The 72,089-nt window shown below is 32.1% G+C and overlaps 2 protein-coding genes and 1 long non-coding RNA gene across 3 annotated transcripts in view; 1 reads left to right on the top strand and 2 right to left on the bottom strand.

Annotated features, from left to right (window-relative positions):
• Nucleotides 1-27,321: 27,321 nt before the first annotated feature.
• LOC143042838 (uncharacterized) lies at nucleotides 27,322-41,336 on the bottom strand. Its single transcript, XR_012968141.1, has 2 exons — nucleotides 41,097-41,336; nucleotides 27,322-32,852 (listed from the first exon to the last, which is right to left on the bottom strand). It is a non-coding gene; the product is annotated as an uncharacterized LOC143042838 (long non-coding RNA).
• Nucleotides 41,337-47,730: 6,394 nt separating this feature from the next.
• LOC143042839 (uncharacterized) lies at nucleotides 47,731-58,677 on the bottom strand. Its single transcript, XM_076215308.1, has 5 exons — nucleotides 58,373-58,677; nucleotides 57,580-57,765; nucleotides 57,055-57,181; nucleotides 56,475-56,585; nucleotides 47,731-49,257 (listed from the first exon to the last, which is right to left on the bottom strand). Exons 1-5 carry the CDS (start codon nucleotides 58,402-58,404, stop codon nucleotides 48,163-48,165), a joined length of 1,551 nt encoding a protein of 516 aa, XP_076071423.1. The 5' UTR covers nucleotides 58,405-58,677; the 3' UTR covers nucleotides 47,731-48,162.
• Nucleotides 58,678-72,058: 13,381 nt separating this feature from the next.
• The window catches only part of LOC143043681 (uncharacterized), a 5,860-nt gene continuing 5,829 nt past the window's right edge, over nucleotides 72,059-72,089 (top strand). The window contains exon 1 of the mRNA XM_076215871.1: nucleotides 72,059-72,089. This exon is cut by the window's right edge and continues 93 nt beyond it. The gene's annotated coding sequence lies outside the window, so the exon portion shown is untranslated.

Raw genomic sequence — 72,089 nt, forward strand, 5'->3', positions numbered from 1 at the left:
GCTGGAAGAGTAAAAGTTAAGGATCAAAATAAGCTAAAATTATTGATACATGTAGGTCCTTTTTGTGATATTTGATTTATAAAATATGACGGGGAAAAAGCTGACTCGGACTTTTACCTTATATCTGCATTAGTATAATTTGGGTCTCAAATCAAAAGAAAGAAAATCATGAATCTGCTAAAATTTGGTTAAATGACCTGTTAAGAGCTATTAAATCTTATATGAAAAGATAAATGAGTGTTATGTGGCAAAATATTTTACCTTGTATCGTATACAAAACAACACCAAGGAGTCCGAACATCTGACACAAATTCTAAAACCTCACCTAGGTAAATCCTTAAAGACAGAAAAATAAATACATGTATTGAGCGAAAGTGTAGGCATTGACACGTAATGCTTCATCTGTTAAAAACGTTTCTATATGACATATCCAATTATAAGTCGACACGCTTTAGTCAGTTGGTACATGAATGTTGTCTAATTATAACACATTACCAAGTTCATAACCAACCATACGCTTTTGTTACTCTTGCAAATAAAATGATACGGGGACACCATAAGAAACACACGGTATATTTTAAAGCTATAAAAGTCTCTGACATGAAGAAAATAAACAATTATTTGTTATGTGGCGGATTGAAACTTATGTGTTAGCGTTCATCCAATCCCTACATAAGAATTAACGTTAAAAATCAGACGAGTTGAAAAAGACTTGAATTATCAGATCGGCACAAGGCACAAGAAACAGCTAACAAAAAGAAAAAGAGGCAAAAGAGGCGTACTTCATGCACAAAAAAAATCTGTCATTTTTGCAAGTTTACAAAATGTTACATTATGTGCTGTTCGCTGTTCTGAACAAATGTTTACACAAATAAAACATAATCGCAATTTCTTTCGGGACTTGAGCCAAACTATTAACAGCAAATAGTTCGGCTTAGAAAGTTGACACCTGCATGTTAACAAGAAATTGGTGAATATATAAAGACAAATATAATCAGTAAAGATAAAACAATAACATCTAAATTGTTGACTTTGAAGATCGTGAAACAAACACGATTAATGATACAAATTCAGCAATCCGCAGAGGAGTCGGACCTTTGTTTCTTACAATCTACTTTTTAAGAATGTCTTATTTTACATCAGCTATTTGTTTCAATGTCTAAAACTCTTGTGGCTTATTGGATCGTCATCATTCGTTTCATGATATTATTATGATCGTGGTTACTTTATAAATCCATGTTAGCTTTTGCTAAAGGTTAATGAAATCGAACTCAAACAATTATGTCGTAATTGACATTCTTTTAAATATTTTGGTCTGAAAATTTCAATATAGCTTAATTGCTGATTTTCATTTGTTGTCCTAAAAATGCATATATTTTTTGTCAAAAGCAAACAAAAATTAATCAATCATTTCAACAATGCAAAATAGAAAACAAAAAAAAGATAAAATCCTGTCATTCATGCAGCACGAAAAATTTAGCCTAATCATCTCTTTAAAAGAGGGACGAAAGATACCAAAGGGACAGTCAAACTCATAAATCTAAAACAAACTGACAACGCCATGGCTAAAAATGAAAAAGACAAACAGAAAAACAATAGTACACATGACACAACATAGAAAACTAAAGAATAAACAACACGAACCCCACCAAAAACTAGGGGTGATCTCAGGTGCTCCGGAAGGGTAAGCAGATCCTGCTCCACATGCGGCACCCGTCGTGTTGCTTATGTGATTACAAATCCGGTAAATAGTCTAATTCGGTAGGTCAAATTCATGAAAGGGAAGGGGATTGTAGTTACGACGTGAGGAACATATCCGATATCATTTGTGAAATGGTTATTCCATAACGGTCAACCAACTCGTGATGGCGTCCGTAAAATTTACGAAGGGATGATTTCAACTTCACCATTTGGAACTCTTGATTTAATAGCTTCCTTGTGAGCAGTAACCCTCTATCAAGAAAATCATGATAGGAAATGCAAGCACGGGAATATCGTATCAATTGAGAGATATATACCCCGTATGCAGGTGCTGCTGGAATGTTGCTACTTAGAAATGGAAAGTTCACAATTGGAAAGTTGAAATCATCTCTTTTGTCGTAAAGTTTTGTCTTCAACCGACCCTCATTGTCAATTTCTAGATGTAAGTCAAGATATGAAGCTGACTTAACTGTATCTGTAGTATCCTTTATCTCCAATTCGATGGGATAGATGCGTTCCACATAGTCACCAAATTTTGAATTGTTTAGTGAAAGAACGTCATCTATATAGCGGAAAGTAGAGTTAAAGGATATTGCTAACTTCTTATCTTTCTTCCTAAGAAGTTCCTGCATGAAGTCAGCCTCATAATAATAAAGAAACAAGTCAGCAAGTAGAGGGGCACAGTTTGTTCCCATTGGTATGCCGACAGTCTGTTGAAAAACACGTCCTCCGAACGTAACAAATATGTTGTCAATCAAGAAATCAAGCATCTTGATAATATCGGTTTCAGAGAATTTTTTGTTTGAATCAGAGTGATTCTTTACAAAGTAGGATTTATCCCTCCCTAAGACAAGATATTTGTATCTACGTTGGCCATTCTTTTTTATGAAGCAAAGTAATACCAACTCTTTTAATTTGTCTTTAAGTTTGGAATGTGGAATACTTGTGTAAAGCGTAGAGAAGTCAAATGTTTTAATACTGTTACAAGATGAAAGAGAGTTAGATTGTATGTACTCTAAAAGATCTTTGGAATTTTTAAGTATCCACATCTGATTCACGCCACCTCTAGAATAGGCAGTTTCACAATAACTTTGAAGCCCGTCTTTGATTGCTGATAAAATGGATGTTAATAATTTAGAAAGAGGTTTTGTGGAGCACTTGGAAGACCCAGCAATATACCGCTGTTTGTAAGGACACTTATGTAGTTTAGGTATCCAATACAGTGATGGAAGATCCAGTTCTTCATCTTTGGTTGAAATACCAAAGGAACAAAGAACAGACCTATGATTATCCAGGATTTCCTCTTTGGTAAGTGTCGTGAGGGTATATGTTGAGTTTCCAAGTGAATTGTCTATACCTAATTCGTTTATCAAACAATTAATGTAATGACTTTTACAGACAAAAACGATGTTATTTGGGGCTTTGTCTGCGGGGACAACAACATATTTATCATGGAGGTCGGATAGGTGTTTAGCAACATTTGGGTCTTTAAAAATTGACGTAGCATGGGCATTGATGGACCCATTCAGTTTCTTAATTCTGATTTGTATTAAGGACCTCACTGCCTTTATCCATTCGGATAGAGTGTCTACGTCTTCCTTCTCGCGCTTAGCCCATTGCCTGGCATAATCCTCGACTGAATCCATCAAAATTTTAAAGTTGTATTTCCAATTGATGGATTTAGGCTCACGATATTTCGGACCTTTCGATAACACGTTTCGTAGAGAAGTGTTATTAACAATGTTAAGGTCACCGGTAATAACGTGGCCAGCGGGATTATATGTGAATTGGGAACTAGCACAAGTGCAATCAGGAGGTTTAGACTTGAAGTCGTCAATATCGAGATCCTGCAAAACGCGTTTGTAATTGAAAATTTTAGTTGCAATAGGTTTGGTATAGGTATAAGAAATTATTGGTACAGACTGGTCTTTAAAATAAGGAGGTATTTTCGATTGAACTAATTTATGATGAAGGATATTGCCAAGGTTGACGCCATCGAGACCTTTGTTGGCAAAGGAAAGATTTAGAAAATATCTTTTCTCTTTTTCATCTTTTCCAATGCGAACTGGCTTGAAAAGTCTGTGACTTGCAATATCCGAAATTATAGCTTGAAGTTTGTATTGGTTTGAATGAGGGTTTGTAACAGTGGATTCCAAACATAAATTGAACAGAGAATGAAGTTTTGAAAGGGGTAATGAATACACGAAGGACTAGATAGAATACCTATACCATCAATTAACCAGAGACATGCGATGAAAATTAGCCAAAAAGGGTTTGCCTCATCAGATTGATAAAACAAACCGCAAAACTAATACAAAAAACCTCCTTAGACAAAAATGAAGCACAGAGTACTCGTCGTTAAAAAAATCTAGATTTACTTAGAAACACGTATCAAAGACAAAGTACACAGGATTAACTTTTATTACATCGCAAACAATCCCGGAAAACTTGACCATGAGTAATGCCAAACAAATTAGTATCGACAGAATGTGGTATCATAGGCGTTAATACTAATTTAGCAATGACGGTTTTGTTTTAACTTTGAATAAGTACCGAAACTGACAATATTTAAAGACCGAATTTCAATGTTTAATTGAATTCGAACACCTTTGAGAATATGTTGTAATCCAAGCACCCATAAGCGTACAGGAATTGTTTCAATACTATTTTTGAATGATAGTTGATTGTTAGGAAACTGAGTTGCTCAAAACGTTGAACGGTGGATAAACAGGTTAACCAGTGGTTAAGTTTAAGCCACTTGTTAATTATTATAGCTCAAAACTTATCCATTGGTTAAATATCAATTTCCACTGGATGAATTTAGCCAAACAAAATCAAGTAGTTTACTTTTTATCCATGGGATAAATACAATAATGGTTGCAAGGTTCATTCATAATGTTGGCAGACAACACGACAAGCAAAGAGTTCATGGCCGTTTTGTAGGTACTGCTTCAAAAACCATATCATTTACTTATAGTTGTATATTTCTTAAAGTACTATTCTATAGCAACATAGAGGGGATACGAAGGAAAAGTAAGAAAAGCTCCTAATAACACCCAGTATTGCTTATTCTGAAATGGAATAACATTCACTTACATGTAGTATGAATAATCGGCAGAATTAAGTTGAAAACTGGGTAACTGACGTGAATTGGAATAATTCGTCTGTTATACTTCAAGCTATCAATTAAACCAGTCTGAACAAATACTTTTCACTTCTGTAACTTTAAGCATCAGGTAGAATAGGAAGTCAGAACAATAATGTTGGTACATGTATCATGTGATTTGATAACAAGTATATCCTTAATCTCGTTTCAATCATACAAAGCATCATCAAGGAAGCAAGGTATTATTGTTTTTTCTTGCCTCTTCAGGGTTACAACAGAAGTAGGACAGCATTACCGTCTGCCGACCTTTATACAATTTACGATTTTGCTTTTATTCAGTCGCGTCGCTAAAAGAATGAAATGACGCTGACATATTAGATATTCAATTTAGCATGTCTTTATTTAGCAAAGATCACTATGGCATCCAAATAGTGCTTCATAAGTCTAGCAATTAATTTATAGTAGATGTAGGTCTTCTTATGTTTCTTTGATACATATTTGACGTGGCTCTGTACTTATAAACCCCGTCAGATATTGTACTTTTATGGAAAATTTATTTATTCTTGTCTTTAAATTTTGTCTATCCCAAATTCATGTGTGTAGTTTGATGTTGTATTTGTGGTTCTCGTCGGAATTGGTCAAATTTGTTGACGCATTTTCTACTATATTCATGTGTTATGGTAAAGAAAATTAATCACCGCCTTCATTTATTAGATTTTATTTTGTTCAACGTAATCTACGATAATTTACGTTTGAAGTTGGATTCAAAACCAACTTGACATATATATATTATAGTTAATTGCTATTAATAAGTATTGCATTGTGCATTGTGTTTAAATGTAAAATCAGTATTGAGTTCTATTATAATCTTCAATCAATCATAATTCGATCTTACTTTTGAGATATAGTTTTTCAAATGTGACGTCATTTTTGTGATGTTTCAGAAATTCATGTGACGTAATTTTTCTGCCTTTTCACCATTCGTATGTGACGTCATTTTTATGATCTTTTACGTTGAGGCCTGGACTCAGTCGAGTGTGTCTATTTTTCTGTGTTGGTCTTTGCATTATGTATTCGGGTTTTGTTTTCTGTAATTAGTTAATAGTTCAGTTCCATTATGTATATCTTTTGTATTCATTTAATAAAATTTACTGTTTGCATAGCATAAATTGTTCTAAATAATAAGGATGTTCTTATCCCAAGCATAAAAACATAGCCGTATTTGACACAACCTTTTTCAACTTTTGATCTTCAGTGCTGTACAACTTTGTACTTCTTGCACTTTCGATCTTTTATATCTGGGCGTCACTGGTGAGTCTTGTGTGGACGAGGCGCGTTTTTTGGCGTATTGAATTTTAAACCTGATGCCTGTTGTTATCTATTAATCATGTGTTTCTTTGTCTAATACGTTCTCCTTTTTATTGGTATTGTCGTCCTGTAATATTGTGTTGTCATTTCAATGTTATATTTAACATTGCCATTAAAGTACGAGGTTTGGCATGCCACAAAACCAGGTTCAACCCACCATTTTTATCTTTAAAAATGTCCTGTACCAAGTCAGGAAAATGGCCATTGTTATATTATAGTTCGTTTCTGTGTGTGTAACATTTTAACGTTGTGTGTTCCGTTGTGTCGTTTGTTTTCTCTTATATTTGAGTGTGAATTCACATTACTATAAGACGTGTCACGGTACTTTTCTATCCCAAATTAATGTATTTGGTTTTGATGTTATATTTGTTAATCGCATCGGACTTTGTATAGTGCTTAGTCCGTTTCTGTGTATGTTACATTTTAATGTTGTGTCGTTGTTCTCCTCTTATATTTAATGCGTTTCCCTTACTTTTAGTTTGTTACTCCAATTTAGTTTTTTGTCCATAGATTTACGAGTTTTGAACAGCGGTATACTACTGTTGCCTTTATTTGATAATATGCTTGGTGTATATGCCATTTTGTGCTTCTTTGTGAAATTTATTTTAGTGATTAGATTATTAAACATGTTGACTGCTGTTCCCCTTTTATGACATTTTTACTTAATACCTCTGTATGTTTTGTTCATGCATCGTTGTCAATATAATGGAATATGATGCGACTGTCATACAAGTGAGAGGTTTAGCTAGCTATACAACCTAGTTCAATCAACCATTTTCTACATAAGAAAATGCCTGTAACAAGGCAGGACAATGACAGTTATTTTGCATTCGTTTAATGTTTTTTGTGATTTTGATTTTGCCTTCTGATTAAGGACTTTCTGTTTTGGATTTTCCTTGGAGTTCAGTATTTTTGCCAATGTTATTTTGTAAGAAAATCTGGTACATTATCAACTTTGATGAACTAGTTATTTTGTCACGAATAAGGTTTTTGCCTATAAATTAACCAATCTCTATGTAATTAAATCTTTATACAAAAAGTGGTTTAAAATACACCATCATTTATAGTTGCATATTTCCAGAATAGTATTTAATGTATTCACCGTATATGAGACATTTTCTTGGAAATTATACACTTTAATGTATCAAGATGCCAGGGTCAACATTTTTTTTCAACCAACAAAGATTTGGATAAATGTAGCTTTATATATGGTGCTTCCTTTTCAACTGTGATACTGAATACAAAATCTGTAATGGTCATTTAACTTGAATAACCAAACGCACCCAACAATTATTGTCCTTTCTACAGTTTAATTCAACAAAAACGACTATCATAAAACAACAATTCCTAACAACATAAATATATCTCAAAGCTTCAGAAATTCTAAACTAAACAAGAGATAAACGTGATAGTAACAACAAATGACCATCATTTGAAAATGCCTGTACCAAGTCAGGAGTATGACAGTTGTTGTCCATTGGTGCGGTGTTGTATCATTTGATTTTGCCATTTAATAAGGGACTTTCCGTTGGACTTTCTGTAATGGTCATTTAACTTGAATAACCAAACGCACCCATCAATTATTGTCCTTTCTACAGTTTAATTCAACAAACACGACTATCATATAACAACCATTCCTAATAACACAAATATATCTCAAAGCTTCAGAAATTCTAAACTAAACAAGAGATAAACGTGATAGTAACAACAAATGACCATTATTTGAAAATGCCTGTACCATGTCAGGAGTATGACAGTTGTTGTCCATTGGTTTGGTGTGTTTTATCATTTGATTTTGCCGTTTGATAAGGGACTTTTCGTTTTGAATTTTCCTCTGAGTTCAGTGCTTCTGTGATTTTACTTTTTACTACAACCAAGTCGATGAGAAGTTTCTTCCTAGAGGAAACTTTACTGCTGTTGAATTTTTCCCTGAGGGCATCAATAATTTGGTAGTGTCATGCATGATGAATACAAATGACTCAAAGAACAAACCAACTGGGACGTCGCCAGGGTTATCAAGGTCCTCTTTTGCTGCACAAAACACTGTAGCATTTGATTTGGGTGTTCCACGAAAATATTTCTCAGGATATCCCTGATTTGACGTATTTTCAGACGGAGGGTTATTACATTTTATAAATTCAGATACTTTTAATAAATTGAAGCCTTGTTGCATCAATATTTACGACTGTTTAAAGACATCTGCTACAAGTGAATCAACACCTATTTGTCATATTTTGTTAATAGTGAACAAAAGTGTAAAACATGCTACACAGAGAAACAAGTGGTCAGTATGCTAAAGTTTCTTATAGACAACATATTTGTTAAAGGAGGTAGACCTTTCAAAAACTTGTCGGCATTCCAATGGGAAAGAACTGTGCGCCTCTCCTTGCCGAACTCTTCTTCTTTACATATGACAGTTGTTGTCCATTCGTTTGATGTGATTTATTTTTTTATTTTACCATTTGATTAGAGACTTTCCGTTTTGAATATTCCTCGGAGTTCAGTTTTTTTTTTTTTTTACTTTTTAATATTTAAGGCATTTGTTTATATGGAATGAACAATCGACATTTGAAGACATTAATATTCTATGCCGTATTAAGAAAATTTAAACTCGATACTAAGCGTTTTTTGTTTTTTTTTTAACTTTCAACGCTCCAATATTGTCATTGTCAATCTTTTTTTTTTGATAAGTCAAATCGATAAGTTTAAATCTCTACAATTAGTCCATTTTTACAGAATTTTTCATGGTTAACTAGGTATATCATTAGATTATTAAAACCATTTAATATCACCTTAAATCTTGACATGATTAGTCAGTGACCTTCGCAATGCAATGCAACTTCATTTATAACAATCTTATACCATCACATAACGATATCATATACAACATTCGTATGATCATTATCTGTGCTATCAAATAAACGTTAGAGGGCGTCCATATTCAGTATAATGTATTCTTAATAATAAATCAATTTAAGGCAATTTCTAAAGCCAATATTATTAGTAAATAAAGTACGTGTTACGTTTTTAAATAAAATGTTGGCATTTCCAGAAAATCATATATAAATTAACAAAATTAATTCAAGGAAAAATGTCATGGTGATAATACATGTATAAGTATATTCTTGACATTATAAACTATTTTAGTCTAAGTATTTTTTCCGTTTGTTTGAAATCCATTTAAAATCACTTGAAATCATGACATATACCTAATTAGAAAATTTTCGTACGAGTTATATCTGTACTTTATTTTGTGTCTGATCTCAAAATTGTTCAATGGTGCAAATAATTATAAATCCAGATCAGAGGGTACAAAAGGAAAACAAATTCAATATCTTCATATATATTGATTATTCCATCTCTGCCAAGAACATAGTTCAATTGTCTCATGCCTTGAGCAAACGTCATCTATCTTTGGTTACTTAATATTTTTATTTTTATCTTAAGTATATAATACTGGCTTCACACATCAGTGTAAAGCTCAGATGTACGCCAGGCATATTTAAAAATCATATACGCTTCCAATACGCTAGAATTTTTAGATGCATTCAACCTGTCAATTATATCTGTAACGTGTTAACAACGTGCTTTAGGCGTGTACTGGGTGTACGAGAAGCGTACATAAGCGTTCAAGAAACATATGGTTGCGTAAGTCTGGTGTATGTCTAATATGGATGGAATGCACGCTACGAAAAAAAAAGTTTCTTGAACGTATTTCAGACGCGTCCCGGTCGTATCTTGGATGTTCTATGATGAAGTAGTTGTTACTAACACACCCTCCCACGTTTAGTTAAAGTCGAACAATCTCAAAGGAATACAACGTGCCCTAAACGTGTCTCAAACGTATCTGTAGTGCGTTTAAAAGCGCTTATAGCGTAAAACGTGCGTGTAGCGTACAAATATACGCTAGACACACGCTTTAGCTGGATGAAAATGTTTTAGCTGCATAAAAGTTTCCTCGAGTTGTAGATTTCACCAAGCGTATACCTTTGTATTTCGAAGTACTTTAATTGATGCTCCGCTCGTTTAACGATTGCTTAGAGTTTTTTGGCGTGCAACTAACGTATACCGACTTTGTCGTTTCACCCTGCATGGCAGACCTATTGGTGGCCTTTAGGTATTGTCTGCGCTTTGTTCGGGTTATTGTCTCTTTTGTCCTTATTTCCATTTTCAATTTCTATTTCATACTTCAAGCAGTTGCGGATAGTTATGTTCCAAATGCATGAATATGATGAAATCATAATCTTTCAGTCAGTTTAAATGAAGTCTGGAGCTGGCATGTCAGTAAACTGCTAGTAGTCTGTTGTTATTTATGTATTATTGTCATTTTGTTTATTTTCTTTGATTACATCTTCTGACATCAGACTCGGACTTCTCTTGAACTTAATTTTAATGTGCGTATTGCTATGCGTTTACTTTTCTACATTGGTTAGATGTATAGGGGGAGGGTTGATATCTCACAAACATGTTTAACCCCTCCGCATTTTTGCGCCTGTCCCAAGTCAGGAGCCTCTGGCGCTTGTTAGTCTTGTATTATTTTAATTTTAGTTTCTTGTGTACAATTTGGAAATTAGTATGGCGTTCATTATCACTGAACTAGTATACATTTGTTTAGGGGCCAGCTGAAAGACGCCTCCGGGTGCGGGAATTTCTCGCTACATTGAAGACCTGTTGGTGACCTTCTGCTGTTGTTTTTTTTATTTGGTCGGGTTGTTGTCTCTTTGACACATTCCCCATTCCATTCTCATTTTATGTTTATGTATCCGTATTTAAATTTGGGGTAATCGGTGTTCTTTTATTTTCATTTGTCACTTTATTTTACAGATGACAGACCTATGACCTGCATTTACATGAATACGTGAACATTGAGCTAGGAAGAACTCACTGATAACTTATCAGCTAAATAAAGTTATTTGAATGCAAGCTATTAATTTTCCTTGGTATAACATATCATAAAAATTCTAAAATAACATCCGACTGATGGAATATACATAAATTCATTAAAGTTCCGATCGTTTTAATCTATTTCACAATAATAAGTAATACAATATCTAGTTCGGAATACTTTTAAAGCAACTTGTATGCTTCAACTTATTATTGAAATTAAGTGGGGTTGTTCTTTTTTTGACATACAAGTATTAATCATTTCAATTCTCCATTTTATTTAATTGTTGCACGTTGTTTTTTTAAGGACAAAAATTGTTGACCTGCAAATTTTGTTAAGACCTGATAACACTAAGTAAACTATCAATCATACATCTTATATCATCTTCTTTTCTATATCTAGTATTAAAATAACTTACAAGCAAAAGCAGCGATTCACTAAAACAGAGCATATAAGCTATTATATACAGATTCTACCACTGCATCGAGTGTAATACGATATTTATCCACTCGAGACAGTTAAATTTTCAAATTTAAAGTCCGAGCCGCCTCGGCGAGGACTTTAAAATTCATAATTTAACTGTCGAGAGTGGATAAATATCGTATTACACGAGATCTGCAATCTGTTTCTCTAATGATTTTCTAACATTATGCTGGCAAACTTATTCCTTCTTTTCGAATGATCTGCAAAATGATGTGTTCTTTCTATGTGACGTCGTCAGGCATGGTCGCTTTTTTTTATGCCGTCACAATAGGAGATTCAGTGGAAAGCAAGAACACTCGACGTCACAATCGGATTTTAACCAATGAGGTACTGAAATCAAACAAACCACACGTTGATTAAAATTTTTTATACAATGGGTGCAGAAAGGGATAAGTTGACGAAGAATTAGAGAAATAAATATATATTATTTCACAAATTAAAAAAAAAAAGATAATACAAAAACAAATCATTGACCGTTTCGAAATAGATATCATTCGATTAAGCCGGAATTTAATTCCATAAAATCTGAACTAATTATTTTTTGCATTACGCATGCATGGAAAATATACATTAGTTTTAAAACCTATATACACGATTTCCAACGTATGTGTATATCACAACTGTTACAATCTTTAACAGTATACTTAATAACCCTCGCTAGTTTTTAAAACTTATGATGTGTAAAGATGTAACATTTGGCTGTTGAATTAATAAAAACCCATTTAAAACAGATAGTGAAATAGTGTTTAATCAATATACAAAGAAGATTTGTGTAATTTGCGTATTGCTATTAAATTTATCAACGATCATATTGAGCGTATTGCTATTATCAACGATCATATTGAGCAGATGGTGCATCATACACGCATGGAAAAGTATGCTATATTTTAAGACTAAGAAATCATAAAATTTCCTAACTCACTATTAATGACATATTAGGATTATAATTGTGTATGTACAAGATACTAGAAACAAACACTGCAAAAAACAGCACACGAAAGACACTTTTATCTGTTTTTTTGTATTCTAAAAAGACACGAGCAAGGGACTTGAACTTACTCTATCTTCTAAACCTGAAATTTTCAATCAATCTTTGAAATTGATGTTTCAAGTAATTTTGTTTTCATTTATCATCATATATTAAAATATGTGCACGTTGTATGAATTTAAAAGAGATAACTCTCCACAAGAGACAACACTTGTCTTCTTTATTAACATGTTATATGAACTGTGGTGAACAATTGATCCCTAAATATATACTTTGCAGGATTTACATTATATTTTCTTGTTTGTCGGTAGTCTTTTCGTTGCTTCTATTTTACAACCTTCGTGTTCTAGATCTGGTTTTAGTAATTTATTCTGTTTTGTTTTTTATAGCTAGCTAAAACTCTCAATTGTATGACATTTTTTTTCAATTTCATTATAATAAAAACAAAATAAACAGACAAAAAAGATAAAAATGACAAAAAGGGGTACAGCAATCAACAATATGTTATCATCTTAATCACTATAAAACAAACAAATATGAACATTCATATTGGCACACTTACACAATGACGGGATGTATAAATACAGACCTACGCCATATCACTACAAACCATTAAAGTCGGAAATGGCCTATATCTGTACTCGACTGTACTGATTTTTACTCGACAAGTCTGAATTGGTCTGACTTTTACTTGACATTACTCGACCCCAGTCTGAACCATACTCGACCGTACTGAATCGTACTTGACCCTTATCTTTGCCGTTGAAAATAGTCTGAACTATTACTCGACCAGTATGAATCAGTCTTAACCCATTCTCGACATGAACTTGACCTAATTGTCCAGTCTCAACCATACTTAACCAAAGGTATGAACCGTACTCGACCAGTCTGAACGATACTAGACCAAAAGACTTCTACTTATTCAACTGTTAAAATAAATTTCTTTTTATCTGACATAATATATAACAACAGTCAACAAAATGTTTATTCTTATATTAGAAATATATCTATGATTATATTTAGGATGAAAAAAAAATATTATGTATATCTTATATCAAAAAGGGATAAAATTAAATAAATAAATAAAATTGTTTGTTCTGATTAGTGGTGAAATATAAAGAATAACCTCTGCTTGGGGAAAAACTCATGTATAAGATCACACCTGGTCAGAGGTATTAAATTATAAATAACATTGATTCAAAATTGCAACATCCTGTTTTAGTTAAATAACAAGGCCTTTCGAATATACATGTATGTGCTACACGTACTAGATAAGTAATACACGAATTTAAGAAAACAGGGCTTTCTTTTTACCTGTAAAACACACATGTACTGAGGTAATTAGAACATATTAAAGTGCTTTATGTATGCCATGTTTATTTGACAAAAAAATTACTTAAATTAATTGAAATAAATTTGTACTGTTACTTTAGAATACATTTCCTTTTTTAAAAATGTTATCAAGGATTGCTATGGAAATTCTTTTATCATGATAACATTAAATCTTGGTTTGATAAAACAAAACAAATTTAGCTCTCATTTTTTGAAATTTAATAAGTTGTTTTATATACTATTTTATATATATACATATTAATTAAAAAAAAAACATTCACTGCATTATTAATTGAACTCAACTAAATCTATACTAGGGTTAGGTTAATAGTAAAAATAGTCCAGTTACCATAAAATATTATATACACTTCCGAAATATTCATAATTATTTTTTTGATAAATATTGAAAATATTAGTCATTTGTTAGTCACAATTCGTGTTTTTAGATTATTTGATCAGCTTGTTTTTTTTTTATATTTTTTAAAGTTGATATCTTTTATTACGTAAGTGTTGATTAATATTGTGTTGAAGTAATATTATGATTGATTATTGTGAAATTTTAATTCCAATACTGTATTGAATACATTTTTAATTTCAAGTTGTTGTTCAAATTTCATTGTTATTTAAAAAAAATCCTAAATTGATAAGATTCATTTGATAGATACAAAGAATAGATCTAGGTTGGTTTAGACTGGGTCGAGTATGGTTCAGAGTAAGTCGAGTAAGGTTCAGACTAGGTAAAGTACGGTTCAGACTAGTATAAAATGTCTAAGTACTGATCAAGTACACATTCAGACTGTTAAGTATGGTTCAGACTACAGTCTAGTATTATCAAGTAAATCTCAGACGAATTTAGACTGGTCGAGTAAAAATCAGTACAGTCGAGTACAGATATAGGCCATTTCAGACTTTTAATGGTTTGTAGTGTATGTAACAAAGAAACACAAAAGGCATATAGACAAAGCATATCAGCAAAAATGAAATTTAACAATACAAAAAATATCATAGGATTATAAAACAATGACGGGATGTTTACGTACAGAACCATGTCATATATGTATTTAAAATAGATACACAAAAGGCGTCTTTGAGACAATATCTGAAAATAATATACTTTCCATGTTCCACCTTTCACCAGCAATTATATTTTTATTAAGCATTTTGTTCTTAGAAAATTCTTAAACTTAGTATTAACTAGAATATATAATGCACCAACTATTGCCAATTAAACACTCTTTCTTATAACTCTTCAAATAAAATATTATATTCATAAATGATGTCTACTCCCCCCTCTCCCCCCTAAAAAAACAAACCAAAAAACAAACAATAATAATGTTGCCCGGATTTGTCTTCTGACACCTAAATCACTCAAACAATATCTAAATTAAGTAAAAAGGCCTTACATTTTCACAAATATAATAGATTATATAAAAAAAACTTGTCCCCTACTGGTCTGTCTTTGTTAACTATAGCATGTAATGTAACTTTGCATTTTAAGGGACTTTTAAATGTTGTCCCATAGGGGAAATTTCATTCCTGTTTTTTTTTCACCTGTGTAAACGTTTCAAAGACCAATATTTTATTTCTTGTAATGCAATGTGCATCATTTCGTGAATGTATGACTCTATTATATATATAAGTGAATGACAGCCAGTTTGAAAAATCCGCACTTACTAAAGATCAGAATTTAGAGATTGTTTTTCTTCTCTCTTGTTACAGCTATTTTGTTTACCTTCTGAAATTATCTCATTGTCAGTAAACGTGTTTTTATATTAATTATCCTATTAGATTAATATGTAGATGGAAGTAAACTTCTACACAATTCAAATACAACGACAAAAAGTACTGTGTTATTCCTTTCTGTTAGGTTCTGTCATGATACCTAACAAAAAGTAAAAGCATAACAATAATCAGTAATAGGAATGATATTAAAAACAATTTCATTGATGAATCACAAAGGTAAGCTACTGTATGCCATCCGTTTACATAATACATAATATACAGTATTTACGTTTGATAACAGCAGAGAACATTGTGCAAATCTAGTATGATAGATAGTAACAGATAGCAATTTATTTCAATTTTTTTCATTAAACAGGCAGATTTTTCATCTTGCAAATACAGTTTCAAAAGATAACTGACATTGTTTGCTGTTATATTCCAATTATGACAAATCTGAAATGATGTATTTTTCTTCAACTAAAAAATAAAGCAATTGTTTTAAAAAGATCCTTCCTGTTACCAACTCTGTTCTGTTACTTATCCTGTTACTCAATACTCTTTCATGTTGCCGACATATCGGACTTTGTGTAAGTATATTACTTGACCTTCTGTATTGCAAAGGCTAAAATAAATAATTGGCATTTGATAAGCTAATGCAGGATATGAAAATTGATTTTCTATGGTGACACGAAAATACTGGATTTTTTTGCCATTGTTACAGACAAAAGTTCCTAGATCCTAGGTGTGTGTTCTTCGATTTATGCTATGAAAATACCAGTTCTAACGGCACTTTTTTTAAGTTATTTCTATTGCCAAAATCTAGACTTTTTTCATATACTGTCTCAAATATTAAGTATTTATAAGCAAAAATTAAAGACATGAATACAAAAATTATCATAGAACAATAACTCAAGGACGAGATATCTAAATCCTGAGCAACGTCAAATGGATGACAAAAAAAGACTAAACAGTTAAGGTAATATTTATAAAGACAATTAAAAGAATAGTATAACACGTTATTAACATAATAAACAATGTTTGAACTATTTTACCAATGACGAATTTCAATTGATAATGTGGGCCGTTGACGTTGAAATAATAGAAAGTGCACAATCTAGAACGTCAGATGTATATGTGACCTTAAACTATAGTTCAATGTCATAGAGCATGGACCTCAATTAAAAGTCTCCACTATATATGAGAAACAAGCGTTGTCCCAAAAAGCTAATTTAAAGTATTGGAAAGGAAGAAACTCCCATCAAATGTCCACATCCCCTTTTAGGCAAAATATCAATAGTGTCCATGTAGGAAAAAATATTTGGTGGATGTTTTATAATCCATCCGTTTAAACTTCAAATATATGCAGCTATTTGGTGTAGACAATCAAATAATTTTGAAAAAGCTTTCCGGGGTGTATTTTGCAACATATGTTGAAGACGTCAAACAAATCAAAATTTGTTCAAACAATCCTTTTAAATTAATAAAGCATTCCCTTCGTACAGTCAATGAACCTTGTCAAAACAGTCCTTAACTTCCAACAACAGGAGATGTGCAAGTTAAACTAAAAGGTGTACTGTAGAAATTATAATATACCAGTGCATAGGTTATAGTGAAAAAGTCAATGTTTTCAGTTCCTTTCAAACTAAAAGAAGGGGGTATTTAACTACGCTGGCTACCTATGATGACACACGAAAGAACGGAACAGGTAAACAAACAAAAAAATTAATGTACAAAGTATGTTTTTGGCAATTGTTAACGAAGGTACAATCATACATTATAGTGATTTGTAATGAAGGTAGAATGAGTTCCGAATATTTTCGTTCAAGATCGTTTCTGTTTAGAATACAAACAAAAATGTATGTCAAAAGTTTTTTGTTTGTTTGTTTCTAGTATCTTGTACATACACTACTGAATCTAGTATACACAGTAAATGAGGAGCTTTTCTGAGTTGTTATTGCATAGTTCTATATTTTACACCTTCTTTTGATGATCATTTATCACCATGATGAATTGAATAGAAATACAAAATTACACAAATCTTATCTGTCTATTGATTTAACATGTCTTACTCTCGGTTTAAAATTTATTGATAATTTGTCAGCCAAACGTTACATCTTTACACATCGTAAATTTTAAAAACTTGCAGATATGTGAGGGTTATTAAGTATACTGTTGAATATCATTATGGTATGGTATACGAATACGTCGGAACGAACTAGTGTATATTGTTTTTAAACTACTATTTGTTATAATTGTAGGCTAGAGAATCAAAAGTAACAAGTTATCTTTTTACAGGTGTTTGGGATTGCTGTTCGTTTTTATTTAATTCAATCGTTATCCGTGTAGAATCGGCCAATGCATATCTTTACTTGTACCCTTTTTTCCTAATTTGTGGAATAAAATATAAAATCACTTGCATTTTCATTTTTGTTAATCGTTATTTATGCTTTGTAAAAGGTTTTAAAACTAAATATATATATTTGATTAGTTATAAAATAAAATATTTTGTCCTTCAAAAATGAACATTTTAAGGTTTTGGAAAAATATGGATTCAGAATAATTGTTTTGTCATCTTCTCGATCCCAAAACACTACCCTCAGTACCCCATTTACCCCTTTAAATTAAGTGATCGTTCCTTAAACAAAAATGGGTACTAGTTAATATAAAATGAACATCACACTTAACTCTGAAACATATGAATGAAAAAAAAAAAAGAAAAAAAAAGACTGGCAATGGCCCAATGTTCCTGACTTTTGACAGGCGCAAACAATGTGGACAGATTAAAATGGTTTTTGAGATCTCAACCCTACCCTATACCTTAAGCTAATGTAGTTTATTGCAATCCCCTATTCATAATTTATCCCTACTTAAACAGGAACAACCAGGGGAGATATTTTGACCCAGGTTAGTCCCCTGCTCAATCAAAGATGATAGAGTGGTTGTAACATTGATTCAAAGCATCTAAATGGAGTAGTGAAAAAAGAATGGAAAAGGTTACCGTTCCTACTAACCGTCTCGTACCGTTTAAATTTGGAATTAACAAAATAACTGAAGAGTGTGGTCTGATAGAGCAGACAGAAAAATGAAGACTCTATCTTCATATTGATGTCAAACTTTCTAAACTTTAGAAATGGATAGATTGACCAAAAACTTTTCTAAATTAGGTCAGAAATATTAGAAATTGGAGGTGGGGAGTTGTTAGCTGCTTAAATTGCGACACTTTATGATTAATAAATGGGTTTAAATGGTTAACAAGTAAGAGAAGGTACAATCAGTTATTGGGTGCTGTCCAGAACAAAGCGAAGAGATTGAATCATTAACGTGCATTCAAAACAACAATCGACTAATTACAACAATCGATACAATACGTTGGAGCCACAACGAAATATTCTATTATGTTTTGGATGCATTACGCAAGGTCACAAAATCGCAGATCTAGTTGATAATTCTAAAAAGTTAGAAAATCATTAGCTTTTACCATGGCCTACATATGGACTCAATTCAAGCTAGTCGTTTGATGGGTAAGTGCCCGATACATCTGAAAAGTGCAAAAACTTTACAACTTATCACTGTGTAGCTACTTAACTATTTTTTGAAGTACATTTTTAAAAGTAAGACAGAAATATTTGATGAACATTTTCATTTGGTCTTTTAATGTAAATTGCCATTTCACGCCTCCTCTTCTTCATATTTAAATAGATGAAAATACAGATTTATTCAGACGATTGCTAATGCCTACAGGTCGCTCGAATAAATTGAAGTGGCCAATATCACGACCAACTCATATGATAAAATGCAATTCATATACTGACAATGATAATTTCGTGATATCTACGTATTGACAATGTCCATTGCCATGTGATTATGGACTTTCCAATTAGATTTTTCTCTAAGTTCAGTTTTTTTTTTGTGAATTTACTTTTTAAAGGATAAGGCAAATGTAAATATTTAATTTTGGCCACAATAATTCCAACGTTTTAGAAATTGTCTCTCTTGGTTGCAAATTATATTGCTTTCTTTGAACTGTCGCAGTTTATTACAGTGAAATATAAATACACATGATTATCTTTAATAAAGCTCGTAAAATGATTTATTATGCCAGTTAAGACAATAGATTAGGACTTCACGACGTGCATATTATTTGTTAAAATATTTTCGAATAACATGAATAAAGGTAAGTTGTTTTTAACTTGGGTTTTACAAAGGTACTTCGAATATCCTAGTAACCAGTACTTTTATACTCACAATAGTTACCATAGATATTGTCATATGTATAAATAAATTATTTGTAAGGACCACCCAAACCCTTCCCCCGGAATATAACACGTTGAATAATTGTATGCGTCCGCAGCTCTTTTGCGGATTTGCCTTCATTAGGAACGTTCAAAGTCAAATATTTGAAAGCCTAGCATGTATAAGTACCAAAACAGTTCAAGAGCTACAGATGGATGCAGTCCTAACCTGTACAGCAAGTTAACTTGATAACCAGTCATTTGGACTGGTCAAAGTTAACCTATGACCAAATTTAGGACTGCTCTGACCAGTCCTAGGACCAAAATCTAGTTAACTTGAAAAGCGGACTTGGTCCTAGGACTGTTTTTATGTCTGCAAAAAAGTTAACTTCGAAACAGGTCCGCTATTGATATAAGTTAACTTCGAACAAGTCCTGCCGTAAAGTTAACATAAGTTAACTTCGAAACCAGTCCTGCCATAAAGTTAACATAAGTTAACTTCGAGACCAGTCCTGCCACAAAGTTAACTTTTGCTTTGACAAATCCGATCGAAACCAGACCTGTTCCCAAGTTAACTTTTGACTGGTCTGCTCAACACTAAGTTAACTTGTAACCAGGACCTCTCTACATCGAGTTTTTAAAAATATTTTTTAATATCTTTGTTTCGTAGTATAAACATCGAAAATAAAGTAAAACTAATACTTCCGTTATATATAAACAGGATTTAATACAAATATTTGAAAATAAAGTTCGCATAAAACGTTGCTTGAAACACAAATTTATCTGTGATCTGCCAATCTATAAATTAAAAAACGATCTTGGTTACAATGATAACGGGCACTGAATAATATATATTCCAAATTCAACCATATTTGCACTTTATTTATATGTATATCTATGAAAGGACGTATTTTAGAGGAATACATCATTTTAACACATGACTACAAATTTTTGTTCGCATAAATTTAGGGTGCCAGCATGTCCTCCTTTTATTCAAAATATTGATGCATAAAAAATTTAGTTACGTTTTGATACCTCATGCTGACTTGTACAACAAAATTATTTGACCGCGTTGACCAAAGGCTGCCTTGACCAAAACTGACCATGTGTGCACTTTTATTTATAAATCTATATACCTCATAGTAAATCAGCCATATTTTTTCAAATTTTTGTTCGCATAAATTTAGGGTACCAGCATGTCCTCCTTTTATTCAAAGTTTGATACGTAACAAAATTTCAGTAGTTTTGATACCTCATACTGACTTGTACAACAAAATTATTTGACCGTGTTGACCAAAACTGACCGTGTGTGCACTTTTTTTATAAATCTATATACCCGCATAGTAAATCAGCCATATTTTTTCAAATTTTTGTTCGCATAAATTTAGGGTACCAGCATGTCCTCCTTATATTTAAAATTTTGATACGTAACAAAATTTCAGTAGTTTTGATACCTCATACTGACTTGTACAACAAAATTATTTGACTGCATCAACTGAAACTGACCATATGTGCACTTTAATTTGTAAATCTATATACCAGCATAGTAAATCAGCCATATTTGTTATGTCAGGATTCAATGTATATTACAATGGACAGCAATATTGCTATACAATAACAACATTTTTTTGTTTGCATAAATTTAGGGTGCCAGCATATGTCCTCCTTTTATTCAAAATATTGATACGTAACAAAATTTCAGTAGTTTTGATACCTCTTGCTGACTTGTGCAACAAAATTATTTGACCGTGTTGACCAAAACTGACCGTGTGTGCACTTTTTTTTATAAATCTATACACCCGCATAGTAAATCAGCCATATTTTTTTCAAATTTTTGTTCGCATAAATTTAGGGTACCAGCATGTCCTCCTTTTATTCAAAATTTTGATACGTAACAAAATTTCAGTAGTTTTGATACCTCATACTGACTTGTACAACAAAATTATTTGACTGCATCAACTAAAACTGACCATATGTGCACTTTAATTTGTAAATCTATATACCAGCATAGTAAATCAGTCATATTTGATATGTCAGGATTCAATGTATATTACAATGGACAGCAATATTGTTATACAATAACAACAATTTTTTGTTTGCATAAATTTAGGGTGCCAGCATATGTCCTCCTTTTATTCAAAATATTGATACGTAACAAAATTTCAGTAGTTTTGATACCTCTTGCTGACTTGTGCAACAAAAATATTTGATTGGTTGACCAAAACTGACCGTGTGTGCACTTTTTTTTATAAATCTATATACCTGCATAGTAAATCAGCCATATTTTTTCAAATTTTTGTTCGCATAAATTTAGGGTGCCAGCATGTCCTCCTTTTATTCAAAATTTTGATACGTAACAAAATTTCAGTAGTTTTGATACCTTATATTGACTTGTACAACAAAATTATTTGACTGCATCAACTAAAACTGACCATATGTGCACTTTAATTTGTAAATTTAAATACCAGCATAGTAAATCAGCCATATTTGTTATGTCAAGATTCAATGTACATTGTATTTTACAATGGACAACAATATTGCTATACAATAAAAACAATTTTTTGTTTGCATAAATTTAGGGTGCCAGCATATGTCCTCCTTTTATTGAAAATATTGATACATAACAAAATTATAGTAGTTTTGATACCTCTTGCTGACTTGTGCAACAAAATTATTTGATTGCATTGACCAAAACTGACCATGTGAACACTTTTATTCATAAATCTATGTACCAGCATACTAAATCAGCAATTTTTTTCAAATTTTTGTTTGCATGAATTTAGGGTGCCTTCATGTCCTCCTTTTATTCAAAATTTTGATACGTAACAAAATTACAGTAGTTTTGATACCTCATGCTGACTTGTCCGGCAAAATTATTTGACCGCATCATTTTAAACTGACCATATGTGCACTTTAATTTGTAAATCTATATACCCGCATAGTAAATCAGCCATATTTTTTATGTCAGGATTCAATGTATAATACAATGGACAGCAATATTGCAATACAATAACAACAAATTTGAATTCGCATAAATTTAGGGTGCCAGCATGTCCTCCTTTAATTCAAAATATTGATACGTAACAAAATTTCAGTAGTTTTGATACCTCATGCTGACCATGCTGATTGTACAACAAAATTATTTGACCGCATCAACTAAAACTGACCATATGTACACTTTGATTTGTAAAGTTATATACCTGTATAGTAAATCAGCCATATTTTTTGTGTTAGGATTCAATGTACAATACAATGGACAGCAATATTGTAATACAATAACAACAAATTTTTGTTCGCATACATTAAGGGTGACAGCATGTCATCCTTTTATTCAAAATATTAATACGTAACAAAATTACAGTAGTTTTGATACCTCATGCTGACTTGTCCGGCAAAATTATTTGACTGCATCTTTTTAAACTGACCATATGTGCACTTTAATTTGTAAATCTATATGTATCCGCATAGTAAATCAGCCATATTTTTTATGTCAGGATTCAATGTATAATACAATGGACAGCAATATTGCAATACAATAACAACAAATTTGTGTTCGCATAAATTTAGGGTGCCAGCATGTCCTCCTTTTATTCAAAATATTGATACGTAACAAAATTTCAGTAGATATGATACCTCATGCTGACTTTAACAACAAAATGATTTGACTGCATTGACCAAAAACTGACCTGCATATGTGCACTTTAATTTAAAAATCTATATACCATATATACCCGCATAGTAAATAAGCCATATTTTGTATGCCAGGATTCAATGTATAATACAATGGACAGCAATATTGTAATACAATAACAACAAATTTTTGTTCGCATACCTTAAGGGTGACAGCATGTCATCCTTTTATTCAAAATATTAATACGTAACAAAATTACAGTAGTTTTGATACCTCATGCTGACTTGTCCGGCAAAATTATTTGACTGCATCTTTTTAAACTGACCATATGTGCACTTTAATTTGTAAATCTATATATATCCGCATAGTAAATCAGCCATATTTTTTATGTCAGGATTCAATGTATAATACAATGGACAGCAATATTGCAATACAATAACAACAAATTTGTGTTCGCATAAATTTAGGGTGCCAGCATGTCCTCCTTTTATTCAAAATATTGATACGTAACAAAATTTCAGTAGATATGATACCTCATGCTGACTTTAACAACAAAATGATTTGACTGCATTGACCAAAAACTGACCTGCATATGTGCACTTTAATTTAAAAATCTATATACCATATATACCCGCATAGTAAATAAGCCATATTTTTTATGCCAGGATTCAATGTATAATACAATGGACAGTAATATTGCAATATAATAACAACAAATTTTTGTTCGCATTAATTTTGGATGTCAGCATGTCCTCCTTTTATTCAAAATATTGATACGTAACAAAATTTCAGTAGATATGATACCTCAAGCTGACTTATACAACAAAATTATTTGACTGCATCGACCAAAAACTGACCTGCATATGTGCACTTTAATTTAAAAATCTATATATATTCGCATAGTAAATCAGCCATATTTTTGATATCTGGATTCAATGTATAAAATAAATGACCGCTGTTGGGATGGCGCCTAATTATGTCTGCTCCTGGCACTCCTGTGAACATGTTAGTAGGGAGGCAAATGTAAGCAATAAGGAAAACAATTAATGCATTTTTTTTCCCGCATACATTGAGAATGTCAGCGTTTCATCTCTGTATAGCGATGTTCGCCGTGACGTCACTAAAAAGTCACGTGACTAATTGGATGGCAACAGATTGTTTACATGTTGAGGCTCATTACGAGAGTTAATTAATGACCAACTGCTCTTTACGATGGTTCTGTCATGTTGTGTTATTAATTGTACTAGTAGATTTGGACAATATAGTTTCTATCGTGTGCCTAAAAAACCTTTGGAAAAAAGAAAATTGTGGGTAGAAGCAATTAAACGAGAGGGGGAGAATGGATCTGTATGGGAACCCTCAGATTACGACCGTGTATGTTCTCGTCATTTTATCACTGGTAAGTTTAATTTTAACTCTTAATATTTTGTTATGATCTTATAACGATCTTTAAAATTTAAATATTCATTATGTTGAAATAATTTCCATCGAATTACCTGTTTAAACATTCAGGCTGCACCACAAGACAAGATAAGTGACAGTCCACATGTCATAGAACTCTGGCATTACACCTTTTTTTTTGCAAAATGTCAATGATTTGTAGTGCAATATTTTTTGCAACAAAAATGTCAGTACAGAAAAACGGAACAATTTTATTCAAAACTGTTTTTTTTTGTACACTTCTAAAACACTCATTATACTGAGTTAAAAAATAAAATGTGATATGATTGCCAATGAGACATCTCTTCACCCAAGCCAAAATTTTGTTGAATGTTGTTATAAGCTGAATTTTATAAATGTTATATTTTTTCAGGTCAAAAAAGCAATGACCAAGAGAACCCAGATTATGTCCCATCTCTTCATATGGGTACCATAGACATGCATACAGATGGCCCACAGAGATTTGCAAGATATGAGAGGTACCCAAAAAGAGATGATGACAGGAAGACAGCAGCAGTAGCACTTCAAGAGCTGTCACTGAATGTTCCGCCAACACCAGGTACACTTAGGGAACATATATTTATTCTAGTGAGCTTCCCCCAAGCATGCTCGGGGGATGCCTGGAGCCTTTTAGAGAAGCTTCTTCCATTAAGAAGCAATCAAAATCCAATAAATGTCAATCAAAAAGCAAATCAACTGTGAGTTTACTATTAAGAGCTTTTATAAGAGCTTTTATAAGCTCATAAAAAAGCTTGTTATTTATAGTATTAAGTAAACATAAGCTGCATATGAATTGTTTTGAAATTGCAATTGTTCATTTTTACAAAGAATATTTTATGATTCGTACACTCCAAAATGTAATGCTAGTGCACAATCAAGTTATATTTATTACAAAAACAAAGATTTGATAACTAATTCAATAAGTTTAAAATGCGCTTTTATTGTTACATGCAAGTAGAATTTTTTTATAATACTTTTTATATTCTTTAATCATTTCATGTATATATATACCATTTAATAATGTTTTGATTAGTTATGAAGTAGCAGCTGATTTTACATTTAACACATCTAAACCACATAAGCAATAAAAGTAATTCATCAACTAGCTGCGATGCATACAGGATTGAACTTTGCTTGACCGCAGTAAAATGATAGAGATACAATTTAAGTAAACTGTTTACCTAGACATGTATTAATTCATGTCAAAAATTAGCAGACGATGATTTGATCAAAGATCACAACAGGATAAATTTGTAAAAGTTACTTGCAATTAAAAATAGTGTGCAAACGATCTCTACTCTATTTAATACTAATTAAAAGATTGTTATAGTTCTAACAATTTAACTTAACATATGGCCTTCTCGACAATCATACATATAAATAAATAATCATATTAGAATGGAATTAAATTAGGGAAAATGCTAGAAAAAAAATTGTTTGATAACGAAATATTTTAAACATTTCTTATAAGTAGATAATGAAGAAGAAGCAAATACAAATGTAAACTGCAGTATGTGAATTTGATAGAGAGTAGACGTCACCCATAAAAAACAAAATAAACAGCTGCGCCAAGAGCGCATGATACGCCCGTAGTCTTGTGAAAAACGTAATAAATGTTTTTGGCATAACACGGGGTTGTACAAGATGTCATGCTTAATATATCCAGACTCATTCCTTATTCCAGCTCAATAGGAAGTTTTAAAATATAAGATGTATATGGAAACCAGTCGCAACATAAACGTGTTAAGTTTTAAGCAATAGAGATACGGCACGAAATTTGAAAAAAAACACCCCCTTTTTTACCAAAAAAAATTATGACATACATTAATCCTTTAAATTTGTAGCCAGGACTCATTAAACAGGTATACCCTGGGGTCAATGTGATTATGATATTGTGTATATAACAAGAGTCTTATGATAACATGCCACTTTGTTAATTAGCTTAATTTATACAAAGTTTGAAGGAAATCGATATTGAACAAAGATTGTACAGTAAGTTCACAAATTTTTGGTCAAAACATTTTTACGATTTCCAAGCGGGGGGGTTTTCCCGAACCCCCCCTAAACCCCCCTAAATCCGCTAGTGATACATGTGCCTGTCCCAAGTCAGGAGCCTGTAATTCAGTGGTTGTCGTTTGATGCTGTGTTACATATTATTTGTTTTTCGTTCATATTTTTGTACATTAATTAAGCCGTTAGTTTTCTCATTTGAATTGTTTTACATTTGTCATTTCAGGCCTTTTATAGCTGACTATATATGCGGTATGGGCTTGGCTCATTGTTGAAGGCCGTTCGGTGACCTATAGTTGTTAATTTCTGTGTCATTTGGTCTCTAGTGAAGAGTTGTCTCATTGGCAATTACACCAAATCTTCTTTTTTATACAAACTGCTTTTTATTTTTTTTTTTTTTCAATGGTTAATAAAAAACTGATATTCATGTTCATATTCATTGTTTATTTCCAAGATACAATCATAGCATATACATGTTCATTTTTTAACTTCAGCTTTTTCATATCACATGCAGTTCTATAATAATACATGTTGTACAGCTTACCTATATTCTTCACAATTAACTTTTAAACTCCATGTACAAACCATTAGATTAATCAATATATTTCTTGTAAATTTGTATTTGGGTAGCAGGTTGCAAAAACCATTTTTACAACATTTCACCATCAAAATTACTTTTTAATATTCTGTACTCTATAGAGAAGATACAATCTAACCAGTTGTCATTTTAATACATACTGATTATAATTAGTAACACCAAGATATTATGGTTGATGCAAAGTTATATATTTCTAATAATTAAGGGGGTCTTTCAGGAATCTGACCTTATCATATGGTGAAGCATGATAAATGAAGGATATCTGATTACATTTAATGGCTTCTTGGTGTTAAAGATAAAAACATGTGGACAGTGCTTTACATTTTATTAATGGGATAATTTGCCAGTTTTATGACTACTGACCTCAACTGACCTCCACTGATGTTAATGATATTAGTGATAAGAAATGGTTTTTAAATAGGGGCATTGAAAAGTTTTACATTATAAACATTTGACAATTTATAAAAAACAATACTGCAAAATCAGAAATTAATGCAATGTTTTTATCATTGTGAAAATTGCAACATCACAAAAAAATAGCAGCATTATTGAAAATTAACATTTTCTGAAATCACTATTTGCTTCAATGTTTGTTGTCAGTAAGAAATTTTCACAAAATTTTATAAATTTATGTTAGTATTTATTTGATTTTTATACCCTTGAATCATTTCAAGAGCAGTTCCATCAAATACAATGTATAATGGCATAATAATGCAGACATATAGCAGAGATTTTCACATTCAAACATCAAAAACTACTCTTTTGTGAATTCAAAAAAAAATGACAATTTCACTTTCCTATTTAAAAATGCATTTCATAAAAATGAACATATTTAGTTTATAACATATATTATTGAATAATTACATTACATGTATATTTCAATATAATCCGCTAATTTGATTGGCTAACAGCAATCTAGCGTCATTCTTCATAGCACAATGATGTAACATTCATGATAGCACGTGCGTACACAAAAAAGTGCACAGGCAAATATTAGAAATATTAAATAAAATCGTTTTTTCTCATGATTCTAGCAAAAAATGTAATTATAAGAATTGAATGCTTCTTTTAGTAATTTTATAGGGGTGTAAAAGCCTTGATCGAAGTACATTTTTAGAATGAAGCGCTTCCGCGCTTCATACAAAAGGTACTTCGGTCAACGCTTTTACACCCCAATAAATTTACAAAAAGAAGCATTCAATTCTTAAATAAACAACAAAATCAATTACATATATCTAATAACCTTGACTAATTCTTCTAATAATACCCAACACCTGTAACAATGTACATCTACCACTAAAATCTATCTCCTTCAAATGTACTTGCAAAACTATGAATATTTTAATTTTAAAAAATCTCAAGAATGAATTCAGAATATATATATATATATTCAAAGTACTCCAAATGAGTAAAGTGAAACATGCAAATGAAAATAGCACACTACATATATCTTTCTATCTATTAAATGTGGATTTTACTTTTTCAACCAGTTGATGGCTGGTACTGTCACACTGGAAAAGTTCCCCTTTTGAGTATAATTTGTTACTTCATAAAACAATGAAGTAATTCACTTCATAAAACAATGAAGTAATTCAATAACTATTTGATTTGAATTAATTTAGGAAATATGAAAAAAAGAACTCTTTTGAAATGTCTGCAAAAATATTCCTAAACACAAGTTGTTGCACAATGATAAACACCTGAGCAAAAATGTAAACAAAAAATAAAGAATTTTGTTGATATAAACTTCAAAACTACTGAACAATTATGCTACTTTATATTTCTCTAAAAATATCCACATATTCTGAACATGCCTTTATTTTGAACAATATCAAAGGATATTCCATAAATCTTCAGAAAAGACATGCATAAAATAATGAAAGCTAAACAAACAAAAAGTCTACTCAACATTTTATGTACAAAAGAAAAAGCAAAGAAATAATTCACCATCTTCAAAGATGTATGATGAGCTATATTTGATAACTGGCATTTCTTTTACTGTTAACACAGAAATATGTCTCGCCTTTCTGTAATTCTAATAATGCAAATTTTGAAATCAAAATAGCAATACTTTAACATGTAAGTTATTCAAATATTCAAAGTCAATGTACCATTACTGAAGGTACATGGCTTAACAATCCCCATGGAAATGAGATGTATAAAAGATGTGCCAATTCTAATTCAATTGCATACCAAATACCATTGACTTATCATAAGTCCATGCCTTTAAACAAACCTAAACACTTAATAAACTTGTAAACTATGTAAAAGTGTCTAAGTCGATAAACCATGATTATAATCACCATGGAAAAGAGACTTGCAAATGCCAATAAATTTGCATACCTAATATCATTGACTAAACATTAGCGATTCATCTTAAACTGATCTAATCACAAACAAATACATGTGAACTAAGCAAAAGTTTCAAAGTTAATAGACCATGACTGAGCGGGTGAAGCCAAATATTCTCCATGGAAGTGATATGTTCTAATGCTTATACAACTGAATACCAATAAACATTGGCCTACCACTAATGGTTCATCATAAACTGACATAATCACAAACTAATACATGTATCTTAAGCAAACGTTTCAGAGTCAATAGACCATAACTGAGAGGGCAGGGCCAAATAATCTCCATGTAAATGAGATGTGCCAAAGCTAAGACAACTGCGTACCAAATATCATTGACCTATCACTAGTGAATCACCATAAACTAGACCTAATCCCAAACTAATACATTGTTGACACCGCTGCCATAAACAGCATGTGACCTATAGTTGTTAATTTCTATGTCATTTGGTCTCTTGTGAAGAGTTGTCTCATTGGCAATTACACCAAATCTTCTTTTTTATATACCTATGTCTTGCTTTTTGACTCCTTCAAGGTGATACAAAAATAAAATATTTTACCTTATGTTCCAACATTTTTACCTTTAAAATCACTATTACATGTACAAGTATCATTAAAAATATCAAAATATTAATGAATCATCCCATCATTACATGCTTCTTAAATTAAAGAAAGAAGTATATTGGTATATTGGGTTCTTATGCATCAGGTCAAATAAAATACAATGTACCTTTTAACTCATAGGATCAAGAATCTGCCATTACAGATTATTGTGTCTACTAATATTTTGAATAAAATAAAAATCTATAGCTCACTGTTTAAAGTCCTATGGTTACCCAAGTTGATCAAATCCATGCAATGTGTCTCTACTCTAGTTGATAGTTAAGTTGTCTCATTGGAAATCATACCATATATATATATATATATCTCATCTCCTTATTTGTTATATATATATATGTGAAAAAAGGAATTTAGAACTGTGAGTCAACTAACTAAAGGATACCCCCCCCCATAGTTAATAAAATAAGTAAGTTCAATTGTCTCTGTTGAAATATTTCAGACCAGAATTATTTTCCTTCATGCACATTCTCAGGTTGTGTCCTTCAACTGTGTAAAGTTTCATTAATATCTATCAAGCTGTTAAGGACGAGTTGTGCTTAAATACAAGGGAACCAATCAGGGAATTTAATAATAATTTTAGTTCAAATTGCTCCAAGTGTTTCAGATCAGATATCAAAAGAGGGACAGCCAATAAGAGGTTTCAGGAACCTATAAAAATAAGCCAGAATTTTTTCAATATTAATTCTTAAGATTCTTTAAAATACAGACATTGACAATTTTGTTTAAACTTGACCTTGCAAATTCAGAGTTGACAATTATGTTTAAACTTGACCATAAGAATTCAGAGATAAAGCTCATGTTGGAAATTGAAACAAAATGATTACAATAGATCATATGAAACTCTGCCAAGAGGTTAAACAAGCATGAACTAATTAAGAAAAATATTGAACTTCAGATTGGATCTGAAAACACAGTCTTGTTAAGTTTAGCAGTTGTTTTTCTGCATTTCCCATTTATTGCAATCCATATTTTGTCATTGTTCTCCTTAGAATCCATAAATTGTGGAAACTGTAAACGAAGTTGGTTTTCAATAGCATCTAACTTTATGGGGTTAAGTTTTGACCTCTGGACATTATCGTGTATGACCCTTCCTGTGACATTTCTCTCAAATAGTTCGTTATCAGTGAACAAAACAGAAAGTAATTTTACTGCAAATGTAGTTGGAAGGTTACTGTTTCTTTGTAAAATTTTGCAGTACTTATCATAGCTCATCTCAAAATTTGAGTTGCCTATCCTGATATTCTCTGGGTTTATTGTTGATCTTACGACGACTGGTATCTGACAGTTGATATCTAATGTCTTCTCTAGGTGAACTCTATCTCCTCTTGGTGTCACAGGTGTTTGTTTATTACTGCTTTTAACCGTGCTCCTACATTTGATCAGGTTTATTAAATATTGTAAATTTGATTGTACAGTGTCCATAGATATTGAAATATTTGATATTTGTTCAAACGCAATGTTCTGTGCCTCTAGTATGGTTCCATTTTGCTTTTCAATGAAATCAAGCTGTTCAGATAATGTCTGATGTTTTGAAAATTCCTGATCAGGTGGTTGCAATGTTTGACAGGTCAGGTTGGGCATAGGATCTTGAATTATTTCTTGCTCTTTGCTGGTATATGTACATGAATCCATGGATGATTGAAAGAAATTCATATTCTCATATGGTTCTGCTACCACTTGAACATGGTAATCATGGTCAAGTGCAGATTGTGCATGATCTTGTAATCCATAGAAAGATGGATCTTCATCAAAATTTGGAAACAGAGAAATCAAAGGTTTTAGTGGTGTCTTCAAAGTTGTATCACTGCTGTTGCTGACTGATTTGGAGACATTTGTAAAATCCTTCAGTGTGGTGTAAACTTTATCTGTGTCAGTTGTTAGACACGAATTTAGAACAAGTTCTTCTCCTTTATTATTTACATTTTGTTCCTGTGCTGAAATTATCTGTTCAGCAACAACAGTTGTAATTGTATTTTCATCAGTTGTATTACTGCTGTTAATGGCTGATATGGAGACATTTGTAGAATCCTTCAGTGTGGTTTTATTATCCGTGTAAGATGATAGACATGAATTTAGAACAAGTTTTCCACCTTCATTATTCACATTTTGTTCCTGTGCTGAAATTATCTGTTCAGCAAACACAGATGTATTTGTATTTTCTTGAGTTGGACTTAATTGACCGATTTGTCTTTGCTGTTGAGGTATAAAATTTTCACATCCACCGGTTTCACCATTGTTACTTATTTTTAATTTTGACAAAGGTTCATCATCACTATCCGAAGCATTCCCTTCAAGTTCTGCATAATGTTTGTCATGTTTTGACTTTTTTGCAATTGGTTCATTATCAACTTCACCTTCATCATTTGATATCTTTTTCTTAGTTCCTGAAATACAATAAAAAAATAAGTCATTCAATTATTCTTGCAGGAAAAATTAATATCTCCCCCTTGTACTGAGTAGAGTCCCTTGTATATATATACTGAGTTTTTGCAAATAATTTCAAATGTGAAGTAAGTTTTTCCTTCACTATATAAAACATTTAAAATTCAATAGAGCAAGAGACTACTAACAGTATGAAATGCTCTTCTAACAAAATGTTATGTTGATATTCATGTTCACCTTTTTTGCAGTCATGATCAGTTATATTTGCTCATTTGTAGCATATATCTAGGTGAAATGTGTTGCTGTTTTCTCTATTGTAGTGTTTAAGATAATACAATAATGTCAGGATTGACCCCATTTACACATTCAAGACACACAAATAAAAAAGTATTTCAAGATAGCAGGGGTATAATTTTACACACCCAACAAGCGTTTTGTCTACAAACATCAATGACATAACATACTTGTTATGGTCCAATATACATGGTATGTATCAGCATATAATTTATAAAAAAAACACAAAGAATTCAATTGTTGATGAAATCAAACAAAGTTTAATTTTGGACCCTTTGGACCTCAATGTGGACCAATTTGAAAATGGGGCCCAAAATTAAAAATCCAAATACACGTTAAGATTCAGCATATCAAAGAACCACAAAAATACAATTTTTTTGTTGAAATCAACAAAATTTAATTTGGACCCAGATTTGGACCAACTTGAAAACTGGGCAAAAATATCAATTAACAGCTGGGCTTAGAGCGCATGATACACCCTTATTGGGCATAGAGAAATTGGAAAAGAAGGCATTAATAATTTCCTTAAATACAAATTGTGAAAAATTGCCTTAATTCAAATGGTTAAAGTACTACTACCCTGAAACAACATGGCCATTTTTTTTTCTAAATTGAAAGGGAGCTTTCTTCTGTCAATCCTAATGATGTGTTATTAAAATGTGGGGAAAGGTTAAAAGGAATTTGAGCTATCCGAAAACTGAAAAATCCCCCCCCCTTTTTTAATAAAGTCCCATAAATCCTAAACGCATAAAATGAAATAATAAAAAAAAACGAAAGAGAGTTTACATCAATAGACATAAACAATTCACCAAAGTTTCATGGACATTGGTAAAGCGTTTTTGAGTTATTGTCCAAAGTGTTGAAAATCCCCCCCTTTTTCTAATAAAGTCCCATAAATCCCAAACGCATAAAATGAAATTAAAAAAAATACATAATTGTAACAGGATGCTGTTACAAAGTCTCCCAAACAAAGCCCCTGTGATAATAAACCCTGTGGTACTACCCCTATAATTTTCCCCATTATAACTGTCCGATCTCACTTGCTTATAAAGAATTTGATGACAATGAAAATTTGAAATGATTGTGTTTTCTAATGAGTTTTGTTGGGATTTTGACTTCAAAAAAAAAGGGGGGGAGGGTGTGACCCCAGAGACTCCTTATATTTCATTTGATTTGTTTTATTGTCCTATACAAGAATATATATATATGGTTTAGGGGTGGGGATCTCTACCGTTTAAAAGTTCTCAAACAGGAAGGGGTGGGGGTGACCCCGGGGACTCCCCCTATATTTCATTTGATTTGTTTTATTGTCCCCTACAAGAATATATATGGTTTAGGGGTGGGGATCTCAACCGTTTACAAGTTATCAAACAGGAAGGGGTGGGGGTGACCCCCCCCTATATTTCATTTGATTTGTTTTATTGTCCCCTACAATAATATATATGGTTTAGGGGTGGGGATCTCAACCGTTTACAATTTATCAAACAGGAAGGGGGTGGGGGGGAATTTATCTCAACCTTCCTTTTGTGGTATGGAACCTTGTGATACAATTTCATGTTATCTTGCTGGTCTACATGTATGTGTTAGATATTCATTGATCTGATGAGTTAAGCGGGTTCTTATATCATGCTGTACTGTTACATCACTGTCCCAGGTTAGGATTTGACTTGCAATCTGCCACATAATATATGTGCCAGTTTCTAGTTATTTATCAGTTTGTTTTTTTTTGTTTTAATTATCTTAAATTGGTTATCATGATTATTTTATGGCCCTTTATAGCTCACTTTGTGGAGTTGGCTTTTGCTTTGGGATGAAGGCTATATGGTTACCTTTAATTGCTTTACATTTGTACATCCTGAGTGGAGAGTTGTTATTTTATCTTTATATAACAAAATTAGCAGGGAATGTAACTTAGCACAGCTGTGTAATCACTGGAAAAGATTTATAGGTCAATATAACATTTGTTTAGGTATTTACCAAAAATGAGTCTATTAATCAGCATAAAATTTGAGCTAAATGAATCTTTTGGGGATTTAAGCTCTGAAATAATGTTAACCTCAGATTCGTTTGATTTTTTAGTAGCTACATAGACAGATCTTTATTCCAAATGGTCAACTTTAATTTCAAGTCATTAATAATCTGATAACATCTTCAAGCCATAATTTTTAAGTGGTGATATTCTAACGGGAAGGATTGTGCCTGATGTTCATATGATGAAATCATAATCTTTCAGTCAGTTTAATAGAAGTCTGGAGCTGGCATGTCAGTTAACTGCTAGTAGTCTGTTGTTATTTATGTATTATTGTCATTTTGTTTATTTTCTTTGGTTACATCTTCTGACAGCAGACTCAGACTTCTCTTGAACTGAATTTTAATTTGCGACAAGGTCTAAAAATTTTTAATATAAGATTTCATATATATTTGGAGCACCAAGATGTCATAAATAATTATTCATTAATTCAAATAAAAGGGTTAGTACAAAATGAAATTCATATATATATATATATAAATATATGTTCCCTTTAAATAATATCTCTACAAAACATTAGCTCATACCTCCCCTGCAAATACTTAGAAATTAAACTCTTGAAAAAATATGTAAAGATTCACACTCTTTTAATTTTCAATGTTATACTGGGACAGGACATAATGATAACTTCGTTTAAATAAAAAAGTATTAAATTATAGAACAAATCAAAATCACCATTATGATAATGGTATCATTAATGTTGGACACAATTAGGAACAGGCCAGGTTATAGTTTTGGATAAAATTGATTTAAATGTTGCTATGTGGACATTTTTATCATCTATAAACCTATGTTTGTATTAAATAGAACATTTAATACTAGAACAGAGAGATTCAGGAAAAAATATCCTAAAGAGAAATTAATTATGCAGCAAAGATTCACAATTTTTAATTTGAAAGTTGACAGACACGCATACATATATATATTGGAATTTGTATAAATGCATGTTTATTTGTTTTTAAGAAAAAAGTCGATATGTATTCTTTCTTTTGTTTAAAGGCATTCCCCATAATGCCCATGAAATAATTTGATCTTATAAATCAAGTATTAAAACTAAATATATCTCATTTTTGTATCTCTTAATCTTCATACTTTTTTTTTTAATATTTATTATTTTATATTGTATACTAAATCATAATGCTCTTGTTGTACACATTGTGTGCCTGAGTGTATTTAATAGTAATAAACTACTATTTGTATAATTAAATTGCAGTACAGTTAATCAACAACATATTCTAGGTTACATAATTAGCTAAATAGCCAGAACATTATCCAATTTACAACTTACTGATATATTATTTATTCAAACACTTGTTGATTTTATGCAAATAATGTAATTTATATGATAAGGATAAGTGCTTCTCTCACTGTGTGTTACAGTCTCACACACCACTGATAAAATCAGCAACATACACATTAAGATTACCCAACAAGATAATTTATATTCTAGATTAATTATCAAGATTTAACATAGTAAACTATGTTTTGATCTACAATACTGTTCTGATATTTGAAATTCTGCACAAATGACACTAATTTCTTTCATATTTAATATACAACTATTTATAAATGAATAAACTCATATTGAAAAAGTAATTTTTAAATTTTATCTTCAGCAATTTTAACATAAATTTACTATTTTTAAAGTGTATAATTTTCAAACTTTTTTTGTAAAATAAAATCATATGCATATACTGTGTGAGGATTGCTTTTTGTTTAACAAATTGACAACAGTATTATTATTCATGTCACAAGGTGACAAACCACTAATTAAATCTCTCTTACTCTCTATGTTAAATTAGTCAACTTTAGGCTTTTGTGGCTCTTTCACCTTAAGTTCAAATAAAGTGACAGTCTGTTTTTGTCAAAGCAGTATCTTTTTGTGACTGGTGCTTAAAAAACCAGTATACCTTTAATGACATATAAGAGCGAACTGGTTCCCGGAACATCGGAAGTACCAAAACAGGTACTTCAGAACTGAGAAAAGGGCAAAATGACCCCTCTTAATTAAAATTTACATATCTTTTTTAATATTCATAATAATCAGTCTGAAATGGTTCAGTAGAGATCCCAGGTCTTTAAGCTTCATTTGATACAAAGAAATTACCAAATATTCTTCAGATTAACAAAGTTACAGCTATGCGTAGGAACTTTTTTTCTCAATTTATATGAACTACTTTTGGGTAGGTTCTTTTTTACGGGGCCCTAATTAGTGGTTCAACACCTATAACAGAACAAAACTCACCATATTGACTTTTGCTTTAGTGCATTTTATTCTATGATATTTTCCTAGCATAAAAAACCATGTGAACCCTTAGTCCAAACATATTTTTACTAAATTGAAGCTGAAATTGAACTTGTAGTAATATATGATTGGTACAATAAAATCTGTGCAGGGTATTTCTAGTGAAGAAAATGAGACTTTTTCTTGTGTGACCACTCCCCATTTGTTAATTTATACTTAAAAAGTGTTGTTCCCACCTGCTTGTTATATTTATACCAAGGAATAATTATTCTATAAATATAAGGAAGTTCATATATCAAATAAATCAAAAATTTGCCATCCCCCTTTTTTTCCTTATGTTAGAAAAGAGAATTTTGGTAAAAAAACTACTTTTATTGTATCACACAGGAACACACGAGCGGTTTGTACAGATTGCACCTAGGCAAGTTGCTTTTTTTGGTTAGAATTTGCATTAAAAGTAAGATATTCAAATTCTTATACAAGTACATACCAAAGTCCAAAATGGTTAACAAAGAAAACAAGTAAAAGTAAACAAATCACAAAATAATTTGATCAAAGGCCATTTTTTTTAACTATAGACAAGTCATAATATAATTGTTAAACTGATTTCAGTAACAAAAACTGCAAAAACTGAAACTTCAGAATGAGTCTTAAATGAATGCATGCTGTATGACCAAAAAAGCACTATTAAAATTCATATTTTAGCAATTTGAGGTTGTTATTTGACACCAATAGAATTTTCAGCCTAAAAAGTTGATTCAACATGATAATGTACATATTTAATAAGACCAATTTTCTTTGGTAAGACTGTTACTTTGGATTTTTTAATTTTCCATGTTTCTTTGGTAAAGGTGACAAACCACTAATTAAATCCCCCTTGCTCTCTATGTTAAATGAGTCAACTTTAGGCTTTTGTGGCTCATTCATCTTAAGTTCAAATAAAGTGACAGTCTGTTTTTGTCAAAGCAGTATATTTTTGTGACTGGTGCTTAAAAAACCAGTATATAAGAGCGAACTGGTTCCCAGAACATTGGAAGCACCAAAACAGGTACTTCAGATCTGAGAAAAGGGCAAAATGACCCCTCTTAATTAAAATTTACATATCTTTTTTTTTAATATTCATAATAATCAGTCTAAAATGGTTCAGTAGTGATCCCAGGTTTTTAAGCTTCATTTGATACAAAGAAATTACCAAATATTCTACAGATTAACAAAGTTACAGCTATGCATAGGAACTTTTTTTTCTCAAATATGTACTACTTTTGGGTAGGTTCTTTTTTACCGGGCCCTAATTAGTGGTTCTACACCACAAGACAACTAGATTTTTGTATGAACTATTTTTATGAACCACCTCCAATAGTACAGGGGCATTATGTTTACTGGGCAGCCCTTCTGTCCAGGATCAGGTTTAAGTTTTTAGTCAAGGAAGATGCCACAAATTCTCCAAGCTTTGTAATTTTCCAAGTTTTAAAGGGGAACAGTAAAGGACTCACTGTCTAAATTCAAACTATATGTGTTATGTATATTTATTTAAAGTCCCCAACTAGTGAGTTTAACAAAGTATACATGAAATACTGTTTAAATAGGTTACTGATAATAATTTAACATTTTTAAAAACAAATTTAAACTTTTTTACCCTAATAGTTACATGTATGATGCTTCAATAATTAGTACAGGTATATGGAATTACTTCTTTTCTGCGTTATGGCATTTTCACCTCATACCATGCATACCCCCTACCACTTTTTAAGATGTCTGAATATCAATCTATAGTAAGCTTTTAAATAATATATAATTTTCCAGTAAGAATATAGAATGAAAAAATACAGTGTCAGTTTATCACAAGGTTTATTTTTCCATTGGGCAGGGGGTTTAATTTACCATAGGGGTATTTTGAGCCTGAGGGTCAATTTTCTATGGAGTTCAAAATATAAAAGGACGCATGGCAATTCCTATGGGAGACAAGTCAGATGCAGATAGTAACTTTACATGTAGTATTTTACTAGACATCTTCTTTTCTTTTTTTTTTATTTTTTCAAGAGAACATACAGTTAGCCTTAGTTATATAATTACAACAAATATTGCTATTTTTAGTTTTATTATTATATATATACATGTAGGTAATTGCCTTTTTATGTTTTTTTGTATCTCTCCATTTACTTGCAAAATATTGCTTTTCAAGATTGCTTTATGCTGTCTAATATGCACACATTTTATAATTTGTACATGGTGAATAATTTGTTTTTCTTTGATTTTTTTTCATGTTTTTGCATTATTGTCATTTTCTGCTTTTTAAGTTTTTTTTTTATCTTAAATTATAGCAAGTTATTTAAATTTTCAATGTTTACATTTTTCTTTTTTTCTCTCTTAGAAATATAATTAATATGAAGACTATCAGCAGGTATAAATGATGCCATGTCATCTATTATCATTTTATCAATGACTCACATCTGGGGGTCAGTCAGACTAATGATCTACTTTATTCAAACTGTGGAACTAATCAATGTAGTAATATGAGATCCCCCTGTCATCTGCTTTCTTAGACTGTACTGTACAACAGTATATAATATAAAAATGTTAAAGGGGAAAAAACTAGTATAATGGTCACTGCACTAATATGCAATTTGTAAATATTAAATAATTATAATATAATTATTTAATTGTTTATATGATTTGGGAACACACCTGTGTTTGTTGGTAGTTTTGTCAGCAGTCTTACACTATAAGAAGGGCACATTTTATCATCATTTAATTATTTGTTTTTCACTATGATCCCATTAAATGTAATTTATAGACTACATGTACATGTATCATGCATTAAGGTTATATTGCATAGCTAAAGACATCCTACTAAATTATCAAGATTGAACCATTAATTTTTGTATAATGGAGTAAAATTAGTTACACCTAATCAGGCTTTAATAGCCCAACTGAGTGTAACTAATGCAAAACAATCAATGACATGGTTCAAAGGCTGTAGCTGTTTGTAAGGCAAAATCAGTGCTTAATTAAAGTTCTCCAAAGAAATAAGTCAACATTGAACATGTTGAAATTGCATTCTTTAAAATTCTACTGACTTGCCTACAAGTAATGTAAACAAATCATTCAAATTTAAAATACATGGAACTGTTAAAAAATAATCAGTATGGGTAAGGAAGTAAAGTTGGTATTATAAAGGGGGATGGTTATTCCCTAAAAAGTTTTTAGTGGGTTCACATTTCATGTTCTTCTCCCAAGTCAGGAACCTCATCAAAGTCTTCATTTGTTTTTAAATTGTGTTTAAGATGCAAACATTTGACTCCTTCTGTTTAATTTACTTGTTGGATCTGCATGCTAATTATATAAAAAAAATATATAGACTACATGTAGTTTTAATATTTTGAAACACAAAATCAGGGACCTATGTATTACTCAAAGTTATAACTTATATAGGTCCCTGAAAAAATGCAGGAAATTTATAAATGTATACATGCGAAATGTTTGTGTGAAAAACAATTGTGTAGTCTACTTGTTCCAAAATAAAAATCAACAATGATGTTGCAACTCTTTCTCTGCAATGGTCGAAAACCACCCTCCGAACTGGGCGATTTGGGTACCCTGATGTTACATGTACCTATGGCTATGATGGTTATCAGTCATCAGGTTGCCAGTACTTATTCTGAATTTCACTGTACATACCGTTTTAACTGTAGATACTATGTATTCCTGCTTTTATTTGTATCCCACAAAAATGTAATAAACACGTTTAGTTAATCTTCTCTTACAAAGTTACAAAAGTCTTGTTCGCAGGAATGTACTAAAATTGTAATCACAGACCCGACACCGACCAAACAATAATTTTTTTATGGGTAATATTTTTTTCACCCGTCAGTTTAAAGCCAAACAATGATATTTGAGTTGTTGTGCATAAAAAGTTGTATTTAGGGAACGACCATTAAACTTCAAAAAGGGGGGGGGGGGGGCTGCTATGTTTTTTTTTTCTAAAAAAATATTCTGATTCCCAATTTGTTGAAAAAAATATTCTGTTCAAGCAGATGACAAATAAAAATATTTTGATACCAGATTTTTTCTATATCTTATAGTGTTAAATTTTGAAAAAAATAATTTGATTGATAGCGTTGAAAAAATAAATAAAATTTGTACTCTGACTAAGAAAAAAATAACCATAGCCTCCCTTAAATGTAAAATTTAACTCAAACCTGTGTAAATAATATATCTAAATTAAATTATTATTTAAGTTATTTTTTATTCGAGAAAACTCACAAAGAGCATAAAGTTTAGGAAAATGTTTCAAAGCTGAAAATGATACTCAACAGTAATATGGGTCTAATATGTTATATCAAAATCACTTACCATCTGTTGAAACAATCCTTGCATTATAATACTTGGTCCTGAATAGAACTTTAACAATAGCATCCTTTTCTATTGTACTACCGGATAGAACTCTTTCTCTAGCAACAGTGTCAATGATTTTTTTCTTAACATAAAGATCACTTTTTGGTTCTAACCAAATAATTTGTAACTTTTTACCCATTTCTAAGTGAAGCACATAATGCAGTACATCAACTCTTAATAACAACAAGTCTTATTCTAAAGCATGGGTTTAAGGGTCACGATATAAATTTATACATAATAATACAATTTCAAGCGTCCAGTTTCATTCCTGATGGTACTAAAGTTTTGGGATAAACAAAACAAACATTAAGAGATTTAAGATAAGTTAGAATTGCTGACATATTTATAGTTTTGTTTCTGTGAAGAAAGTCGTCAAAACGAGGTGCACGATGACAGACATTATGTATAGTGGGAACTATTATGATTCTTCAAAGTTGTAATCTCATTGATGCTTATACTAGAAAAGATTTATCTTATTTGATACAAGTTTTAGTCATCATTTAATTACCTTAACCAAAATACACAAAAATACCTTTGACAGTCTTAGCGGTGATCTTTTAATGTTGTTTTAACAGATTTTTTGAATATTTAAATGAAGTTCAAATTAATACACTACATGACACGCTTCATACCAAGGTTTAAAATAGAATATTGTGTAAGGCACCAAAATTTTATCTTGGGTGGTGGAGTGTTGGCATTTTTTTCTTTCTAGGAACAAACAATACATTTCAATATTTTTTTCGATAAATGATTTTTTTACTAAAAGGAGTAATAATTTGTTATTTACACTTAACTTGATATTAAATATGATATCTCCCTATTAAATTAACAGGAGAACAAAAAATCTCTTTCTCACTTATCTTAGGAAGCAAAATATTTTTTCAAGAAATTAAGAATCAAACAATTTGTTTACCCCCCCCCCCCCCCAAAAAAAAAAAAATAAAACACACACAACATATGAATAAATTGTACCATACATTAATGTTTGATATTTGTACTTACCTATTGATGGAATAACTTTCTGTGCTTCTGTTTTTCTGTCTGACTTGTAAAACAATACAGAGGACAGTCAGGACATTTTCCAAGCTCTGCTTGTTGGTACTTCGGCATGTGTATATCCTCATATTCGGTAACATCTGAGTCACATATATCAATAAAAGTTAAAAAATGTCCCTCATGCTTAGTATCTGGTCTTGGAGAAGGTAATCCCTTAAATCTTCTTAATAAGCTACAAGCTTCCTGTTTAATCACTGGGTTCTCTGTACAATGTATACAATTTAATTTTGTGCACTTAATAATTGTGATGCTATGGATGCGTCTATAGATATGTCCAATACATTGCTGTAATTCTTCAAATAATTCCGGATTTTTCTTAATAGCTGTAGGAGATTTTGACAGTAGTTCATGTATATGAGAGTGATCTCGAGTTGGACCCCCTTCTTCCAAACAAGGCTGATATAAAGATTTTACATCAAAACCGTCAAATTTAAGATTATTCCAATATTCATTTAGGCGTCTCATTGCAGTGTCAAAAACAACTGCTTCTTTTTGAGTCTTCTCCTCTTTAGAAAGCTTTTGTTGACATGGAGCCTTTTCTTCACCATGTATGTTTGGTGGGAGAATCACACCAGCAAGAGCATCAGAAAGTGGTGACCATGCATGTTCTATTGGATTGTAAGCAGATTGACCAGGACAGTAACTGTTCAATACTAGTGCATCTAATTTACTAAGTTTCCAAAGTCTATACATAAAATAAATATTAGTTAAAGAGTGCATTGTCCAGTCTGGGCCATTATCACTTATGATAATGCATATAGATTTACCCAAAGAAAACTGTTCTTTTAAAATCGGAATAAGATCATTTGTATGACTTTCAACAGTTGACTTGTGAAACTGAGAAACCCTATTCACTACAGTTAGTGGTCCGGTGCGGTAAATGGGATAGTGCTCCCTGTTCAGTTCATCTTGGCATTTATTTTGTATGTTTTGTTCAGAAGATTTTGAACATAATAACATATATCCACATGGTGTTATTAAATATCCTGGAAAAGGAAAATCATGGTCAGGAAAATCTGGCCTGTCACCAGAAGGATAAAACCGACGTAGCTGATGATATCTACTTACTGCAAGTGTTCCTATATGAATTTTATTTTTATTGTCACAAGATAATAAAACACAGTCATTTGAGTACTTTGAAGCAAATTCCATCGAGTATTTCACACGGGTTGAATAAAAGTGAGAATTCGCATCTTCCTTTCTAATATTATTTTGTTTACTACACAGCTTAGCATCTATCTCTTGTTTATAAACTGTCGATGATGATTTTAATCTTTTATCTGGGGGAGCTAACATATGATGAACTGTGGTTTTGTGGATTCCTCTTTCCTTTAAACCTGGAATCTTATCCACAAGTTTATTTTTTATCTGATCTAATGTAACACCGGAAGATCGGGCTGTATCACAACGTCTACGCGAATCTGCCTGGTAACCATGTTCTTCAATGAAATCTTTTGCAGTTGGTACGATATTTGGAAACATTGAAGTTAGCGATTTTCTCCCACGTTTTCCAGGTTCAGTTCGCTGATCTTTGAGCGATGATACAGTGTTTGATTTAAGATTATATGGTGTGTCTGGTGTATTACCAGACCTAGATAAAATCCAAGCAGATGGGGTTGATTTTTCTGTAGAAGTAGCTTCCTCCAACTGCTTGACTGGCGTTTGGTTAGATTTATCGAACATCCAGTCAATTTCATCGTCACTTGATACACTATCCATTATTTACCCAAGTGTATTCGGATCTATAAGAACTTTGACATTCTGTATTTTATTTTCTATATAGTTTTTTCCATTGGAAGTAACAAGTGTGTAACACAAAATAATAATTCTAATGTTTGTCAATTTTGCCAGTGTCTTGTAAGAATTAATAAGGACATCATCAGAAATAACAGAGTATGATGCATCAAAGTATTCAAGATTCAACAGGTATGAAAGAATTGCTATGAAGTCCTCACCAGAAATAATAATTCCATTTGATATGTCTAACATACTTAAAAATCTACACCCATTTGCTATTTGCTAAATTCCTACATTTGTTATCAAGTTGTTTATGGATCCAATAACCAGTTTGCGCAAATATTTCAAGGATGATATTTGTAAACAAGACCTATTAGTGATATTCAAGCAATCATTTATGTACAATGATTGTAAATTTATTGCAGAATCCAGAAGTTTTATTAGAATAGTGTCAGTAACTGAAGTATGGCCTATATTAAGACTTACTAGTTTCTTGAATTTTTCACAAAATCCTGTTTCATTAGCAAAGGATCCATTTATAGATGTACAATGAAATATATCAAAGTCCAAAAATCTGTAAACAGATTCTGTAATATTAATCAAATCAATGTCCGTAATGTGAATGTTACTCAAATGAAAAGATCCCAGTGTATGTTGATTTAATGTTACACTTTTTAAAAAAATACAAACTTGACGAAGTCGCACTAAATCTTCTACTTCCAAATACCGAAATACAATTAACCACAATTCCGGTGGTAAGAGTTCACTCATAGTACACTTTAATACATTCAAGAAAAAGTGCTAAATGCTATATCATAGAACATGCATGGCGATATATTCTAATAAAGATTTACAAATGCTCTCTAAAAAGCTCATAAGACCAGTTTATTTGCCCTATATATATTAAAGCTCAATATAAATGCACATCATTCCATGGGACATTAAATGTTGTAGAATTGAAAACAGAATAATTATGTTAACTGTTATTCGGTTTAAATAAAGTTAATATATAGATTTAATTTTCTTAATTTCATATACATTCTTTTATATCCCCCCCCCCCCCCCCAAATGTATTGCACAGTTTGATAGCTTGCAGTGTAAATTAATCCAGAAAGTTGAAAAAGGCATTTTACCAAGACATTGAAATGTCTGCAAAATATTAATAACTACACAGAATAAAGACGTATTGCCAATATATTTTTAAACATCACATTTATAAACAAGCATCTTTTACAGGCTCATATGAGCTTTTTACTGATTGAACTCAGCGTGGATTCTCAATCTGATTGACATTTATGGGGTTTTAATGGTGTTTTAATGAAATAAGCTTTTCTACAAGGCTCCAAGCATCCCCCAAGCATGCCTGGGGGAAGCTCGAAAGAATAAATATATGTTCCCTTATAATTTCATATTTATAAACATATAATTTTTATTTTTTAATTCATCATTATAATTTAATTGTTTTCATGTAAATTAATCTTATTATATTTATATATATTTTACTTTGATCTGTTATACTATTTAATACTCCTAATTAACATAGTTACCTTTGATCATGCTAATTATAGTAATTCATTAATTTTAATTTTCTTTTTTGTTAATGATGATTAAAATAGTAAAACATGAAAGAAAATTTGTAAACAAATCACTTCTTAATCACATAATGTATGAAATCAATTAATTCATCAGTTAATGTTTACAACATATTTTGTTTGCAAATTGTTTGGCCCGCTATCAGATTTATTTTATATGTATGCAATATTATTAATGACTGTCATTCCATTTGTTTGAAATATTAAAAAATGTGTATTTTCTTATTTCAGAAAAGCCATCAGTACATGATAACTGTATTAAGACCATTGCTAGTCTGCGTTTAGAGAATCAACAACTTTATACTGAGCTAAATAGATTGCAAGTTGAAAACACACATCTGAAAACAGAACTGCTCAACCTAAAATTTGAAGATAGTGCAGTGGCTACAGACAGCAAGACAACATTTTATACCGGTATTCCGTCTAAAGCTTTATTTATGTGGGTTTTGAGTTTTTGTACAACTGTGCTTCCTTCTTCTCGTGTCGTCTCTCCAAAAGGTGTGTTACTGTGTCTACTCATTAAGCTCAGACTAAATCTACATTTAGAAGACATTGCTTTCCGCCTGAATATTTCAAAGACAACCGTGTCAGACATTCTCAACCAAGGATTACCTGCCCTAGCCAAGAAGTTGAACTTTTTAGTACAGTGGCCAGACAAAGACAGTCTTATCAAGAACATGCCAGTGATTTTCAAAAAGACTTATCCTCGATGTGTAAGCATTATAGATTGTTTTGAGGTTTTTATAAATCGACCAGGTCACCTTACAGCAAGAGCTCAAACATGGTCCAACTATAAGCACCACAACACAATTAAGTTTCTCGTTTCCATAACCCAAACTGGTGCCATATCATATGTTTCAAGAGCATTCGGTGGAAGGACATCAGACAAATCATTACTCAACGCAGTGGGTATCTAGACAAATTAGAACATAATGACCAAGTTTTAGCTGACCGTGGATTTTTGATTTCAGAAGAATTAGCTAGTCACGAAGCTACTTTGATAATCCCAGCATTTACTCGTGGCAAATCTCAACTTAGTGCAAAAGAAATTGAACTCACAAGACAGATTGCCCATGTACGTATACATGTTGAACGTGCCATAGAAAGAGTGAAAAACTTCAACATTCTGAGTACCAACATGAACCTCCATCTTGTACCGCATTCTGACAGTATCGTGACTATTTGTTCGTGTATATGTAATTTACAGCCAGCTCTTGTATCTTAATTAGTATAAACATGTATTCAAAAAGAAATTTGAAGAAATTGCATAGTGTATGTTCATTTATTTTGGTACAAATCATATCATAGTCATCATAACATCTATTTTATAAAAGAATAATCATTGAATCAAATTAAATAAAATATATATTAATGTATATACATATATGTACATGTGCAATAGGAAACCTGTAAAACAAATTGAGTTGTAATTTTGCTCAACAAATTAGTTCATCATGTTCAGGACAAAGTAAAGTGTCACAAGATCCTGTTTTCAGGTTGTAAATTTGTGTTATATATAACATGCATAACTTAATCAATAATAGCATCTTTTATCCTTTTATCTTAAACAATAGCCTTTACTGAAATAGTAGCTCTTACCAAGATTTATCTCAGAAAGTAATACATGTACATGTAGTTGTAACATAACTTGTGCTTTAATAAACCTCAATCATAGCTTTTCAAATGTCTGATGTAACTGTTTTTTTTTTTTTATCATTTTCTTATTTACCATTTTACAATGTTATATATATATACATGTTTAACAAACATTAGTTGTTAGATAGTGCTCATTTGTCACAATATAAAGCATAAGCATGTAAGGTTAATTATATCATGTATATTAGTACTTTTGTTTTTCTCATGAATAATAAATGATATATATTGTTACAACAACTAATGTTTATTTTATGAATTCATGAATGATTGAATGTCTTTTTCACATCTGCTATTTCAAAGTCTTTGGATTATTGTTCACAACTGATGCAGTACCATTTACCCCTGGGCTTTCTCCTAACGTTGTCACATTTATAATGAAACCATTGGTAAGGGCATTCTCGGTTGTCGCATTTAATCATTCGCCCATATTCTGGTTCTGCGCAAAGGCACCATGTAGACGGCTGGTCATTTGGGTTAACAGTTTCAGTGGTTGATGTTGGCTCTTGTGTAACTGGCATACTGTTTAACTTCTGTGTAATTAGTTCATGTATAACATGGTCTTTGACAAAGGATTCACATTTACTAAGGAGAGTTTTACAGAAGTCTAAGTCTAAGTTTAACCTAACAATAACCATACTCGGTGGATCACATTTTGTATACACAACAAAGTCACAATAACTGCTTTCTGTAAGGTACATTTGAAGTTGTACTTGGGTGTAGTAACGGTGGTTCTGTTTCAGTTTCAGCATATTGTCCAAACAAAAGTTAGAGTCTTTGGCAGGAACTTTGTCGATAGGTGTGTCCTTATGCTTAAACGGGCACTTGACTTCAAGGGTACCTTTACCACAGCAATCGCAAGTAGTTATTCCGTCTGGACTTGCTCCAACAAATGGATGCTTGGAGTTAACAAAGAATCCTGCAAGTTTACATTCAAAGTTTACATGTGTGGTTTTCTGGTGACTGATATAGGCTACACGGGCTTCATCTTCATGTTCAATACCCCAACGGACTGCATCTTTTCTTGATAAGTCATAGCTGTTGTAGCCACACACTCGTCTCACTAGGTTATCTGGTGCTGTTTGTTCTCTCATGCGAAGAACATCATGAGCTTTTGATGCAGTCACGCGACCTTTTCTGTGTTCAAACCATAAGGGGCTCACTGCTTGATTGCGTGTTGCTTCTTCAAGGTGATAGGCCTGAGAATCTGTGACAGTGTACTTTTGATAAGTGTCATTAACATATTCTGAATTTGGAGCAGTATTAGGCTGATGAAGGCTAGTTAACAGTTTTGGAAATTTTTTTGTGGGTAGCGTTTTCTCTACTGGAGGTAGCATTTCTATGCCTGGTATAGTAACGGAGGTAAAAAAGACTGATTTTGGTGCTATGGCATAAAGAAGTTGAAGGTCTGATTATGGAACGCCAACACTGTCTTATTATGCCCATTTTTCATTATATGTTGTGCATTTACCTTTATATGATGTGCATTTACCTTTATATGATGTGCATTTACCTTTATATGATGTGCACTTGTCATCATATGATGTGCAAATATCCTTATATGATGTGCAAACATCATTATATGATGTGCAAACATACTTATATGATGCGCATATATACTTATATGATGTGCAAATATACTTATATGATGTGCAAATGTACTTATATGATGTGCAAACATTCTTATGTGATGTGAAAATATGCTTATATTATGTTGTAAGATCCTTATATGATGTGCAAATATAGTTATATTATGTTGAAAGATCCTTATATGATGTGCAAATATACTTATATGCTGTGCAAATATACTTATATGCTGTGCAAATATACTTATATGATGTGTACATATCATTATATGATGTGCAGTTTCCCTTATATTACGTGCAAACATCTTTATATGATGTGGTTGTGTCATTATATTATGTGCTTGTAATCTTATATTATGTGGTTAGGTTTACTTCATTATATGATGTCGAAACGTCATTATATGATGTGCTTTCATCGTCGTTATGGTCAATGAACATGATTACGATTAGAATGATTACTGTCTACGTCATAACTGATTCCGATCTTCGTCTGCGGAGTAACCGTTACTACTAATTAGGATCAAATCTGTTGCTACCGTTTGGAAAATGGTTGAGACTTGAGATAAACCTTAGCATGTTAGTACCTCGTTTTAAGATGCAAAAAAATCACATCTGATAATGTTGAAATATATATGAATTGCAAAGTTTTGTTTAAATCGCAAATCTTTAATAATAAACATACGGAGTCTTCAATACGGTTAAGCTTATTGAATTGAATAAATAATTCTTTTATGTCATGCTATATGATCGTTTTAACGAGGGAAGGCATTATATTTGTCAATTTCGGTATACCTAACGTTAGCAATTTTTCTATAAGAAGATAATACACGAAGTATTTTCATTTATGTAAATATTGCCTTTCTGATCATGGTTAGCTGTTCGAGTTTCTCTTTATATATTCTCAAGATAGACACAAACAATTGGGAATAAATCGGACTCTGATAGAGTAATGGCTCATATAAGGAACCGGTCATTTGTAATAAAAAAAAAGAGGGGATAGGAAAAGTGGCATTCAATTTTATATAGTTATAAATTTGCCGCGGTATAATGTTATGGCGAATTCTTCGTCAACCGTAGGCATCAATCGTTACGCCTCGTTTCGCTCATCTGAATTGTTAAAACCTGAAAATTTAGTTTCAACAATTTCTTCTAGCAGAGAATTTTTCATCTGATGCTATTATTGAATGAAGGTGTGGTAAATATTAATGAAACCACAAACGGCAAATCCAAACTAATATAAAAAAGAAGATGTGATATGATTGCCAATGAGACAACTATCCACAAAAGACCAAAATGACACAAACATTAACAACTATAGGTCATCGTACGGCCTTCAACAATGAGCAAAGCCCAAACCGCATAGTCAGCTATAAAAGGCCCCGATAAGAAAATGTAAAACAATTCAAACGAGAAAATTAACGGCCTTATTTATGTAAAAAAAATGAACGAAAAACAAATATGTAACACAAAAACAAACGACAACCACTGAATTACAGGCTCCTGACTTGGGACAGGCACATACATAAATAATGTGGCGGGGTAAAACATGTTAGCGGGACCCCCCCCCCCCCCTAACCTGGAAAGTGGTATAACAGTGCAACATAAGAATAAACTAGTTCCCTGAAGTCGCAAACGATTTTCATACTTCAGTACTTTGATTATATATGTTCTTGTCTATACCTTGCAAGAAAAGATTTCTCTATTATTAGTTATCAAGATAATAGCCAATAAAACAACAAAACTCTGAAAAGCCAAAACTGCCCAAAAAGTACCTTTACTATAGAGTATATTCAGACACATTGCACTATTTGTTTTTTTTAAATCTATTATGTTTCCAGGATAAACGCAAAATATTAAAAGCCGCTGCCGTAAATCTTCACTTTGGAAATCCAAAACACCACTCTCTATATGTAAGAGAACAACAGGTCTCAGTAAAAAAATAAATAAATGCAGTGCATGTTTTAAGTTCATTTAGACACCAGATTAAAAACGCTCAATTCTCTGGTTTTGTTGGATTGATACACACCTTCAAAAATTTGAAGGCTGAAATGTCATTGGCTAATGTAATATATACAAGGACAGAAAATAAAATGACGTGTTGTCAGATCCTTGTATCCAAAGCTGAAACAGATGATCTGTACATTATATATTAATAAATAAATGTGTTAGACACCGACTCTAGTTTGAGGGAAGGAGCACGTGTATTTCCTTTTTCGAAATTAAAAAAACAACAAAAAACATGGTTTATTTTTTTTTTAAGTTTCATCATTGTTTTATTTTTTCCTCATTTTGAATAGAAACAAACTATTTCGCTTCCCTTCTGAAATAGATAAAATCTCTTTCAAGAAATTTAGAATCAAACGTTTACAAAACAACTTGCCCCCCACCCTCACATAAAAATATCAATGGTCGGTAAGTTAGCCCTGTTTAATTGAGTCTAGAGGTGAATACTAGTATATGAGCGGCTTCCCACGAAACCTTTTATATTGCGGGTTACTGCATGTCTAGTGGTGGTACTTTCGTCGTAGTATGTTCGCCTTGAGTGAGAGAGGTCGTGGGTTCGAACCCCGGGCGGGTCAAAACCAAAGACTTTAAAATTCTTATTTACATGCTGCTTCCCAGCTAATTATATAAGCACGCGGGATTAAGGATTAAGAGCAAAAGCTGGTCGGCTCGGAATCAGAAAAATGTGTCCGGGTAAGGTGAAATACATGTCTTCCTTCGGAATGCTTCCTTTTGAACTAGCATGTTAAAAAGTCCGGCTCAGGGTGTCGGTCTAGTACAAAACAAGGTTAATATTCATACCACATCAAAATTGAGAATGGAAATGGGGAATGTGTCAAAGAGACAACAACCCGACCTAATAAAAAAAACAACAGCAGAAGGTCACCAACAGGTCTTCAATGTAGCGAGAAATTCCCGCACCCGGAGGCGTCCTTCAGCTGGCCCCTAAACAAATATATACTAGTTCAGTGATAATTTACGCCATACTAATTTCCAAATTGTACACAAGAAACTAAAATTAAAATAATACAAGACTAACAAAGGCCAGAGGCTCCTGACTTGGGACAGGCGCAAAAATGCGGCGGGGTTAAACATGTTCTTGTACGAATATGCATATATCAATTTGCTGCTGGACCTCAAGAATCCACCCATAATCATCTATAGTTGAAACTGTGAAATATATGCACAAAAAACATGATAAAAAGCTGCACGTTAATGTAATACACCGAGTTCAGGTTCATTCCATATCTCCTTTCATCCATTTCGGGTGAAAGTGATGGGCGCTGGGTGGTCGAGTGGTTACATTGTCATTTCGTGGCCTTTTATAGCTGAATATGCGGTATGGGCTTTGATCATTGTTGTAGGCCGTACGGTGACCTTTACCTGTTAATTTCTGTGTCATTTTGACCTCTTGTGGAGAGTTGTCTCTTTAGCAGTCATACCACTTCTTCTTTTTTATAAGTAGTCGAACTGCTGTATCACTAGCATGTCAACCCTTAGGTGTGCGATTTCAAATCCCGCACGTGGCAGGTAAGCTCGATTCCAATCTTAATTGACCAGAATTGTATGTTTTCCAAACGAAGGTCAGGGGGTCTCTCCGGGCACTTTTGCTTTCTCCACCAATATAAACTCACCGCCACGAAATAGCATGAAAGTGTTGAAAGTTGCGCGAAATAACAGTCAATCAAACATCCATACCGGTATACTTATGGCCTCTAAATCTATATAATAGCAATGTCAATGTATGACATCAGTATACAGAGATAAAAATAATAACTATTTACAGTATATACAAAACAAGAGAGAGAGAGGTTTCAAAATTACCGAGCCAGCTGGAGGACAAACGCACGTGTTTATATATTTTTTATAAACGAACAAGCTGAAGTTGACATTTTACAGAAATCTTATACATCCTTCCTGTTTTCAAGTTTTCGTACATGGCTTAAAGCCTTATCGGATAAATGTTTTTTGTCATATTGAAATTTCCCGTTTTAGTAACAACAATACCCAAATAGTTATATTGTTTTATCATCTCAATGTTAGTATCATTGTAAGAAAATCGGAGATTTTTTGGCATCCGTCCAAAAAAAAAAACTCACTAAGACTTTAATTTTGACAACTTTCCTTTCAAGTTCCAAGCCTTACAATAATCATGGAAAGCATTTAGTTGAGTCTGCAGGTCCTGTGCTGTTTCAGCCAACAACACCGTGTCATCTGCAAACAATATAACAAAACACTTAAGATATATTTCTAATTCTCTTTCCAGATCTTCTGGTATAGTTCTGTTAAGTCATGTAATATTTCTAGTCACTAAGAAATTATTTAAGTCAATCAAAAGTAAATAAAATAGGAAAGGTGATAAGTTTTCTCCTTGTCGAACATCATTGTCACAAGCAAGCAAAGTATTCCGAATTATAATTACTATTTTGTATCATCGGTACAGCGGATATAGCTTTGTAGGTACTTCGAAGCATGAAAAACTATATACCGTACATTCATTTAACTATGCACCGTACAGAACGATTCATGTTGTCAGCTATACACAACGCTTCTTGTCGGAATAAAATATCGAAAAATAACATATGTACAAAATATTTCAATGCCAATTATTGAAACAGCTATACTTATTACGCACAAACAGTGGCCTTCTATCAGAAAAAGAGTTGCAATGAATATAGAATCATATCGGATGAGACGAGCGCCAACTTCTTTGACAAGTATTTGCACATGTTTTTAGTAAGGATTCTTGTTTTGGGCAAATAGTGAGACTAATCACCAACCTACGACCAAAACATTTCTTAAAACAACAAATATGTTTAGATTGAAGTACACATTGAAATAATGTAAACAAAACAAAGATTTTCGTACCGTGTCAGAAGAAAAATCGATCACGACCCCTTGGTTAGTACCTATATCCTCTGTACCGATGATACAAGGAGACGCCATCGAGTGGGCAAGTGTTGAAACAAAGAATGATGATACAGTAATAAGGTGGACACAGTAATGACAAAGTTAATGCTTTTTATTCTATTTTTTGTTAAAGAGACGAAAAAGAGGAACAAAATGCGAAAGACGGGCGTCACCCCATTCATCTCGGTTGGAAAATAAAAATATTAAATACCCTAAATTGGAAAAAGTGTGGCAAAGTGTGATTTTCAGTGTCCCCCCCCCCCCCCCCCCTTTTAACTCAATAACTGTATCGTCTACGTAAAATCCGTTGCCATTACCGAAAAGGATCAAAATAAGTACCACAAAGGTAAAATCCGATCTAATTGGACGAAAAATTAAATCTAAAACACTTCATCAGGAATCAACCCCTTATATCTCAGAAATCGTTAACGCTACTCCAAATCTGTTGACATACTAGTACTAATGTTTCAGAATTTTATTAGCAATGAAAAAAATCTTTATTAAAATAAGTTGAAAATAAACAATCTGTATATGCCAATATGTGCTCATTGTTGAATACCGTATGGTGACCTATAGTCATTAGTTTCTGTGTAATTTGGTCTTTTACAGAGAGTTGTCTCATTAGCAAAGACACCACTTTTTCATTTTTTATAATTTCCCACATAGCCATTTCGCATTTTGTGGGCACTACGTCGACTAAGCTTGCAGTCTTCGAAATTGGGTATTTTCTCACATAATTGGCGTTTTCTGTGGAAAAAAGATTGGTTCAAAGACAAATTAAAAGTCCTATCACACATATTTCCGACTTGGTATGGTTTTAGAGGAGTTGCGACTCAATGAAATCGGTCTACTCCTTTAGTAGCACAGATTATATGATATACTAGATGTAATATCATTGTACATATTCAATACTACATTATACATCTTACCATTTACAGATTAATATTATTCAATAACATTTTATAAAACAAACTATCTCGCCATAGTATGCATCAGTAGATAATTGTATAGCTATTGTTATGAAATATTTTTGAAACAGACTGTGATTTCAATGGTGTCTTTTGCAATAAATAGAAATAAGCAGATGTGGTATGAGAGCCACTGAGACAACTCTCCATCCAAGTCATAATTTGTAAGAGGAAACAATTATAGGTCATAGTACGACCTTCAACACGGAGCCTATGCTTAAACCGAATAGCAAGTTATAAAAGGCTCTTATTTGTTATCATTTTCTCCACAGCCGGAGATTTCTTCAACTAGCTCCTGTATCAACTGATTTTAATCTTCAACCGAAATATTTGAAACGTTGATTTTGTTAAATTGCTTTGTCTCATTTTCCCTATAAATTGCACTTTCGCTAGCGATAGACACATATTTGAGCCGGGTTAATAATTTACAGAAGCAGATCGGAATCAGTTATGACGTAGAAAGTAATCATTCTAATCGTAATCATGTTCATTGACCATAACGACGATGAAAGCACATCATATAATGACGTTTCGACATCATATAATGAAGTAAACCTAACCACATAATATAAGATTACAAGCACATAATATAATGACACAACCACATCATATAAAGATGTTTGCACGTAATATAAGGGAAACTGCACATCATATAAGGATATGTATACACCATATAAGGATCTTTGCACATCATATAAGTATATTTGCACATCATATAAGGATCTTTGCACATAATATAAGGATCTTTGCACATAATATAAGTACATTTGCACATCATGTAATAATGTTTGCACATCATATAAGAATGTTTGCACATCATATAAGAATGTTTGCACATCATATAAGTATATTTGCACATCATATAAGTATATTTGCACATCATATGAGTATGTATGCACATCATATAAGTATGTTTGCACATACTATAATGATGTTTGCACATCATATAAGGATATTTGCACATCATATAAGGATATTTGCACATCATATAAAGGTGTGTGCACATCATATAATGACAAGTGCACATAATATAATGACAAGTGCACATCATATAAAGGTAAAAACACAGCATATAAAGGTAAATGCACATCATATAAAGGTAAATGCACATCATATAATGAAAATGGTCATAACAAGACAGTGTTGGCGTTCCATATCTGATGTTGATGGTAAAGGTGATGAGCCATGAGCATGAACATTAGGGACCTCTTTCTTGCGTCTGCCTTTAATTTGATCGTAAATTTCTGTCACGGTTGCTGGAGTGACCTACAAAAATAAAACTTATTAGCATTTTTTTTTATTACTGAATGGAAATATCCCACAATCTAAATAGAACAAATTCAAATAATAAATGTAAAAAAACAACAGAGCAATTAAACAAATTATATTTTTCATGATATTATATTCCACCTATTTTAAAATCAGTTGGTAACATGTACTTTAAAACTACAAGTAATGCATAACCTTCAAAGTATAAATGCTGAGGTCTTCAATTCAACGCTGTATATTTTTCGTTTTTTTAATTAAAGCATTCCTGCAGGTCCATTTTAAGACGAAACCTGTTTCTAGCATACAAAGTCAAAACCATGTAATCTTACATCATTTTTTATGAATGTTTTAGCATTTCCTAATTGTGGTTCAGAGTATAAGTTTAGAGACTACTTTTCAATTTGAGGTAATATGAAATGCCCAAAAAATTTGAACAATAATAATAAAGTTCCAACAAATGTAATACCTCTTTCCGAAATTTGCTATTCCACTGACAAGCTGAACTGGTAGATGATGTCTTTGTCATACCAATTTTTACACCCATTTCGACCTTAAATAAAAGTGCTCCAACATGGCTGCATACTTCACCCAAACTACAATGGAAAACAAAGTATTAACAACAATGACAAAAGACTACAAACATGACAAATTAATCATGTTATTTATTGATGACAAGAAGCATGAAATAGCACAATATAATCATCATTAAAAAAAGACATCATTTAATCTCTGGTGGAGAGTTGTCTCATTGGCAATCATACCAGTGCCACATCTTCTTTTTTAAATGAACATTGACAACACTTACAAGACAAACATTTATTCTCTTAAAATGAATTGTTCCAAAAAAAGTTTCACTGTGTTTGACGTGCAGGAAATTATAAAAAAGTTTGGCATCAAATTCTGACACATATGGCAATATTCTTTACGACAAAATTTTTTTTTTATATTTACTTCAGAAACTTTTTAAAGTATGCAATACATTGACACCTACCCTGCCATGCAGGTACAGTGGGCACAATAGACAGTTCCTGTCTTCTTCTCTAAATAAACCCAAGGCTCATGTGGCTTGTCTCTGGCCCTTTGTGATGGTGTGACTTTAGACGACAGTGCAATATATGGACAGTCATTCGAAATCTGATGTGACAATACAACACGGACGTGACCACTCACAACATATCTACAATGATAAAAACATTAAATAATTAAAAAAAATTACAAAAAAAAACCCACCTCATACAAAGTACATTTTAATAAGGATCAAATAAATTTTATTGTTAATTAATGTTAAATGTGAAAGACTCTTCATTAAAACTTAAGATTTATAAAACGGTTCTGATAGGAAAGGTCAATATGGTCAACGCAACTATCTTTAAATATTGAATTTATGTCATAACATATCATTTTTCATTTAAAAATGATAATATACATTCATGGCATACAGGTCCATAGAAATGTGTATTACTCTCATACTATTTTGAATGTTTTTTTAATAATTTTTCAATCAATATTTCATTTTAATTTCCTTTCTGTTACTTTATATTAGGAGGAGCACTCTTAAGGCTTTATTAAATATTTACTACAACACTGATAACAAGTACTATAACTCAGGTAAATTTCCATTGATAGTTGGGTATGTCCATATAAGGATACCACGTGGTGTAAACAACGCGTCACCTGTAAATATTTGTGTATTGCAGTACAGGTGGGGAAAATTATACTTTTCCGCGATAATAAAAGCAAACTAAAGGTTGAAATACGGCAAAGAATAATTGTTAAGTACTTACTTGTATGCCTCTAATGATTTGTATGCCTTCATGGACTCTTTCGTGAAGATTGATGGAGTGTCTATCAGATACAGGTAGATGTCCCCAAATGTTAGATCTGGCCATGTGTTGTGGTCAGTGCTCCATTTCTCAGTTAAAACATATGGATCAGGTAAACTTTTGGTACCGGCATCATAAAACAACTTTGTGGAATATCTGTTCTTAGCGTCATTTGGAAGGGAATGGTAATAAGTGGAAAATTTGGACTTTCCATCGTTATCACTTGTAATTTTGTCATCTATTTTTCTTTTGCCATCCAAAAATTTTCCGTGACGTCACATCCGGAAAATCCGAACATCGCTATTCAAAATATTGAACAGTCACTAGGGTGTGTAAAACGAAACTATTAGGCCGCATCATCCAAGTACATGTACCAACACTGACATGTCTGAATTCATTTGTGACTTTTAATAAAAAATGTATTTGATGTTCTCTTCTGAATAGTATACTGTTAATCTATTATGGCGGTTGATTGATTTTGTTTGTAGTTAAACGTCAAGTGACAACTGTTTCATTCATGTGTACAAATCTCTCGACAAATCTGACGAATATGACGAGATTGTTGGTAGTTTTACCACATCGTACATATCCGGACACTGTACAACAGTACAATTTTCGTTAGAATATTCTGCGGAAAAAGAATAGTAAATCCAATCCAAATAAGTAGAATAACAATGAAATATATATCCATGCATGTATAAATGCGTAAAGTAAAAATTATGAAGGGACAGGTAAAATACGGGGAACGAAGTAACGTCGACAAAGATGTTGATATCCCATGATATACGAATGTTGTTCCGATGCGTTGGATAACCCTAATTTCTATCCGCCTTCTAATTAAAAAAAATATGATAGCTCTATGTAATTGACTAATGTTTATAAAAATATATAAAAATAAAAAAGAAAGAATTGTGTTGTTATTAATAATGTCTGGTAGAGTATAGCGAGTAAAGAAATTTGCTATCAGAGGCCTTCTTGGGAAGAACAATGCGAATGTTGTTTATACATATTTTAATAAAGCTCAAGTCTGATATGAAAAGTCGCAAAAACGATAACATTTCATAAGCAGACATGTCCCCAGGTCTGGTCAATAGCAGACTTGTCCACAGGTCTGGTCAGAAGCAGACCTGTCCACAGGTCTGGTCAGAAGCAGACCTGTCCACAGGTCTGGTCAGGAGCTGACCTGTCCACAGGTCTGGTCTGGGGCAGACCTGTCCTGAGGACTGGTCAAAAGCAGACTTGTCCACAGGTCTGGTCTGGAACAGACCCGTCGATAGGTCTGCAGCAGTCATAAAAAAGCGGACCGTAGGTCTGGTCCACCGTAGACGAAGTTAACTTGCTGGTCTGCTTAAAAATTCTCAAGTTAACTTAAAAAGCAGTCAACAAGTTAACTCTAAGTTAACTTTTGTCAAGGTTAGGACCGCACCCATCTGTATATTAAAACATATCTTAAAAAGGCCAACTTTGCACGATGAAGTTGAAACCTTTGTTAGACTTAGCGTCTGTTTGCTTGTGCAGGATGTACAAGAACATAGCAATATCCGATCAGGATGAGATCGTCAAATATAATGCCTCGTGTATAAAGAGCGCCAAACATGTAAAAACTCGTCTGAGGGGTTCTTATGTGACCTGTTTGAAGACTAGATTTCCTTTATCTAATATACACCCGATTCCTAGTGACCTTCATCCTCGACTGCCTCTTTTACAGCCCTAACTGTTCTACCTATTGTCACTTTTTTTTCTAGCCCTGAAAACAGGCATCACATACATTTGTATTTGCTACTGGACGTTAAGCAAACACTTATTTGACATTATTTTCAATAAGGTCTTTTCATCTTCCGGAAATTTGCTTTGCCGTATACATAAATTAAAAATATGTTGTATAATTATAGTGAATATAGAAACCCAAGGTAGTATGGATATGCCAGCTTAGCCAAAAACATAATGTTTCACATGATTGTCAACATTTCTATTTTACGTTTACCTTACACAAACAACAATTGTTCCAAAGACGCTAACAGAGTAGACAATTAACATACAAAATATTAAGAAGAGGAAAACGTCTTTCCCGCATTTTATTTTTGGTATTTTCAGCCCGACGAAAGTTTTAGATATAAGCTCAATTTGCAAATCAACCCAAGTATAGTGTTCAAACAAAATGAAATACTGATGTAGAATAAATAAACATTGAGTGAAGCGTTGACGATATGTAGTAAAATTCTAGTTTGATCATAAAGAATTTCCGACAGTGCGAGGGCATTACAGCCAGTCAATGTAGTTTAACAAACATCATCATACAGATTTTACTACCCTTTTTAAAGGAGAGGGACGAAAGATACCAAAGGGACAGTCAAACTCATAAATCTAAAACAAACTGGCAACTCCATGGCTAAAAATGAAAAAAGACAAACAGAAAAACAATAGTACACACGACACAACATAGAAAACTAAAGAATAAAGAACACGAACCCCACCAAAAACTAGGGGTGATCTCAGGTGCTCCGGAAGGGTTAAAGGTGTCAGTTCTGTACTTTTTTGAGTGCCTACTATATGAATGTCATAAATAATCATCGAGTGTGGCATTACATACTTATTGACTTGGTATGAGTGGAATAGTAAGTTTATTGTCCCCTGAGGTGCAACTATTGTTATGAGGCGTATCCGAGGACAATTGTTGTGTCCGAGGGGAAAGGAGGGGAGACTAAACTTAATATTCCACGACAATTTAGTCAGCAAGTGTTTTATTTTATTGAAAAATACAAAAGACAATAAATCACAGTGATAAATCAACTATCGTTATATTAGAACAGAAACCCATCCATTATGATAAGGCTACGTCTGGCATTGCCGTCAACCCAAGATACAATAAGTAAAAGGTGACGTCGGTACTCCTGTGGTATTTTCAAACTCCTCCAATTCTTGAGTTGCATTTGAAATTGCGAGTTATAATATAACGCATGTGGTCAAATAGTTTCATCGAGGTACAATAGCTAGAAACCTTTGACTAGTCCAATAGTTTAACGCTTGCAATTTGAATAATAGTCAAAATAATGTGTATCTATATTATATAGAAAACGATAAATGAGGTATAAAAAAGACATTTCTTAAACTTATGAATAGGAAATCATTCATGTTATTTTTTTATTCAATTTTGACAGTTGCAGAAGATTTTAAATTTATGATATATGTAATATCAATATTCACAATTAAGAAAGTTGATATTCAAATACTTTCAAGTTGTTCTCATAAATGCTTATGCTCGTGGTAAAATAAAGAACAATTATAAGTTCAATAAACTATCTATACCTGAGAAGCCATTTATGTTCATTTTTAAAATGAATGTTCAATATTGAATGTTTCGAGAAGGTTTAAAATATATGATACGATACACATTTGATATATATTGAACATATATAACGGAAAGCAAGTCTGACGTATATGTTAACAATCTTAGTATCTTTGTAAAAAAAAATAACGAACTCCTGGGGAAGTTCAAAACGGAGAATCCTAATAAAATGACTAAATGAAAAGCTTAAATATATCTTACGAACTGAAAACAACTGTTACACATTCACATTGCGATAAGACGTGTCACGGTACTTGTCTATCCCAAATTCATGTATTTGGTTTTGATGTTATATATATATGTTATATTTGTTATTCTCGTGGGATTTTGTCTATGTGTGTTACATTTTAGTGTTATGTCGTTGTTCTCCTCTTATATTTAATGCGTTTCCCTCGGTTTTAGTTTGTTATCCCGATTTTGTTTTTTGTCCATGGATTTATGAGTTTTGAACAGCGGTATACTACTGTTGCCTTTATACTCCTGACGTGGTATAAGTATTTCCTTTTGTATAAATTTGTGGATTAATCCAGGTTTAATAGCAAGCCAAATCACTCACTTGTATTACAGCGGCGTTAAATTTCATTGTATTGACAATCATGTGTGAGCAAAACAAACAGACATGATTCTTATCAATGTCAACTAGACGGTATGGGATTTTCCCTTTGACGAAGCCCCCGTGCAGTTGCCTATAATTGCTTACAACTACTTTATGTGGTGCATAGTTATATTATTGGCAATATTACATGATCTTCTTATTTTTCATTTGTATTTTTAAGTAGTCCAATTTTGCTAAACAATTTTCCTACTTCTATAAAATATATGCTGTCTCCTAGATAAAAGTTTTAAATAGATTATTTTCACTTATAAAATTCCACATCCATACACTGCTTGATCAGGGGTTAAATAATTCACTTAGAACCCAAACCTATAGATCCACAATAATAACCAACGATCGATGTTAAGCAATCACAATAAAATTTAAAATGGAAATGGACAATGTGTTAAAGAGACAACTACCCTACCAAACAGCAGAATAGCTGACGGCCACCGATGGGTCTTCAACACAGCGAGAACATCACATGGAGGTGGGCTTCAAAGTATATTTCTGATTTAAAAAAAAATTACATTATATTTAAAAATTCGTTAGTTCTTTTTCCTATTGATATTACAAAGAAAGCTCATTCTAAGAAAAATTACGGATATAAGATACATGTATTGCGTATGGTAACCGTAGTTTACACCGACCTGATGAGTGTTCTGATGAAACAGAAACAGGCGTCTGCCAAAGCAAAGAAGCAGGTGTCTCTTACGAGTTCTTATAAATTAATTAACCTCATAAACGATTGTACTAAATTAAGGGAAATCGGGTTAAAAACACAAACTGTTGAAATAACATGAACTCAAAAAAAAGTGGTTCGTCGACAAGTTTAATGTCAACTGCGTTGCAAGCTTCGATCGTTTTACAAAAACATATAGTATCGGTCATTACATTACTAACGATGACCCATTTTCTCATTTTACATTTAATAATCATACCATTATTACTTTTCTTTCAGACAACCTTTTAGGTCTGCAATTTCCATCTTCTTGACTAAACTATATCGTTTTCTCAAATATACACATATGACAGAACAATATAGAAATAACTACTTTAAATTAGTGGCTGTCAGTGTTGATATCGCATTTATTGTTATCAGAAAGTATGTACGGGAAATGATTCTCGGACCAGATAATTTTGTTACATTTCTGAATAATGAGAAACATACATTAGTGCATATTCATCAAACATCTCTATGTTGCGAATGCATGACAAACAAAATACATGGAGAGATACTGATATCAAATAAGCAGTTATTCATACTGTACAAATCAGATGAACGGAAACAGATTCGGGAGCACAAAAAATATACCGGAAACAAATTGACCCAAATTTGCATCTGTAAATATTCTGCAAAAGAAAATGTCGATGTCAGAGTGCTTGATATTACACTAGCAAATTATATAATTCAGAAATGTGGAAAACACGAGTTAGGATTAGATAATTGGATAGAACAAATCAAAGAAGTGCTGAACGAAATATTCTATCTTTCTGATATACAAGAAATGACAGATCAAGTATTTAGCAGAAGATGGTCAAAACTAGAAGGATCCATAATGGGAATAGCTAATGTTATAGGTAGTGCATTTGCTGTGGAAACCGCTCGTGTATGTAACAACGTATTAGATTTTAGCGAGAGAAATTTATGTATTACGGAAAAATTATTACACCAGGGTTTTCGATATCACTAAGTGGTCAAAACATTTACTAAATTTTATCATCGGTATAAGGAAATAATTCGTAAATATAACTCAACACGCAGACATCTTATACGTTCAGGTATTTCACATCCAATCTTTTATGGTAATATTCTTTACAAAGCACAAAATGTCAGTATTCACCTCAAAAGCTTACAACAGACTTATTAAGAAGGGATATAGTTACGATACTGTTGTCAGGTCATTAAAGATTGCATATGTTGGCTTCAATATTGATTCACTTATAGGGTCTATGCATCGGAACTAAACACATTTATTTAAAAAACAAAAAACAGTTATTGGCATGACACGGGTTATGTTCTTCTCATATAGTTTATGATAGTATGATATTAAACCCCTAACGAGAGGGATTGTGCCTGATATTCATATGATGAAGACATAATCTTTCAATCAGTTTAATTGAGGTCTGAAGCTGGCATGTCAGTTAACTGCTAGTAGTCTGTTGTTATTTATGTATTATTATCATTTTATTTATTTTCTTTTGTTACATCTTTTCACATCGGACTCGGACTTCTCTTGAACTGAATTTTAATGTGCGTATTGTTATGCGTTTACTTTTCTACATTGGCTAGAGGTATAGGGGGAGGGTTGAGATCTCATAAACATGTTTAACCCCGCCGCAATTTTGCTCCTGTCCCATGTCAGGAGCCTCTAGCCTTTGTTATTCTTGTATGATTTTTGATTTTAGTTTCTTGTGTATAATTCGGAGTTTAGTATGACGTCCATTATCACTGTACTAGTATACATATTTTAAGGGGCCAGCTGAAGGACACCTACGGGTGCGGGAATTCTTGCTACATTGAAGACCCATTGGTGGCCTTCGGCTGTTGTCTTCTCTATGGTCGGGTTATTGTCGCTTAGACTCATTCCCCATTTTCTTTCTCAATTTTATTTCGAACCATTTGGTAAAGACGAATTAAAGTTTCGACAGCAAAAAATGCTGAAATAAGGCAATGTTTGTCCTTCGTGTGTGTAACGATTTTCTAGCTGTAGTTGTTGGCAACTATGTCCATGGCTGGTGTTGTAAAACACCAGAATTCGAGACAGGTTACCCATATTAAATAATGAATAGATGGAATCTTCTAGTTCAGTAACTTTAGATAAATGAATAATTGGATCAAACTAATACATAAACGACATTTGTGAACTATCTGTATGTGCAGCTTATTCATGTATCGTAGTCATACAAATATGTTGTAGGGGCCCTGTTTAATTGCATCAACAAAATAATATTTGACTAGATCAAGTAACTGCATTGCTAATGGCATGCCCTGAGGTCATGCCAAGCGTCATATAACTTCAATTATGTTAAGATTATTACTATGTCCTCTTCCACCTAATCATAAAGGAGATGTTTGAGTCGAGAAGTTTTCATTCCAGTTTAGATATTTGAAAAACGCCAGTATCTACACGTCATTCAGAAGGGTATCACAGTTACGATTTTCTATATTTTCTTCGCTAATCTGTTAATGTTGAGAGAGTCAATGTTGCTTTGCTTAAGTATAACATGTATAAAAATGTGGCATGTAGCAAAGGACACTTAGTGTTATTGATGGTACGTCAAAACAAAACTCTTTGTAACTATATGTAATGTATATGTGTTGATTTTGATATCATATGGCGGCCATCTTGGAAAAATCCGCCATTTGAAATTTTAACTTTGTACATAGGTATTATTGTACCAATGATCCAGGACTACTCACATCCCAAATTTCAACATGTATAATTGATATTTGCTGATTTTGATTTTTTATGGCGGCCATCTTGAAAAAAAACCGCCATATTGAAATTGCAAGATGTATCCATAGTCTATACTTTTTGAAACACCTCTCACTACTGTCACGCCAAATTTGGACATGAAACTGACCTTATATAAGTTATATATGCAGATTTTAATATTTTATGGCGGCCATCTCGAAAAAAGCCGCCATATTGAAATTGCAAGATGTATTCATAGTCTATACTTTTTGAAACACCTCTCACTACTGTCACGCCAAATTTGGACATGAAACTGACCTTATATAAGTTATATATGCAGATATTTTATGGCCGCCATCTTAAAAAAAAAAGCCGCCATATTGAACTTACAAGTGGGTCCATAGCTAATATTTTGTGAAATACATAGAACTACTACCATGCCAAATTTGGTGCTTTTATCATCAAACCCACAATGTTTTTTCACCAATCGGCTGGACTAAAGAGATAACACCCCGACCCAAGAGCAGATAACGACGAAGGCTACCAATGGGTTGTATCACGGCGAAAAAATACCGGACTTGCTTGAGCCTTACATAATAATGTGAACTAGTTCAGTGGATACGGACATCATACTAAACTCCAACATATATCAATGGACTAATATTGAAAAATATACGACTTAAAAGGCCAGATGCACCTGTCTTGGGACAGGCGCAAACATACTGAGTGGTTTAACATAGTGTGTGAGATCCTGTTAGATCATTGATTCATTTGATATATAAACTTAAACGTGTGACTGTATATATATATGGAACTCAGCAAAGAGTAAACATGAAACTACGTATAATAATTGGAGTGTAAAAGCGTTTACTGTACTAAGGCATCATTCTAAAATTGAGCGCATTGTCAACGCTTTTACAACCCTTTAAAATAACTACAAGAATCACTCAAGTACTTATAGTTACATTTGTTTGCTCGGATCATTAATTTGGAGACAAGTATCACTGACGCTCGTATCATCATAAATGTTACATTTTATTTGGAAATGAAGATCAATTCTAGAATGAGGCAAATTGCTGTAATCCAATCAAAATAACGTATTATAATAAAAATACATGTAATGTTATGATTGAGATATGAATGTTTTCCATTCTGATTAGATTGGTAATATTCATAAACTGCAGGTATAATATTCTACAGTTTAAGTTGTAGAAGTAAACATGCATATGTATATGAGGAGATAATAGATATCGACATCAATGTTTAAATTACCAACTACATATCTGCAGTTAGTAAGTTATTTTAAAACTCTAAAACGAGTTTTTTGAAGCACGCATACATTCAAGTGTACATTCATATATAGTATAATACATGGCAAAAACTCGACCAATACCAGCCCTCTTGACCTTCGGCTCTCGGGACTGCTATTGGATTCTCGTGGTGATACAGCATGCGATACGGATTTTGCATTGTATTATTCTGTTTATAATACATTTTAATAGCATCAGATTCCAAGGGATATCCCTTTTTTTTTTAAATCGTCCGACATTATAAGCTAGAAAAGAACATTATGATTTACCTGTATTTTTTCAGCTGACTTGTTTATTTTTATAGACTTCCTTATCTGCTTAATATCCACATCGTAATGTCCCCTATTACCTTATTTAATTCTCAATATCATGTTTTAAAATGCATCTACTAGTACTATCGATACTGTCCTCAGGCTATTATTTCAACTAAAATTAATAGCTATCAAATAAATATCAAAAAATGTAGAAACGTTAAAAGTGTTATTGTTTATTTTGCGATGATATAACTCCTGATCATTTTAATCTTCTGACGTGGTCATCATGAACAGCAGGAAAACTATTTCTTTAAAAGTTTTCTATCTATTCTAACCAAATTGTAAGCGTAAACATTGCATTTGTGTTTAATCCATGAGGTAAGGAAAACAAACTTCACGAAAATTATGACAAAAGGTATTGAAAATTAAAAATAATAAAATGTTACTGGGTAATATTCATTAAAAAAATATCGATTTTAGTTGAAATGATAGGCCATTTTTTTTAATTGAACTCATTTTTTTCCATGCCAGGTAATACAGCAACTGGACGTCATAGGTCAAACGTTGACGTCATTCGAAGTATGACGTCACACCAGGTATGCGATATGGGTTTTGCTATGCGATTAAGGGGTATGCGATACGGGTTTAGCTATGCGATACGGGGTATGCGTAACAGGGTAGGTGATACAGACTGGAAAAAAGAACTTTTATTAGATTTAAAAAATTGCTGTATTTTGTTCTAAATATATGATAAATTATTTTAACATACACTTGTTCTCCTTTCGTAATATCGAAATCAACATCAAATGTCGATTGCTAGTACGTATCGCTTGTTTGGTTACGTACTGTATACTTGCAAAGTTTTTTTGTAAATGAAGCACACCTCATTTTCGCTACAATGAATGGATTATAAAAATGAGAATTTTTAATTACACTTTTCACAATTTTACCATTTTGGCAGTTGCATCAGTCAAACATTTGTTGAATATAGAAAACCAACTCTAGCATCCGGATTTTACTGAGTTTAAGAAATAAAAAAAATTTCACAACATAATCACATTAATGCAATAGTTACATGATGATATACGCAAAGAAATGTTCACCTTAAACTAGCGACTTTGTTTTAAGCTATATTTAGATCATGAGTGGTCATAAATAGACTGCGCTTTATTAAGGATGTATTCTTCTGACGTTTCAGTCTCGTTGAAATCTCGTTCTTGAATTATTCCCAAAAATAGGTGATACAAGTGGAAAATATCAATGAATTCTAAAGATAAGAATAAAAAAAGTGGTCATTCTGGTGACTGATTTATCATCTTTTGAAGAGGTTTTTACAGCTTTCACAAATAAGTGATATCAGAATATTGTAAAGTATTATGTTTATAGATGAATACATTTATCATGTCTTCCTTTCTGGTGGTTTTATTCGATAACGTGCTACGTTTAATGGTCTCAGTCTTAAGTGTCACAAATTTCTTTTTTGCTACATCCCCTATTTTAACAGAAATTAAAAAAAAATGATGATATACAATTAGCACGGAAACTCAATAACAATTTGATAAGAATAAAAAAAATGGTCATTCTGGTGACTGATTTGTCATCTTTAGAAGAGTTTTCTACATCTTTCACAAATAAGTGATATCCGAATATTGTGAAGTGTTATGTTGATAGATGAATACATGTATTATGTCTTCCTTTCTGGTGGTTTTATTCGTTAACGTGCTACGTTTAACTTCAGTTGAATGTTTTTTTATGTTTAAAAATTACACGTTCATCTAACATATCGAAGTGTTGAATGTATTCACATATCAAATGCAATAACAAGTATACACTAAATTATACTCGCATGCGATATATCTTGTAAGTGCAGCTTTAAATTTGAATTTTGATTGATCACTTGTTTGTCTGTTTGCCTGTTTTAGCCATGGCGTTGTCAGTTTATTTTAGATTAATGAGTTTGACTGTCCCTTTGGTATCTTTCGTCCCTCTTTTTTAGCTAGAAATGATGGAATTGAAATGAAAATAAGACAGAATGGGTATTGATGATTTTCATTTGACAATTACAGTTTTTGCTTAAGAACGAGAATTTTTAAGACTATTCATTTTGTTTTAGGTTTTGTTTCAGATAACTTTTACTTTAAATTAAAACTAACCATAATTGATTAAAGTATCCAGTAGAAATATATTCTAATTCAACATAGAATTGATTTTTATATTTCATATGTAATTTGAGTGAAAACTGTCAATTTATGTGTTTGTCAATGATATGTTATAAAAATTAAAACTTTGAACCATGTTGCAACTGTTCCTCAAAAGGTTGTCCAGTCAGATCGTCTGAAATTAAAATATCAATACAATGTATACATGTCAATACGTGGTATGAGACAAAGTTGAACACATGACCTTTAATTCTGGAATGTACATTTAAGATTTAAAAATTTGCCGAACTTTATATAATATATAATTTAAAATTTATTGGCCGAACTAACTTCAAGTTTCCCGCCAAAAAGAAAGTTGCTAAAAATGTAAACAAACAATGCAATAGTTGACAGAAAATAAATAACTGCATGGGCAGTTCGAGATTGTTAAAGTCTGTGCATGAAAATTTAGAGGGTACATTCTTTTTTTTTGTATCATTAAACACACTTTTTTTAAGAAGGGTAATGCCGAACTTGAATAGTTCTCGGTAACCTATATGTATTTCAAAGTAGTTATATAAATAGCAAGTGCATTGAAGTACAGTTCACTTCTCGGAAGAATTCAATTGAGGAAATTTCCATAGTATACACACTTTCTGTAAACAAATTGACCAACTTACTTTATTTATAAAATTTATTGAAAACTGCGAGAAAAATGTATGTTTTTAATATTCAAATGTTTCATTTATTTCCATAAAAGGATAGTTTATAGAACATGAATAAAACCAAATTAAATCTTAAAATTATGTTAAAAAGAGTTCTTTCAATCAATTGAGGTTTATTGCTGGGATGTCAGTAACTGCTAGTTGTCCTTTCTTAATATATGTACCAATGTGATTTTTATCTACATTGCCCAGTGGAATAAAGGGTGGGTTGATATCCCTAAAACAGGTTTTATGTCCGCCGCATTTTTGCGCCTATCCAAAGTCAGGAGTCTCTGGTGTTTGTAAGTTTTGTGTTTTAATTATGGCAACCTCAACGCAGTTGGGGTGACACATTATTATTCTACGTTTCTTTTTTGTTCTTTTTATTATTTTTCTTCCACACTTTTTTTGTCCACAAACAAATGGAAGTTTTTAACGACCTTGACTGGCTATACAGACCTTGCACGGTTGGATTGTTGTCCACTATGGATCTTGGAACTGAATGGATCCAAGAGGATGAAACTATACGATAATGTAAACCACCATCTGAAGATTTGCAATTGGGGGTTGGCCCTTTCAAGATGGCCACTGACTGTTACCATGGAAAAAGTAAAAATGTCCCAAAACTAAAAATGCTCCAAAATTATTGAAACTTCACACAAATGTTACCCGGCATATGGGTTTAGAATTTCCAAAGTGGCCGCCGTTAACATGAAAACAGCAAAAAAAATCAAAATACTTCAAACTTAATGAAACTTTACAAAAAATATAGATTGCATGTGTAGATGGACTCTGAGACTTTGGAACTTTCAAAATGCCTGCCGTTACTCTGGCAGTGGGGTAACGGTCCCATCTGTTTTTGCTAGCAATTAGAAATCTAGTTTTCTTTTCTTTTATATATTTTTGAGTTTAGTATGACATCCATTTTCATTGAACTAGTAAACATTTTTATTTAGGGGCCAGCAGATGCATGTCTCTGGTGCGGGATTTTCTTGCTACATTGAAGTCCCATTGGTTGTCTTCGGCTGTTATTTTCTCTTTGGTCGGGTTGTTGTCTGTTTCACACATTCTCCATTTCTATTCGCAATTTTATTAGATAGAATATCACTATGAGTACGAAAACAAAACAGTTTCCTTTCAAGACATTCAGTTAAATTTCTGAAATGTCGAGTCTCAGATCAGTGTGGTGTGTCTTTAAGTTGATGTTTTTTTGAGTTTTTTGTTTTTTGTTGTTGTCGGCATTGTTTAAATCTAGTGAATCTACAAAATGTAGTCTATTTTACTATGTTTTAAAGTTAGTGTTTACTTTGTGATATTGTACCAGCAAATAATTGTACGTTTATTTTGTCGGGACCTTTTCTAAATTACTACGATGACTTCTTCTTTCAGTTAAAGGCTGTACTATGACATTTAGTTGGAAACTTCTACATCAGTTGTTCTCATTTGAAAGTGATATATTTGTTTTTGCATATATCCCCTTTTATAAACGAAACTAGAAGAAAATGATAGACAAATGGCGCTGCAACTCACTGACAATTTGATTAGGGTTTAAAAAAATGTCATTCTGGTGATGAGATTTCTACAGCTTTCACAAATAAGTGATATCAGAATATAGTAAAGCATTATGTTTATAAATAAATAAATTATAAATGATATTCGCATTAAGTTTTACTTCTTGTCGTTATATTCGATAACGTAGTACGTTTTACCTCAGTTTAAGTTTGTTTTTAAATGAAAATGACACGTTTATCTAAGTGTGAAAGTATTCGCCAATTAAATGCATTAATAAGTATACACTTCCTTACAAAGTCATACGATATCTTTTTTCAAATGCATCCTTATAATTTGAAAATTGATTGAGCACTTTAAGGAAGTAATAATGACATATAAATAAAAACGAAAACATGCTCAT

Source organism: Mytilus galloprovincialis, chromosome 8 (genome assembly GCF_965363235.1).
Source record: "Mytilus galloprovincialis chromosome 8, xbMytGall1.hap1.1, whole genome shotgun sequence".
Lineage (NCBI taxonomy): Eukaryota > Metazoa > Mollusca > Bivalvia > Mytilida > Mytilidae > Mytilus > Mytilus galloprovincialis.

Bases quoted from the DNA above. Each gene is read 5' to 3' on its own strand.
- LOC143042839 (XM_076215308.1), bottom strand. From the start codon at position 58,404: ATGAAGGCATACAAATCATTAGAGGCATACAA. The intron at 57,182-57,579 runs GTAGGTGTCAAT...TTTCCATTGTAG, and splicing joins CACTGTACCTGCATGGCAGG to TTTGGGTGAAGTATGCAGCC. The intron at 56,586-57,054 runs GTATTACATTTG...TTATTTTTGTAG, and splicing joins ATAGCAAATTTCGGAAAGAG to GTCACTCCAGCAACCGTGAC.